Raw genomic sequence first — 63,403 nt, forward strand, 5'->3', positions numbered from 1 at the left:
GAACTTTTTCACCATTAGTCTCAAGGCTTCACTGTCAGAGTTGTGATCATCATTAGAGTCATCTACAGTTTCTGCTTTCTTCAGTTTTACTGCAGATTTCACTGCACTCTTCAAGGCTATAGTGTGCCTCTTTTCTCCATCCTCTTCTTCCTTGAGTCTTCCAAGCTCTAATTCATGTTCCCTCAATTTTCCAAAGAGAGTGGCTATGCTCATGCTAGTGAGATCTCTAGATTCAGAAATTGCTGTCACTTTGGGCTGCCATGTCCTATTTAAGCTCTTCAAAATTTTGATATTGAGTTCCTCTTTGTCAAAGGTCTTGCCAAGAGCTAGGAGGTGATTTACTATATGTGTAAATCTTTTTTGCACATCACAAATGCTTTCTCCAGCTTTCATTCTGAACATCTCATACTCTTGAATGAGAGTATTCTTCCTTGCCCTTTTGACTTCATTCGTGCCCTCATGGGTGACCTCCAAAACATCCTACATCTCTTTGGCGGATTCACACACAGATACCCTATAAAATTCATCCAAAGTTAGTGCAGAGGATATAATATTTTTGGCTCTAACATCATAGTGTGCCCTTTTATTTTCATCAAGAGTCCATTGTGAGAATTCTTTAAGAACAGTTTTGCCTTCCACAACTTTAATGGGTTGAAAAGGTCCATTAACTACAGCATCCCAGACCCCTTTGTCCACTGATTCAAGAAAAATTTTCATTCTAATTTTCCAAAAAGGGTAGTTTTCACCAGCAAACAGAGGTGGCCTGTTGATGGATGCCCCTTCAGCAAAGGTTTGAGATGTATTAGACATATCAGGATCTTTCTAATCGATTATCGTGCGATTAGCCAGCTCTGATACCAATTGTTAAAATCAGATCTGTCTAATACTCTTAACCACAAAGGGATCCGAATTGATTAATGAGTTTTTCACTTACTTAATGTGAATCTTGAAGGAGTCTTTAAGGTTTAAAGCTCAATTAATCAATTTCACAGTTCTGGGTTAATGGACTGTTTAAAACAATCAAGAAACATTAAGAGAGAGAAGAAAGAATCAAGACACACAATTTATACTGGTTCGATCCAATGCGAATCTACATCTAGTTTTCTCCTAAGTAACACACTTAGAAGGATTCCACTAAACAGAAAGGTTCCAAGAATTACAAGCACACCTATGTAATTCTAACCCCCAAAACCCAAGAACTTGATTCAACAATCAAGAACTCCCCCTAGGAGCAATGCAGCCACACAATTGCACCTAGGTCCACACTTCAAACACTAAAGCAACTGTAATCAGAAATACAGAAAACAAAACAAGAAACGAAAACACCTAAGTTGTGCAGATTTGACTTGATGCTCCTTGAATCAAGCAAGATCCATCATGGTAGAATCAACCATCAACTCTTCTTGGATCTGTACTTGAGTTATTGCAGAATCTTCTGAAGCTTTTGTGTCTCTCAGATGGCTCTATCTCAGATGAAGACTGCGTGATCTTTCTAAAATTCTCCAAGCCAAAACAGATTCCAAAACAACTTTTATACAAAGGTTTTTGCTGTCACTAATTCGATTAGCAATTTACCTAATCGATTATCGTGAGTATATTTTCACTTACTTTGTACCATACTCACAGCTAATCCATTAGTTAAAAAACTAATCATATGCAGAATTACACAGCAGGCCTGAAATACATTTGATAAAGAGAAGCTATTTGCCTAATGCATGTCCTAACTGGACCAAGCTATGTTTTATCCTAGATCAGTAGACATCATCAAAATTGTTCTTCATTTATGAATGAAAGGCTCCCCCTTTCAACAGGAGATCCTAGTCTTTAAACTTGTTTTAGGCCTTGTGTGTGGTTGGGTTATAACCCCTTGAGGCTCGACTCTGTAAAGTCTATGAACCGTCAATTATGTTAGTTTTAAAATAACAAGATTTACTTAATTTTAGAATAACTTTTTTTTGTACACTGGCTTACCTTTTTTGTGTGTTTTGTATTTTTCTTATGTTGTTTGTCTTTTTCTTTTACGATGATCACCTATCCGGTAGGAGATGAAGTTCTAGGTTTAATGGCACATTTAGAGGATAAAGAACCATCAATTAGAGTGGTGGAAGATCTCATTAGTTTTGTATAAAGTTATTTAGTTTGGTTTGAGTGTATAAATATTATATTTTCATAATCATATATTTTGTAAAATTGTATTAATATACTTTACTACATTGAATTATCTATTTTGAATATTATGATGAAGTATTTTATTTTATCAATCTTAAACTACTAAAATGGAACGTTACAAATTTATTGTCATCTTATGAATTTTGTAAAGTTCCACAAACTTTTTGTTTTTTAAAAAAATATCACAAAATAAATAAATAAATTTGATATTTTGTAATTTACCTTTTCAACACTTTATCTTTATTTTGAATTAAAAACAACAAAATACTTGTGAACAATTTAGTTATATTATTTTGTCATCATATCAATTGTTGAAACTAAGAAAATCTGAAGTAAATTTCGGAAATTATTTAGTATTTCTTTTAGGTTTCCAAACTAGAGATCAAGATAAATAAAATTTCTAAAAGAAATAGCATAAATTTTAAGATTTTGTTTGTCTAGTGTGTAGACATAACAATGTTCTAATTAGGAGGTGCATTTTGCCGACTAAAGTTTTGACCTAATTTAATTTGGTACAACAGCCAAGCCTAATTATCTTTCTGGGACATCTTTTGTTCATAACCACAAGTGTTCATCCCTGATTTGCATGTTCAATGGACACAAGAAAAAAACACTAAGCAAATCAATTTTAATCAAATTAAATTAAGCAAAATGGAGAGAGAACGACGAAGTAGAAAATTTTGATACGAAATGTTTATCTGTTTAACTTTTATATAGTGACGGGATATATTAAAGGGTATGTTAGACAATTCAAAATTGTCGTACATATACCTTTTTAATAATTAATTTAAAAATAATATATTTTATTATACATTATATACTATTTATAATTTATATTTATTTGAGTAAAAAATCGGTTCATTACGTAAATATTGTCATATTTTATTTTTAATGCAATAAAATTACAATTTTAATATAAAAATTTAATATGACATATTTAGTATTTAATAGTTGTTATGTGTATTTAATAAATAAAAATTAACTTTAATATATAATTAAATTTGTAAAAATAAATTACATTATAAATTTTAAATATTAAATACATATTTAATTATTTCAATCATTAATAAAATTATAATTATATCAGTAATATTGTAGTTTTCTTCTTATACTAAAATTGAAATATATAATTAATCGTGTTAGTAAACTGATATTTAATAAGTGAACTAAACTTTTATATAGTAATATGAATTAATTAAATTTTAAATTAATATAGTTAAATAATCGTAATTAGTTTTTTTTATCATTATAAAAAGTTACATATTTTTTACGTACATAGTTTATAAATAATAATAAAGTAATTTGAGTTTATTAATGGAGTATTGACATAAAAGTTTTATGGTAAATTTTTTGTTGATAAATTTTACTAACAGATCATAATATTTGTTGATAAAATTCGTTGGTAAAAGTTATAATTGGTTTCTTCTTTTGTTTTTCCTGTTCTTATTTTCTTTTTTTTCTTCATTTTTCTCCTCCATCCTCCTCCACCTGGTTGTCATGTTCACCGTTGTTGTTACCACTATCACCTTTGACTCATCATTCCCCTCTTCAACTCCGTCAAATATAATTGTCGTGTAGTCTTTGTTGAACTTTTGTTGTTTCTAATATTCTTATCTCATCTTTTCCTCTTTCTTCTCTCTATTCTTTTCTTCATTTTCTTTACTTTTCATCATTTCTCCTTAATATACAAAAATTATCATCAAACTTCGTGGGATTTGTCACTTAATTTACTTGAGAGAAACGTCTTTAGTCTTTCAATAATATAAATTGATCATTAAACAATTTATTAAAGAAAATATCCATAAATAATTTAAATTCTAAATTTGTTGACAAATTTAGATCGATTGAAAATTTATTTCCGTTGATAATAACAAAAATTATTGTGTTTTACTATGTTAATATATATATATATATATATATATATATATATATTAAATTTGATAAATAAGAGTATGTTGATCATTAATAAATAACTCTAGCATCATAATAAACATTTATTTTAGTATAAAGAAAAAACAGTCAATATCATATTTAATACATTAGTTTAAGATTATGACATATAATCTATGATTAAGTGAACTATGTATTAAATTTTTAGTTGAGAACAACTCAGCAAAATTAAGTGGAAGAGATAATATAAAGATAATAAATTAGAAATATAAATAATTACACATTTTTATTATTTTTAATAAAAAATCTTTAGTTTTATTTAATTTAATTAATCTCTTAAAATTTTAACATTTAAATTAAAATATTATATCAGAATTTCAAGTAAATGTCATTTAATTGTTGCTTTAATTGTATGTTTTGTCTTCAGATTTTAAGTAAATTTTTGTTGATCTCTTAATTTATTATTTTTAGTATAAGGATACAAAAAATACTTTTCTTGAACTCTTGAGAAAGATTAAACAAATACATAGCCATAGCTGAACATGAGTTTGCTTTCATCCTAAAATTATTAAATTTTATGAGCCCATGTAAATTAGTCTTTTTCAAATATTTGGAAATAGTGATCACAATAGGGCAGGTTGAAAGTTTGATAATTTCATTTTTATTTTTAAAGTAAAAATCTATTATCATTTTTAAATTAAATAGTTATGAAAATTTGGTTTAATTTTTATCTTCATGGTAGAATAATTGTACTTATAGTTGTATCTCTACCTGTATTTTATTATTGTAAATATTTATTAAATAAGTTAAAAAATTTAATAAAAAATTTAATATTAAAATGATATATATTTTCTATTCTCTAATAAAATATCAAGATACAAAATTTATAATCAACTAAAGATAGTGAATTAAAAAAATATATAAAAATATTCGATGTATAATTACAAAACTAAACATTATAAAAAAATTAATGTAAACTGTTTAATTACTTAATAATTAAAGCTTATTTTAGTAAAATATAAAGTGAGGATAAATACAAGGAATCACAATTGTTTACTGATTAACTTTGCCAAGATTAATGAAGACCAAAAACTACTGTTTCAAGTTCAACAAAAATAAAAATAATGTTACTATTTAAAGTAAAAAGGGAAATAAATTATTAGTAGGTCTGTTTAGGTGTTTAGGTATCTTCAAATCAAAGAAGAGGAAGGTACGGAAACTACAGCTGGGTGGTAGGTAGTCTTTGAAAACTTGGTTCAATCTACAATTATCAATAAACCATAATTTATTTATTTTTAATAATGCACTTCTTAATATGAATTTAATATTAAAATAAGAATCTCATTTTATATCTTGTGTTCGCAATATATTAGATATGTATAAGTAGACGAGAAATGAAAAATATGCACGATATAATTTTTATATTAATATATTGAAAATGTATATAATATATAAAATACAATATTCTATAACATAAAAAAGAAAAAGAAAATTTATGAATATTTAATTATTTAATAATAATACAAAAAAATATATATAGTATTTTCATCAATATAATCTAAAATCAAATAAGTAACATAATATAGTTTTGTATTATTAATAAATAAAATGATTTAAAATGTAATTTTTAAAATATTTTTTATAAAGATAAAAAATTAGATTTAATTATTCTTTTAATTACAGTTTTTAAGAAAAATATCAAGTTAATTTCATATTTTTTTACTTGTGTAAATAATTGATATAATTAAATTATTTCTGTTAATATTGTACAGTGTTAAAAGACATTTTATTTAAATATGTTTTGGACATTTTTTGTCTAGTGTCACTTCAAAATTAACTAACTTTTATTTTTAACTGATCCTTCAATTCAGAACTGTTACCTTTTCAAATTTATATAAAGTGTTTTTACTTTAGTGTGTGTTATTATTCTTTCTACCCCCTGTGTATTTTTTTAACCTTTATCTAAACAGTGTTTGTCTGTAAAAATATTTTAACATTAAGATGATAAAGATTTAACAATAAATACGTAAATAATAATAATAATACATATCTTAAATTTATATTATTTAGAATTGTTAATAAATTTGTATCTTAAAGTTCTTGTTTAAATTGAGGGAATAGGAAGAAACCATAGAGAGTGAATTATTAGAATTAAGAGAAAAACAAAAATGAAAAAGATCAATTTATTTATTATTAATATTTTTTATTTTAATATTTCAATATTACTTTTACAATAAAAGAATACCATTTTAAAAATTATAATAATTAATTTTAATTTAATTTATATAATTTTTTGTTTATTTTATCTTTCAAGATTGACTACTTTCTTCAGATTTTGAAAGGATTTGTGTGCAAGCAGTAAATATTTTATATCTTTTATGTTGAATTTCATTTTCAATTTATGTGTCTTTTCCAAGTCTTTTCTTGACATGAATACCAACAAGCCATAAATATCCACACTAATACAATGCATTATTAATACTTAATTATTTCATGATTTATGTAATATATATTAGATTAAGAGGTCAAAAAGTTAAGGTAGTATCCAATATAATCTCAACTCATAAAAAGTACCACATTCAAATGAGAAAATTCAACTGAAAAACAAAACAAATCCAATTTTAAATGAAAAAAAAAAAATCCAACCAAGTGAAGGTAAATCCAATCCTAAGAGAAACAAGTGTTTTGTTTAATTATAAAACACAAAAAAGGTAGTTAATTAATTAATATAGTAAATGATAGTAACTAGAAAAGGGGAAAGAAGCAAGAAGAGAACAATCTAGGCAAGAAAATCTAAACAAGTGTAGAGATATGCTGTAGTGGGGCCCACAAGAGCGCACTTTTTTCCTCTTCTATTTCTCTCTTTCTATTACCTCGGAGCAATGTCTGAGGAGAATCCCTAACTCATCAGTTCCGTTTTTTCTTTTCTTCCGTACCTCGCTTTCTGATCACAGTTCGTTGCCCCATCTGGGTTCTTGTTAGATTTTGCTTTCAGATTCGATTCAGATTTTCTTTCTCTTTGTGGGTGCAAATTGGGATAAGAAAAAGAAGAGATTTTTCGATAAGATGAAGAGAGGGAACGACGATGAGAAGGTGGCGGGGCCAATGTTTCCGAGGCTGCATGTGAATGATGCAGAGAAAGGAGGGCCAAGAGCACCACCGAGGAATAAGATGGCCCTCTATGAACAACTCAGTGTTCCCTCTCAGAGGTTCAATCCACGCCTTCTGCCACTCAAACCGAATTCATCTTCTAACTTAGTTGCTCCACCAACTTCCTCAACCCAGGTGAGGATTGGGTTTTGTGTATTTGTGCTTCATTCAATTTTGATTTTTTTTTATCTAAGCTGGAAAATGTTTGTGTTGTTGTGGTTTAGTTGCTTAACTTGCTCTTAAGCTTGAGATTTTTGGGAAAAAAGCAAGTCTAACTTCAATTAGAGATAAATAATTAAGATAGTATGTAATTAGGGGTAGCCTTTGTCTCATAACTCAGTTTTGCAGGATTGGGTTAGGTCAAATCTCAAATTCTAAGATATTATGGTGGGTTTATCGAATCACCTCTTATAAGATCGTGTTAGGCTTTAATAAGGAATTTAGCAATTTTGAGGATTCTTAATGATCGACCTTTTTGTGATATATATGCCTTGGAGTTTGTTGTTTTAGTGTAAGATTTGAAACAAATACGCCTATAATTTGAGTTGTGCGGTGAAGGTTTGCGAATGAATTTGTGTATATTTCTAATACGAATCAATATATGTATATTCAGGGGAGTGGGCATGAGAGAAGTTATGGTTACCCAGTTCGTTTACCTTCGCAAACACAGGCTCATCGAACCGAAAGTTATGTTTCTCGCCAATCTGATGGATCAAGATCAAACACTTCATCGGTGCAGCTAGAAAGGAGAAAGAGAGCAGATGAAGATGATGTTCATGCATACATTTGCTCAAGGATTGGTCACTCAAATGATAAAGCGATGAAGAGTTTCAATGGGAAAAAATTCACTCCTTTGGGTAATTTTTGCTCAGTTTCAGTGCAAAATGATGGTGACAGAGATTCAGCACAATTTGGTTCCCTTCCTGTTGACACCAGAAAGCATGTGAGGAGTGGGAATGAGACACATCCACATGTAAGCTCAAGTAGACAGCAACAAAAAATGTCTGTGAAAAACAAATCAAGTGGAGAAGTTATTGACAGTCTAGTGATGCAAGCCAAGGTGATTCCAAATCAAGAGGATCAAGATTGTTCTGTCCCAAGTATAAGCAGGTTACATCAGGATGTTGCTTGTCTACAGCAGGAGTGTGTGGCTGGGACACAGTCCAATGATGTTGAACATAGAAATGGTGTCCTTAACTCTACAAGGGATATGGATAATGGAAATGCCCTTGTACCAAAAAGCTGTTTTCATTCTGCAGTAAACCAAACCTGTCCAGTTGAGGTTACCAATGATGTTGATGTTGAATATCACGATGTTGGTACTGAAGGTCCGATACAGAAGGGAAATTTTGATGAAAGTGGTGATGTCTCGAAGATTTCCACGGTAACAAATTTATCAAGTCTGATAGTTTCTCCTGATGATGTTGTAGGGATATTAGGTCAAAAACATTTCTGGAAAGCAAGGCGAAAAATTGCCAAGTAAGTCATGTTGATGTTTAGCAGTAGCTTTTACTGTGGTGTGGTGCTTTCAAGCTTCAATTATTTCCTCGTGAAACTTCTTACTGATTTATGGTAATGTTTTTTTACATGCTTCATCTGGATGGTATTTGTGATTTATGTATATTATAGTTATCATAGAAAAAGTCAACTTGTTCCTATCTGCAGGAGTATAGAATAAAACCCCAAGTTTGATTTGTCTTCTGATTTGATTATTCATATTTTTATTCCTTTCATATTGTTTCATGCATATTTGATATGGATATAAGGCTTGGTTTATAAGCTATGTTAAACCTTGTCCCTATTGCCACTCAATGAAGGTATTTTTCCTTTCTCTTGTATATAAAACTGTAGAACTGCATTTGGTTTATGCTATACAACCTACACTAGGTAAATAACCTGTATATTTACATTTCATTCGAGGAGTTGCAAATGTGGCTCTGAAGAAAGAAAATCTGATCATCTTGGGGTCTCTTCTAAATTGGTCTTTTGTATGTTCAAAGTTCTTAATAAATTTTTAATGGTGGATACTGGATCGTCTTAAAACAGGGTGGTGAGCAGTCTTAAAATATTGTACTGTGTCGAAGGGTTACCCTTATGACAGGCCGATAGCGGATATATTCATCTCTTGGTTTCCTCTTACTTGGTTCTCCATGTGACCTCTGGGGCGAGTTTCCTTACTATACCGCTTGCCCTTGCTGCACTGAAGGACTTGGACTAAGAAGGGGACTGAGAAATGCAGGATGATCCCTCGCAGTATATGATGAGGGGATGAGTTGTTAATACATGTTATACTTATAACAAGGGGAATATTTCTCTTTTTTTCTTCTCCCATTTGTCAATGTCTTAATTTCTGTGTTCAGGTTGGGACATTTAGCTTAGGTAGCCATATAATAGTTCCTTTGCATAAGATATCTTTTATATGATTTGATATGCATATGCCTAGAAAAGATGACTATGTTACATTGCACGGTTTAAACTCCATGCTTTGGCCAGAAACAACTAAACTACACAACTATTTCGTATGAACTATAAAATTTGTTTGTCTGCCATGAGCTATATTCTTTTTTGCCATCTGTATGATATTTTATTTGGCTCCTTCAAAGTATGAAAGTATATAAATATACTTTTACTTTAGAGGAGCTTTAACCTTTTGGATGAGTATTGAGCAATTGCTATGAGTTATATTCTTATTTGGCTCCTTCAGAGTAAGAAAGTGTGTCAAACACTTTTACTTTAGAGGAGTTTTTACCTTTTGGATGAGTATTGTGTAATTTTCTTGATTGAACTCCCATTCCTCTCTACAGTCAACAGAGAGTGTTTGCTGTCCAAGTGTTTGAATTGCACAGACTGATCAAGGTAAAATTGATCTCTTCTGCTAGCTCGAAATGGGAAGCATGTTAACTTTTATTGCACATACTTGCACACAGACATGGAGAATCACCCTTCAAGTCTGTTCATACACATTCACACATTAATTCTCTTTATTTAAACAGGTTCAACAGCTGATTGCTTCATCCCCAGATGTTTTGCTTGAAGATGCTGCTTTCTTGGGAAAATTTCCTCTGGAGGGGTCTACTCCTAAAACCATTTCATTGCAAGTTGTCGTCGATCCCCAGCAACAAACTCCTAAACGGAAAAACAATTCAGAAAAGCAGAACCTTAAAACAGAATGTTCTGCTGAGAATGCAGTTGAGAAGAAGACCTCATTTTCGTCTCCGAAAAATGGTAGCCACCTTACAAATCACACCCCTTATTCAGGACTTCCACACCAGGCAGATGTAGCTTCTGATAACAGAACAAGTCCCTGGAGTTTCAATCAGTCACCTCAACATCAGTGGTTAATTCCTATCATGTCTCCTTCCGAAGGGCTTGTCTACAAGCCATATCCCGGGCCGGCATTTACCGGAGCAATGCCTGCAGGATTCGGACAAGCACCTCTCGGTGCTACTTTCATGAATCCTGCATTTCAATTCCCAGCTTCTCATCAAGTAGTCGGGGTGTCACCGTTTGTTTCTCCGGCCAACCACACCTACTTCTCCCCCTATGGCATGCCGGTAGCGAATCAAGCAGCATCAGGGTCAGCTGTTGAACATGTGAACCAGTTGGCCGGACAAGGTTCTCATGGTCAAAATGGTCATTCATCAGTTGAGGGAGCCAATTTTAACACTCACCATAACCAAAGCTCATCCAACTTACCAGTTCAGAGGAATGGAGCCATATCACATGTCAAGAAACTTCATGTGTCCAAGGAGAGACAATTACAAGGGAGCACAGCAAGCACTCCTGGTGAAACACCACAGGGAATCAGAGCAGGGAACATTGCTGAAGGAAGTGATGCACATTCTCTTTCTCTTCACTCTGTTGAAACCAGACACCAAACACAAGTCATCAAAGTCGTTCCACATAACGGGAAATCTGCCACAGAATCAGCTGCTAGAATATTTCAATCCATTCAACAAGAGAGAAAACAGCATGATTTAGTGTAGTCATGTTTATGGTTCTGTTCTGCTTCAGAAATGTGAAAGTCCAAAGCTATAAATACTAAACTCTGTTGGAAGTGAAAATGTTGTCTAAATGTGGCACAAGACAGGCTTTGAGATGAGTTTGTACAGTGCGTCAAGTCCTGTACTTTGTTGTTGTTGTTTTACTATATGTATCTTGCTACTTTATTCTACTTTTTCTGTTGTTTTTGTCCTTGTTACAGCATATTCGTTTGTAGATATTGTTGTAACTATATGGAATGTTAAAAATAATCAAATGTAATATTAGTGGATGTTGTCTCCCTGTGCACTACATTTTCATTTTACTCATTCAAACAGAGTTTTGACCCTTACATAGTAGTGTTTAACTGGCTAAATTGTAATATTGATATTTCTTTAGTTCTTAAAAAGTAGATTTTAACTCTAATTTAACTTTTTCGACTTGTTCTTTTGTTTGATCAGCAAAATTCTCTTGTTGATCTGTAAGACGATGTTTGTATAGAGGAAGGACTACAAACGTATAAGAAAAATTGTAGAAATTAAATGGAATCAAAATTGTTAATTTACTCTTTTTTATCATTATAAAAATCAGCGAAAAAAAAATGTTACCAAAATATTCAATACATCCTCTTCATGTATCTCTTATCAGATGTAATTGGTTGAAACATTAATTATGAATAAGTTAAGGGCATTTTGGATTTCTACCCGGACCTCCATAGTAGAATTGAGGATCATAAATGTATTCTGACATGTACCAAACATCATAGCAATTATATTCATCAGAAAAATCATAGGTCCATTCTGGGATTTTCAAGGCCTCAGAGTTGTCATGAATTCTCATTCTTGTTATTGCAGATGAATAATCCAGAACTGAAGCAAATTGGCCATTGCCCATTTGTGTTGCTGTGTGAGGAGTTTGTGCAACCCTTGCACTGTAAACTTCACCACCCCATTCCACAGATTGTGCATTGTAAAGTATTGTTTCAAACAACTCAGGTGGCCAATAACCTATGTTGGTCTTCTCACCATATTGCATCCACCAATTGTTCGTACAGGGATCCTAATGCAAACCAAAATCATAAAAAAAAATGAAATATAGAAGAATCTATCGTTTATACTTTAACAACTATCAAGAATACAAGTGTGGAGTTGAGAGTTTAAATTAGAGGGAGATTAATGAAAATCATTGATATATATATATATATATATATATATATATATATATAGTTATTTAACAGACAATGAATGTTTTAATAATTTAAACGAGAACGGAGATGAGTATTATGAAACAGATCTATTGATCCCATCTCATCTCCATACCAATTGAAAAAGGTGGGTATTTCTCATATACATACCCATATTTAGTCAATATAAGAATTCCTTTCCAAAATGAGAATGAACTTAAACAATATCCACGGAATGAATTTGTTTGTGATCTCCTAATTAAAAGTGCTACATGTCAAAATATAAGTATATAAGTGTCAAAATTTGAATCATATTTACCTAGAAAGTATTACATGTCAAAATTAGAGGAATTTCATAGTTATAAATGATCCAGATTTTAACTCGTGATAGAACTAGATGTTAACACGTGACTGTTTTCATAAAATATCAATATCAATATTGTATTATTTCCCCTAGAACGATGTTAAACAAACATATCACTAACCTTAAAGATGTAAATAGTTATTACGTATGGAAGGCCACCAGGAATTGAGATTGGATATATAGCAGCACCCAAGGCAATTTCGTTGTTGGTCTGAATAAAGCCAGGACAAGTTAGATCAAAGCAACCAGTTTCCTTTGAACCATCAGCCTGCAAAAGATGGTGTTTAAAATTACCAGGCCCAAAATACTAGAACAAATTACTACAAATTTTCAATAAATCTAAACTTTAATCAAAATATTTTTTACTTTATTGTATTTTTTTTTCTGTTTCTTGTGCATCTAAAATTGAAAATAAATTCTTTTTAACATAATTCACTAAATATTTATATGTTAACTAAAAGTCATGCCATCACACTAAATGATATCTCAGTCAATGGAGTTCTCAAATTTAAATTTGGATATTTTGCTGGATTTTTTGTATTGTCTTTAAAATATCATTATCACTATTGATTTTGATGTTTTAAAATATATTACATTTTTTTAATGAATTTTTCTGTATTGTCTTTAAAATATCATTATGACCATTGATTTTGAAATTTTAAAAAATATTAACAGTTTTTTTAAGTAATGATATAGTGTATTTTTAAGGTTTAAATATGTTTTTGGTTTCGTAATTCGAAGTGAAAGCTGAAATTATTATTTTTTAAAATTTTGACTCAATTTAGTTCTCAAAATTTAGAAATGGGTAAATTTAATATTTTTAATTAAATTTTGTTAAATTTATTTAACGTTTCAAACATGTTTCATGATAACATTTGAGTTATTTACACAATTTGACCTGTACTCGCACTTTAATGTTAACTAAGAAACACATATAAAACGTCAAATAAACATAATAAAATTTTGTTAAAAATATTAAATTCACACACTTCTAAAGTTTAACAAACTAAACTTGTCCAAAATTTCAATTCTAATTTTTACTAAAATTAAGGGACAAAAAAATTTAAAGGACAAAAATATATTTAATCATATTTTTAATATATATTTTTAATATCTAGCGTAATAAAAAAAATTGCAGACTTAGTTATAAATTAGTACGCTTTTTATTTATTTATTTTATCAAATATACCAAAAACATCTTTAGCAGAATAAAAATGTATTATTTATCTAAATAAAATCTATATTATATTAGTGCGGAGAAAAGATAGATAGTGTGCTATTTAAGTGCAAAATTCGCTTACTGTCTACATATACATAATATCTTAAAATAAAAAGAACTTTGGATTTATAAAAATATATACTATTTATCTAGATTAACATTATGTTAAATGTGAAAATTAATGATTTTAAACTTTAGAAAAACAAAACAATGATTTCAAAATTTACTAAAAATAATTTGTTTTATAGGATGTAACACATATAAAATCTTAGACACCACTCTAACCCCAAAACCTTAAGACAATGTTGTTATGGGTCTTTATTCTTATATAGTGTTTAACTTTGTCTTTTTTATCCAATGTTGAACTTTTGACTCAGAGGACTTTTCCCAACACACACTTATTTTGATTTGGTAGATAGTTAAGTTTAATTTTTGGGTTGATGGAATTATAAAACTCACCGTCCAATATACAAATAACCGAGTTTGTCTATCTCCATATACACTGGGATTCACCTGTTGCAAGTTTATTGAGTACAGAGAGAATGAGTTATTTAAAGGTGAACAAATTTTAAACACTTAAAAATGTGAAACCATATATAACTTCAGGTGTTCAAACATGAAGTTTAGTCAAATTTATGTCTACCACATTTTTTTAATCCTCACTATTCAAAATTATATCTATCGGTGAAAAATGGAAGCAATTTACTTCTGAATTTAGAATAATTGATACAATTTATTATTTTCGTTAAATTATTTGAAACAAATAAAAAAAATCATCAAATTTAACACTAAAATTAATTACACCAATAAAATAAACTATTTTTATCAATAACTATTGTGTCATTTTTAAACAATATAATAATGTAATGTTTTTAAGTTAATATATAAAATAAATTTATATTTATTAAAAATAAAGTGAAATAAACAAATAAATTAATTGTTGATGAATAAACAAAAGATGAACAATTTTATAGAAAATAGATAAAAATAACTGTTAATTTTAAAAAATTAATAAATAATTATATTGTAAATGGTAGAATTTTTTATTATAAAATGTGGACACAAAAAAGGGAATACTTTTTATATATTACTAGCGTATGTATCTTTTAAATATGAATAATAATATGGTAGTAGGTGATAATAGTGTAATGTTATTAAGTATATATAAAAATAAATTTATATTTATTAAAAATAAAATGAAATGAAAAGAGAAATTAATTATTGATGAATAAAAAAAGAAAAAAAGATAAACAGTTTTATAAAAAATAGATAAAAATAACGATTAATTTTAAAAAATTTAATAAATAATTATATTGTAAAGAATAAAATTGACATATGAAATATGGACACAAAAGAAGAAATACTCTTTATATATTACTAGCGAACACATAAGCGCTATCGCGCATGTGTATTCGCATTTTTTAATTTTCAAGAAATTTAAGATCAATAACAAATAAATAATTTTTGAAATAGTTGTTAAATATAAAATTAAAAAAAATAAGATATGTAAAAAGAAAATTTAAATAATAATTTAAGACAAAAGAGATTTCAAAAAATATTTGTATAAAAATGATTAAAAGTAAATTATTTATAAAATAATTAATTTTTAAAATAACTAAGGGTAAAACATGAATTATGAAATATTGACACAAAAAGAGGAATTTCCTTTATTATTATAGATAGATAGATTATAGATATTGATTATAAATTATATATTCCTACGTAGACGACTAAAAAATTATATCAATTTTTGCAAATAGAAACTAAATTAAAATTACAAAAATCTGGAGGATAATTTTCTTTTTTAAAAAAAACAGGAATAAATAAGTAATTAAACCTATATTTAAAAAAAAAAAATTGTTATGAACTTAAAAAGAAAAACAAGAAAAAGTGTTAGAATATAACTTTGGTTTTTTAAATAAGAAAAATGCATATAAGAAAAGGGAAATTCTTACTGCCCATCCAGATTGAACACACTCAAAGTCATTGTGTGGGCCTGTTAAGAGAGCCACTTGAGTAGTGCTGTATTCATCATCCTTCTCAACAAAAGGGTTGCAAACTCTTAAGTCTGCTTTTCCTCCCAGGTAACGGTAACCAACTGTGAACAATATTGCCTTCTGTTTCACAAACCTCCCATGTCAAATCACCACACAAAAAAACACTTACTTCTTTCATTCAACTACAACAATATCACTTACAGAGTGGTTTTTAAGTTGAACAAATGAATCAAGATTCTTATTCACTTCACCATGTTCGTGATGAGAGAAACTTGGCTTCTTCCTTCCATACTCTTCAACTGAATCAGCCTTCAATAGCTCTCTTTTTCTTATTCTTCTAACAGGTATTGTTCCCTCTGCACATTTTCCACTTTTCTGCCACACTTGTGAAGTCACAATCAAAGATTCATTCATCTTTTTTCCATATCTAGAAGTTCTTGACCCCACTGTTAAGTCCTTCTTAGCTGAATTATGAGTAGGAGCCATCTGATATATGCAGATTCATATACAATTTGTTACGGGTTATTTTTTTAAACACCTTTAAGAGATCCAAAGAAAAAAAATGTGTTTAAATTATTTTGTATCTTAACTTTTAAACGAAGCAGACTATTCAGTATAACAAACAATATGACTCACCTGGATTTTATGATCCTTCAGTGCAGGGTTGTCAAATGCTGGTTGCTTATTAATGTCAATGCAATTAATTATATCTCCATCTTCGCTCTACAAAGATGAAAAAAATTACTACTAAAAATTCTTATATTATATGGGAATTTTTTTGCAAATTTGTTAAAAAGATTTGCAAGAAAAGACTTATCCTGCTATTTTTTTTAAGAATTTTTATTGGTAAGTAATTCTTTTATGGATAATTATTTTTTACAAAATTATAAAATTCACAAGTATTTTCTACAAAATTTGTTGTGAAAAATATTTTATACAAAATATTTTGTAAAAAAAATTGGCAACAATTTCCTGCAAAATTTTTTTCATAACAAAATTTATAAGTATTTTCTACAAAATAAATATTTCAAAACAAAATCAACAGAAATATGAGTTTTTTTAGTAGTGAAGTGTTATGATAAATCAAGACTTAATTAATTGTGTGTTTAGTCTTTGAGAAAGATAAAAAACATTTTTCTAGTCTACAAAATTAAAAACATAAGTAAACTTTAACTTTGTATAGTAATAATAATAATAATCAATAACGTAGTGCAACAATTCAGAAAACATTATCTCTGTTATGAATTAATGGTCGTCCATTGATTTATACAATTACTCATATGATTGATAATCATATTATTCATTACTCTTTATGATGTAATATTTTGTATTTACTATTTGATTTTATATCCTTTCTGGGTTACCATATTGTACCTATAAATAGGACTCGTCCTATCAGTAATGAGACACACATAAAAACAGAAGTTGCTCCCTACTCTCTCATTCTCTATTCTTCCTCTCCTTTGTCTCTCTTATTACCTTTATTTTATAACACGTTATCAGCACGAGGGTTATCCAACTGAGCGTGAAGGCATATTTTTTTTTTTTTCTCCCTAAGAACAACGCTCTATATTCCTTAACCGAGGTTCTTTCTAATCTTTTTCTCATTCACAAACTTTATCTCATTTTCTTTTTTTTGTGTAATGATAATTGTTTGATTTATTTTTCTCTGTCATATTATTATTATTATTATTATTTGATTTTAATAATTTCATACATGAAATTTGATTATATTAATATTTTATGTGCTAGTTTTAAACACGCGAAACGTTGCAAAATTCTCTGTCATAATATTTTTATTATGACGATGATTATTATTAATATTATTATTTTGATGATGATGATTATTATTAATATTATTATTTTATGTGTTAGTTTTAAACACGCGAAACGTTGCAAAATTTGGATTTGTGACCCTTGATATTGTAAGGAAGAATTCCTTATATTGGATTTTAAATGTTGAAATATATTTAGATGCAATGGATATTGGGATACCATTAAATAAAGAAATAAAGCAACTAATTTGCTCATAACAAAAATATTGTGAAAAGAGACTTCACAAATATTGTGAATTTATTTCATGCCTATGCATGGCTGGCTGGACAAAGCAATAAAGCTTTTGATGAAAAATCATGAGATCCGCCTAATCTGCTCCATTCCCAGAAGTGAATGGAGCAATCAATATTATGAATTGATTTCATGCCTTCTTGTGGCTGAACAAAATAATGAGCTCTTGATGAAAAATCATGAGGCCCGACCAACTGGTTCTGCTCCATTCCCAGAAGTGAATGCAGCAACATCTGATCCATATAATCATGGACGAGGTCAAGACCATAATAATAATCGTGGTCGTAATTTTGGCCGTGGTCGTAGCCATGGTCGTGGTCGTGGTCGTGCTATTAATCATGGTCGTGGACATGGTTATAAAGGAAATTTTCAAAGAGAAACTTCATCAACAGAAGTGGAACAAGAATGCGAAAAAGGAAAAAGAAAGGGGTGAAAATAATGGCAAAAAGGCTGAAAATATATGTTACCGTTGTGGTAGTAAAGGTCATTGGACCTGTGCCTGTTATACACCAAAGCATCTTGTTGAACTCTACCAAGAATCACTTAAAAAGAAGAATGTAGAAACACACATAAAAACAGAAGTTGCTCCCTACTCTCTCATTCTCTATTCTTCCTCTCCTTTGTCTCTCTTATTACCTTTATTTTATAACAATCTCCCTATAAACTATATGATATTCTTGATCAAATGGCTGGTCAATTACAGAACTAATTAGGTGTTTAACAACATTAAGATAGACTTAATTACCTTGATAGTTTTTAAGGAATGTCTTCTAAGATGCTTTAATTTTCTCTCAACTTCCAAAATCTTGTGTCTTGATGGAGAGCCACCATGGACTGTGATTAGCAGCCATAAGAGAATGAAGATTGTGGATCTCATGGCAGAAAAGTGCAACACTTTTCCCATTCAAAATTCAATTAGCAATGATAATTTTTGTGTCTTGCAAAGTGAGTCACAACACTGAAATTGAAGATATGCAATTTATTGGTGAAGTGAGGTCATGAATTAGAGACATTAATGCATGAGTTACCGTCTGTGTCATTCAACTTATGCTTACACCAACACCCAATCAAAATTTTGAAAAAAGAATCTCATTCATGAACCAAAGAAAATAAAGGTTTTAGATTTTTCCGTTAAATTTAAAATTAATGTTCATATGTGAATCCTTTGGTTTAATTTTTCAACAAATTTCCAAAATTTTAGCTTGAAAAGGGTTAAATATGTTTTTGATCCCTTAACTTTCAGTGAAAATGTGAAAATTGGAATCAGTCCCTCTCCAAAACTTTAGCCTAATTTAGTCCTCTAACTTTATAAATATTTGGATTTAGCCTTTTTAACCAATTTTTTTAAAATTTATTTAATGTTTTCATGAGAGCATTTTGTTTATCTTGCTTGACACATTTTCGCTTCAATGTTAACTAAGAAACTGTCTTGAAACACGTTTGAAACGTTAAATAAACTTAACAACATTTTGTTAAAATGACTAAATCCAACCATTTGTAAAGTTGCAAGATTAAATTAGGCCAAAATTTCAAAGAGATACTAATTCCAATTTTTAGTGAAAGTTAAATAATCAAAAACATATTTAACCCCGTTGAAAATAATTGTTTGCACGATTCAAAAGTTCTTATAGTGTTTTATATATATATATATATATATATATATATATATATATATCAGACCTTAGGAGTTAGAATAATAGAATAGAGGCTTTAGCGATCTGTTTGGTGCATGCAAAATATGCTGAAAGTGAAAGAAAAATGGAGGGAGACAATAGGCAAAAAAAAAATGTAAATAATGCATTAGTGTAGTAATCATTGGGTTCAAGAAGTAAAGGCCTACAATTAGTTGAGATACTCAAGTGGAATCACTTTCGGCCTGGCCCACTTACTTTTATCGCTAGCATGAACACATTGACATTGTTGACTTACAATTAATGAAAAATGTATAAAGTTAATCAACATGCACAATTTAAAAAGTAAAATTTTTAAAGCAAGAAACCAAAACTAAAATGATTCAATAATACATATTTCTTATAAATTATATCGATACAAAAATATTAAGTGCTACACATAAATTGTTATTAGTTTATACTAAGGATGTGTTTAGACTATAGTTGAAAAAAATTAAATTTAGTTGAATGAAAGAAGAAAATCTGATTCAACTGAAAAGCTTTAGTGTGTGTAATATTTTTAATTTGGGAGGTGAAACCAAAATTTATTTTTCATCGAAAGTCATAAATAATATTTAACAATTTTTTATTCAATTCCATTGAACTCTATTTCAAAACAAAAACAGAAGAAAACTCAAAAAAAAAAAAAATTTAAGCAGAAACTGTCTACAATCATTTCAGTGTCGAAGGTGAGTTAAAATAAGAGTATCAAAATATCATTTCTAATTAATAAATATGTACTAATAATTTAGTTACGTAAACCTACTACTATGGTATAACACTGTCTAGAACCATCGAAAACATCAAACACCCAAAGCAAAAGTGTAACTGTGTCACAGAGAGAGAGAAAAAAAAAATGGTGAACTTCACGTTGATGATCACTGCGGAGCTTGAGAACCTCACCAATCTTCAACCCCAAGGTGGCTGCGATGATCCCAATTTCCCTTACCTTTTCAAGGTTTCTTTCTTTTTCCTTCATCTCTTCCAATTAATCAAATGCAACTTTTTCAAGTTTCTTTCTGTTTTTCATTTTCGTTCTGTTGTTGCAATCAATAGTTGAAATGTGGGAGATGCGGAGAACTCAGCCAGAAAGAAACCTGCGTCGTCTTAAACGACACCGTTCCTCTTCCGGTTGGAAAGGCCACCACTCATCTCATTCAAAAGGTAACCTAATTCACCCTTTGGCTTGCGTTTTATCAAAAGCATTTTTTTTTCACTACCCAATTCAATAAACCCGTGGATTTAATAGTCCCTGAAAGATTGTGATTGATTCTCGCATGAGCTCCTCAAGTCTGCACATTTCTCAGTTCAAGTTCTTATTACTCTCTCATAGTTTATTGGTAACCACAAAATTTGGTGTGTCCTACTACTTTTTGTACTAGTTTCTTCTGATGATTTCTAATAAAATTTATCTTAGTATTCCTCATCGGAATCAATGGCCTTAGGAACTTCTTGTGATTTCCATCTTTGTATATTTTGACAAGAGTTTAGTAATCATGCACACCTTTAAAATAATTTTACATTGTTATCCAATTATAAACTATTGTTGGTTTGAGTTTTCAGATTACTATGGTGAAAAGTAACAAACTTAGTTTCGTTAATGATTGAAAGATAGTGCACAATGTAAACATACCATTAAGGTAATCTTATACTGTTAGTGCAGAACATCTTTTTCTCATTGGCTGTCAAAAAACAGTTTTTCTCAATTCATACTGCTATGTGTTTACTTTTAGGGATATATAATTTTTCAGTTATGTATTTCTGAACAGTAGAAAAGACGAGTGAACTATCCACTATACTAGTATTTGCAATCACTGTTATGGTTCATCGACTTTTTGCTTTTAATTAGGTGAAATGAGACTGTATTTGGATAAACTTCTCTATAAATATTTGTAGTTGAAAAAAAGAGAGGTAAAATGAATTGAACTTCTCTATAATCTAAAATGAACGAGCTTCTGTACCTTAGCTTTGGGAGAAGTTAAATGAAAATAGCTTTTGTGGAAGTTAAATGTATTAGTTTAGTTTACTTTAGCTTATGTGAGATACATAATTCTTTTACCTTATTACTTTTTTTGTTATAAATACTTATGGATAATTTTATCCAAATATGACCTAAGTGCATTAAAGACACACCAACTGAATAGAATTCTATTCGTTTAGCATGATTGGGCTTTTACTTATGTGGTTATTTTTCTGTCTCTGACGTAGTAGGAAAGGTTCTGAAGATTTTATGTGATTCTGCTGCATAACTTTAAAATGATAATCACTCAATGCAGTGTTTTCTTTCATTTGTGATTCTTTGAACTGTTTGCTCCTGCAGCTGGTGGTTTCTTAGTATCCTTTATTTGGTATGTAGTGCAAATTTTGTGGCAGGGATGGCACTGTGACCATGATCGAAGGCAAAGGTAAACCACTCACCCAGGAAATCAGTGAATCAGGGAAGTACGCACCATTGATGTTATTTGACTGCAGGGGCTATGAACCTGTAGATTTTGTATTCGGTGATGGATGGAAAGTTGAATCGGTGAGTATCCTTTTTAATTTTATGCTATGTTTCCAGTTTTTTTATGACATATCTTTGGTCTCTTTTGATTGTTCATTGTTGCTTCTGACATATAAGCTTAGGAGTTTGTATTGTAGATATAGTTCATATACCCACTCTTTTCTATTGAAACAAAAATTATTGGCTTAATGGCATCATGTGTCTGATCTCTTCTGATAATTCAGTGTTACTGATATACATTACTGATAATTCATTGAAACACATCATCATGTGCTTCCTTTGTTTTGCTTTGATGCTTACTGTTAGTGATTCAATTTATTTTGTTCACTGGTATCAATACTGGAAACGATGTCTATAATGTTTTTTTCTAAGAGCTTAAAACTGGGATGAATTTGATGTGATGTGATTAATTTCAAATCTTCTTTTCCCCAGTCTTCAAAAATTAAACCTATAGTTGTATCATTTATGGGAAAGTGACAGGTTCAGAATGAATAGTTTCGATCATCACAATTTACAAGATACAGCCTCTTGAATAAAATTTCATTCAAAATTGTACAGTTCTAGATTTTCCTGGTGCAAAAAACTGTAATTTAACCCGATAGCCATATTTTTAACAGGTCCTATAAATTTTGGTAATATCATAATTTTCTGCATGTTAGTTATATTATTGACAAATACAACTTGAATTTTGAAGCTTGAGGGAACCAAATTTGAGAATGTTGACTTGTCAAGTGGAGAATATGCTGACTATGACGAGAAGGGAGAATGCCCAGTCATGATATCCAATGTTCGAGCTACTTTTGAAGTGACAAAGTAGAAAACTGGTTTGCTGTGTAAACATTTTCTTGATGTATAAATTCACTGTTCTGTTCCAGATGAGCTTTTGAGCACTGGTTTGCATCTTAATCAGGCAAGAAATTGTGGAATCTTCTAACATTACATGTGATTGATGGAGTTTACTTTTCATTGTGATCACTGGACATGACACCAATACACCACGCTAAATATTAATATTTAAATTTCATTATTAATATTTTTATTTATTTTATTTTATTTTCAGTTTTTCCCTATGGTAACAAGTCTGAACAAAACAAATTTGACATTTTTCTTTATGATATTAGTGTATGCCTATTTATAAGGAAATTGTTTAAGGGTTAGAAGTCACGATATCATTTTAATTAAATATTTAACTGATGTGCCAACTTCAGATAAAAGGGGGTATTAATGGGTTCTTTCTTTCAGCACTCCCATAATTTGTTTCTACACGTGTGAAAAAATTTAAATTGTTTGTATATAAAAAATATTGTGCAATCTGGAAATATATGTGTATTATATAATTTGAAAATGCATGATGGATTTTATTATCAAAAAATGTATTCGCACTATGTAATCTAAAATTTAAAAATGTATAATTGATTTTAGAATTTATAATGTATTACAGAATATACTCTTGGATTTGGAAATATATTTTTAATTGTCTAATTTTTCATGTACTTTGATAAACGTATTTTGAATCTGAAATTTTTTTATGAATCGTGTAATTTATAATTTGTTATCAAAATTGTATAATCTGAAAATGTTTGTGTAATCTATAAATATATCTTAAATTGTATAAATGTTTGTGTTAATTTGACTTTTTTCTTACATATGGAGGTGAAAAAATAAGTATAGAGGTGGTAAAAGATATGTTCTGATATTAGTTGCAATCGATGATGCAATTTAAACCCATATTTGGATTTCAAGGAAAAGGACTCCTGGGCTACGCTAATGACTACGACTGCGATAGAATGCTTAAATTTAACGAAATTTAAAATTTAATCAAGCTTTTATAGAATTAAAATATAAGTAAAAATTTATCAAAATGTAAAAGCAATGAGGTTTTAGAAAGTAACATGAAATTAAATTAAAATAAAATAAAATTTAGTGTAGGATTAGGATACACAGGGCAAGAGAGAGTGAACATAAAAGATTGAAAATTGAGTGTTTTTTATGCATCTAAAAGAATAAATATTTAATTACATATTTTATCATTAGTATTTATATTTTTAGAATTTTTATTCTAAATTTTTAATTTCTCGAATTTGATAATCTGAATTTTAAAATGTTAATTGACTATTATATTACTAACGATGTAATGATCTGAGTAATTTAAAGTGATTTCTGTTTCAGAATTTAATACGTATGATATTTTAAATTTAACTTATATATTTTATTATTAATTTTTTATTTTTTTATTTTTTATCGTTAATTTTTAAATTTTTAACATTGATTTTTCAATGTTAGCAGCATTATGATCATTATCGTTTAAGTTTCAAAGTGTATATAGATTTCACATTCCCTTCGGGATATTAACTTAATGATGTAATAATGTGATTAACAAATAAAGTGAAAAGGTAGTAATGTGATTATATCACCAATAAAATAAGCAAAAATATTTCATGTTAAATTAAGTAAATGTCACAATCTAACACTTCTCTTATTAAATATTAGAGTATTTGTTTGATTTATCTGTATTTTATTTTAGTTAACAGTTTAGAATAATAGGACCTTTATTTCTCAACTATGGTAATGCTACAAATTTTACATAGTTTTTCAATATTTTGTATTCCGATTAAGTTAAATAACTATACATCTACAAAAAAATTAAAATTGCTAGATAAGAAGGTAAAATAAGAAAAAAAAATTAAAAATTTTAAACAAAAATAATAAATACAATATAAATAAACAATAATATATAGATATTGTTTTTCAAGTCAAACAACCTCTATTTTCATTCATCTGACATTTGTTATTTTTTTCTCTTCTCTACCATCCCCTCTGGTTCTTTCTTTTCTGTCAAATAAACACTACGTTTTTGGTCTATTTTTTCAAAAAAACATACCAAAAAAATCAATTTTAATTAAATTATAGAGTATAATAGATCCTATTTATAGAGTATAATAGATCCTATTTTAATAGAAAAGTTGAATTTTAAAATACATTTCTAATAAAGAAGCTGAATTTTAAAATTCAACTTCTAAAAATAATTGAAATTGTATTTTAAAACATGACTTCATCTTACACATCTCATTTCGATAATTTTCTTTTAAAAAGTAACCCAGAAAAGTTAAAAATTAAAAACATCACATGTTTAGGTTTCAAAATAAAGAGGTATTCTAAAAATTAGTATTTTTCTAAGTTTCATAAAACAATAGTTTTAATCAATTTCCTTACACTGAGTTCAAAAGTTTCAGTCTTTCTTGTTTCACAAGAACACTTTTTTGAACCTCCATTATTTCTCATATCTCAATTGTCAAATTAAGGAGAAGAGGGGTGAACAATTATGTCACAATCTCCGATCTGTAAAAACCTTAAAAAGTAAAAACGAGAAGAAGAACAAAGATCCATGGAGTTAATATTAAACAAAAGTATGATCAAACAGGTCTCTTTTGTACATTCAAAAATGACTCAACTTGTGTATGAAATGGGGTCACTCTACCACCTAGCACTCTCCAACAATGTAATTATCATGACGAAATTGGGTGTTGACACGTCCCATAAGTCATCATGAATCTCACTAGTATATCTAAGCACTTTATTCTACATCTCTATTTTCCCTCAAGTTTCAATGGAAAGTGACAACAAAATATATGTCAATAGTTCAATACCTTTGAATCCACCATTTGTAACAAAGGTTCCAAAGCACTAGGAGCAAATTTTCTGGCGAAAAGCACACAAACAGAAGAGTTTCTATTGTTGTACAAACATGTAGAACCTCCTCGTACGCTGTTGAAAAACTCCTCAGTGATGTCATTTCTTCCAAATGTAGCTGGGTGAGCTCCACCCCTAGACCAGTCCACCCAAGTTAAGCTTCTATTGGCCAAAACATTTGCAGCTTGAATGGTGAGCATCGTCGGAAAGTAGTGCTCGTCGACGTAGCACGCCGGCCGGCAATATCGCTCGAATACCGGATGGAACTTCGTGTCTTCAACAATGGTGACGGCGAGCTTCCGGTTCACTTCGAACCATTGCGAGCCCTTGCGCCACTCAGTGATGTTCACCAGAGGGGCCATGTTCTCGTTGTAGCGCCCTCTTCCAAATGGACCCTGATCATCGAATGCACCCATGAAGCTGTGTTTGGACTTCATTGTGTAATGGTAGATAAAACTGAAGTTGTAGAGGGGAATGCATGACTCAGAGACAAGTATGAACCACTCGTTGGACATGTCAAGCAATGCATTACCAAGGAGTCTTCTTTCAGCATCACACATGCTCATCCTTCCCCACTCAGAAACCTACACAAAGATCATCATCAGAGGCGTCAAAAGAAATCATAAGATCTTGCAGAAAATTTTCATGGTCAAAAGAAAGTTAATATAAGTTAGAAACAAGTATAGCTTCCATGTGTGTTAAAAGCTTGGATGGAAAACTCATTGCTGAGAAAAAAATGTAAGAGAGCTTAAGTCAAAATAGGTGGCACAAGACTAATCTTAAGTTATCAATTCTAAAAATGCAGCAAATTCATGGTGTAAATGAAAAAGTCTTATGAAAATCAGATATGCAAGGCTGCAAATCCATAGCTATGAAAAGCAACAAAAGTCTTATGCCACTAGATGAAGTTTGGTTACATGGATCATACAATAACTATTGGTCTAATTTAAAGACCAAATCCTTAGAGATATTCATCATAAGATCTCTCTTGAGAACTTCCTGTAGAGTCATTTTTGGTCTCCCTCTACCCTTTTCATACGATTGAAAACCGCAATCCTTGAACAGAAATTGACATATAAAGCTAATCTTGTGCCTTTTTCTAACAATGCAAACTTTTAGAAGCATTAGTCCTTTATATTCAAGCCTCTGTGACCAAGTGATTTTGGAATTAGATCCTTTTCACCCTTGTCCTGCATTATTGATTTCAATTTTAGCACAAAATAGAGTGCTTATGTGTGTATTGTTTACTCCTTAAGGACAAAATAATGGCTCTAGAACCGATCTTGTGGTTTACCTAATAGCTTAAGATTTTAAAAAAGTAGGCCATTGAGCTTAGCAATCTAAAATGTTCCACGATGATAATCTATTATCTTAGTATTACAAAAGGAAACATGAACACATAACTTTCAATGACTGCCATACCTCTCCTAGGAAGCAAGCTCAAGCATTTTCCCAGGATAAAATTTTTTATCTTTCTCTCAAACCTATGTCTTTCAAATGCAACACTACATAAGATTTGTAGATGCAATGATATTTCGTAAACGGACAATTCTAAACAGGTAACAAGTTATAGATAATTAGGTAGTATTATATTTATATCTACTGTTTTATATGTTCCTGCTAATCCAAGGTTAATACATTCCATGGTTCACCACCTTGTAAAACTAACTTTATCTTGTAAGTAAAGTGTATGATTCTTTTAATCACACTGGTATTGAAAGATTACAACCTTGACTCAAGCACATTAGAAACCTAAGTTCACAACACGGTAAACCTGAAAGTTTTGCATCCACTGATATGACTTGCTGAATTCCTTACCTAAAAGTCTAGCAACTTGATACTCTAACCATTTAACACTGATAAAAAATCAACATTACCATCACCACACAAGGCAGAATTCAGAAAGTAAGATGCAACTATAATCAAATGCACTGATGCCACCACCATCAGTAGCTAAATTCTCATAAAAAGCTTAAAACAATCACAAACAGGACTTAAAAGAAGACATAACATTTGTGAACAGAGATTAACATATAAAGTTTAAACTACTAAACTTGCAGCAATTAAGCATAGGCAACTTCAGATCAAAGGTAGTTACAAGGGTAAAAAGAGCAAGTGCAGTTTCATCAACAAATAGCAGCATAAGACGAATATGGCCTTACCTGGCTAGGGATTTGCCTGCCGTAAAAGACAGATGTAGGAGGAAACTGAGGTTGATATGAGGGCAGTGAATGAATATATATGGAAAACAACTTCTCATGCCCCTTGAAAAATCTCTCCCAAAGGGGTGCCAGAGGCAATGGTCCCTTGGTCAGGAACATGAATGCAATCTTGGGAATTCTAGGATATGGATAATCCTTGATCCTTGGAACAAAAGAAGCCCTCCACAGCAGTTCTTTGTCACTCATGTTGTGGATCAGGCTCAAAGGTGGTCTAATCCACTTATCCAAACCACCATGTTCCTCATAATAACATGGCTGAAAATTAGAACTCATTGTAGTCGCTACACTCTCAATTCCAAAATGCTTAACTGTGTATATGCTAATGACCGAAAACACAACACAGAGAGAAAAAAACAACACAAGTAGCCGCAGTGGTCTCAGAGGCTTCGATTGGCTGCTTCTTTCCTTTCCCTCTTCAAGGGCCACACCCCTAGATTGCATCTTGCTCACAATTACAAATCAAAACCAAAGAAAAAAAAAAAAAAACTTTTACGGCAACCAGCCTCTTGGTTCTGTGTAAGATCCAATTTTGAATGTGAAGGAAGTCACCACTGAAAAAAAAGGAGTGAAATTCATCACATGGTCATAAAAATTTCAGAAACTTCTGTGCCACAATATATGATCTATCAGGGGTGCCAAATCAACATTCGAACATGTGATGTTGGGAACAACAAAAATACAGCACATGGGTATTAAAAAACAAAACAGAGATTTTCTAAAGAACAGAAGCAAAAGGTAGGATTTTTATTTTTCCCATTTTGGTGATCTTACCAACCAAAGATGAAAGGGGTGGTGCAGAGTCAATGGAGTGAAGGAAGGAGAGTGAATAGTGAGAGAAGAAGAAAAAGTGTACTCAAAGATAGTATTATATTATGTAGTGCATATTTTTCTCTTCTCACATTTTCCCCTTTACACTCACACATGCATCTTCATTGTTTTATTTTATATATTAAAACTGTCATGAAATTTCTTAATTATAGTATATTTACATGTATATAACAATTTAACCATGTTCACTGCAAGAGATGTAAGATTTAGAAAATGTTTATAGATAAACTTACAAATCATTGAATAAAAATTTGTTTTCATTGACAACAAGATTTTAATCGGTATATACAAGGTTAACTAAAGTTAAGTACTAGATTATGAGTTATGCAGTGAGTAATTTATGATTGATTCATACAATCAATCATAATTCATACAAGGTCGATTGCTGAAGAAGCTGGAGTTAAAGCTTTTTGTATCTTAAAGACATTCCAAGCAGTGTTTGCAGCATGTCCAGTAGTCGCAAATACATGTTCAGTAGCTTCCCTTGCACTTTCCCCAAACCAACCAAATCTTATCTATCAAATTCAACTTTAGAAAAAAAAGCATATGCGTATTACTTAAATATCATTTCATAAGTATAACAATTAGTCTACTCTTATTTGAAGTATTTTCTAAACAGGTTAGAGTGCATTATTCTAGTAAAAGTTATATATCTAAGTTTAACAATTTTGTGAAAAGATAGTAACTAGATTGCTTAAACTTAAAATAAGTAATAAAACTGAATTTGAAAACATGTGAGAGAAAAATTTGTAAGGCTATATTTACCTGTTAGAAACCACTCTTGATGTAGCTTTGGAAGTGGCAGAAAGAGTTTGTTTTTCAGAAGCTTCAGCGGCATCTAGAACCTTGTCACATGTAAAAGTTGCTAAGGCCACATGGTAGAGTGCAAGAAAATCAGAAACTAACTTGTAGGATTTTCAATATTCAAGCAAGATAATAATTATTTTATATTAAATATAGTTGTGTTTTGTTGAACATTAACTAAAATTAGTCGTCTTGTCTTGTGTCTGATGCTCATTGTAAAAGATATATGCATAACAAAGGAGAATAATGAATTCTCCTTTCCTATCTAAAGTAGAAATAGGTTGAACAAGCCATATGTATATATAATTTCATAGACTTCTTACTAACAAGAGCATCTCCAATTCTTTTTAAAGCAAAACGTAAATACTTGAATTCAGCAGATTCAGTGAAATAGTATTGTCTAGAGGCCAAAGAGAAATAATATAATTAATTGGAGGCCAAGGGTCCCTCAAGCTTAATGGCTCCTTGTGTTGTCCATGCTTGTTGAGAATTCACTTGACATTTCTATTACAAGAAGCGACAAAACAATCCTTGTAAACATGAACTAAAATCTTTCTCTCACATGGTTCAGAATCATTTAAAAAATATTGACAAGCCACCAAGAAAATCTAAGTAACAAATTGCTACTTTGTCAAATATTAAAATGTTGAAAATCTAAGTAACATGCTACTTACGTTTCCTTAGACAATTGTATCATGAACTTATTAAACTAGAAAATGATTTATTGTTTCATGACTTGATGTGTTATGTGATTATCTTGAATAGAGTCCGAGGTCTTTATAACAATCTGTAGTAGTGGCAAACTTGAAAGATATGGTGAACAAACATGTAACACTCAAACCAAAACACGAACTCACTTGATACCATGTCATCTCCATACTAGTGTGAGAGAAAAATCTAGAAAATAAATGACAAGAAAACCTTACCTCAAGTTTCATATAACCATGCCTCACAACCTCATTTATTTGCGTATAATTTGCAAGAACTTCAATTTATAGATGTGGTGTTCTCATCTACAGATTAAGAAAAAGGCATAAAAATGTTAGTAGTTAAATCAATAATTATATATATATATATATGAACTATTTAATTGAAATATTAAACACATAAGATTACTGTAAAACATGTTGAAAGATAAGAATTTAGAGATGGGTTTCTTACCAAAACATAAGAAACATATTAAATAATGATATTTTATGGATTACATTTATTAATGATAAATCAACTAAAGAACATATTAAATAATAGTATTGATTATGATTACATTCTTAACTGGAAATATACTAGTAGATAAATTAAACATGTATTACAACAATGAAACCAATTGCACGGGAAACATGATACATCTAAATCCTGTGAAATATTTGACAAATGCTTCACCATTACATATCCTTCTTTTAGTTTTGGACCATACTCTTGTATAAAGGATAGCTTAGAGACTTCCAAAAACCTACATACCTATAATCCAAAACCAGTTGTTACAAAAGACAATTTTAGTTCTGGAGAAGTGTAGAAGTTACTGAAGGAAAAACAGATTTATGGTTCACAAATTCTATCAAAAGACAATCTAACTGATCATGATTCTCATCTTGTAAAAGTATTTCTAATCTAAATTTCAGGACAGATTGTCATATGTGTAAACTTGCACTTTTTGAGATAATGACCAACAATAACCATGAAATTCACCTACTAAGAATCAAAAAAATCTATGCGATAAAGTGATTGTTGAAGCATAAAGTTAAAGGTGAGTATCAATGCTAGAAACAGAGTTTTTCCATAAATCTGGAGTGAAAAAGTGTTGAAAGCGTGAACTCGCGAAATCACTACGAACTTACAAATCAGCAAAACCTGTGGTCACACCTTCCTTGCTCAGACGCAGTCGCCGCCGACAACACCGGCCACTATGGGAAGCCCTTCCGACTCAGACGAAGTCGCCACGCCCTCTACTCTCCTCTTCGATTTTCTTCCTCTGTGCGAAATCCAAGGATGGCTCTCTAGAAACATAAACTCTCCCCAAATGCGAAAAATATAAAAGATGGGAGGTTAAAAGATGAAAAAAAAAGGAGTGAAATTCATCACATGGTCATAAAAATTTCAGAAACTTCTGTGCCACAATATGAGATCTATCGGGGGTGCCAAATCAACATTCGAACATGTGATGTTGGGAACAACAAAAATACAGCACATGGGTATTAAAAAACAAAACAGAGATTTTCTAAAGAACAGAAGCAAAAGGTAGGATTTTTATTTTTCCCATTTTGGTGATCTTACCAACCAAAGATGAAAGGGGTGGTGCAGAGTCAATGGAGTGAAGGAAGGAGAGTGAACAGTGAGAGAAGAAGAAAAAGTGTACTCAAAGATAGTATTATTGACTAGTAGGTGTGGATTTTGGAGATAATTGATGAAACAAGTGTATGAATGAAAGAGTGAATCTGGATTTGTTGTTAAGTGTTGGCTGTTCCTACGACTTCTCGTATTCAGAGTTGCAACCTCGTCATGAGGGTGTGAGGAATAATAATAAGGATGCAGAATCTTCAAGCTGGTCTCATTTTTTCTTGCCCCATTTTGTACCCACATTAATGTGTATTTACCGTGTTGCATCAAACTTCACTGTTTCAGCCTCTGATTTTGTAACTTCTCTTGTTCTTTTCCTTCGTGACAAGACAGGATCAGAGTTTTAATAGAACAGAGCTTTAAAGCATTTTTGGAGAATTTTACTTTCAGGCTCTCATCAAAATTTAATCAGATTGTTTACGCAATCTACACTAAGATTAGTAATATAAAAGACATATAAAATTTTGTAATTTTTGTTTGGGTATTTTAATATAATTTTACTTCATTTCGAATATTTTTTGCAATATTTGATTAAAATATACCTATGATTTAGATATGAAGCAATTTAATTTTGAAAGAATTTGCTTACTTTTCTTTTAATTAAAGATGATTGTACTTGTATATCTACTTTGATAACTTCCCTAGTTGTTTTACTTCGTTTAGAGGTAGGAAGAATATAACCAATGGAATTTAATTTTCAAAGCTATTAATGTAAAGTTTTCTATATTTTTAATTCAACTAATTAAAATTTATGTTTGACAGATTTTTACCATTTTTATTATGAAAATTTAATTTTTCATTTAATAAATTGTAGTTGCGTGACAATAAAAATATATATTTTTTATTATCAATCTATGTTAAACTAATTCAAACTCGTTTATTTATTGGTAAAAATTCAGTATGAAAGTCAACGCAAATTTTATAATCACATGCGGAATTTTGTGACTGTATAATAGAATAGATACTCTTACATTATCAGTCTATTTATATTAAATTCAAATAATTTTTTGTCAAATATTTGCTTATATTAATTTGAACATTTGTTAGCACCAATTTTAAGATTATTTATTATATTAAAATCATCGAATGTATAATAAAATACTTTTAATAAAGTTTACTTTTAATTGCTTAAACGTCTACGATTAAAATTGATATAAATTTGCGATCCATTATACCTTAAAATCACTTTATTTCTACACCTGTTTAATTTGTTAATACAGTTTTTTTTTTTTAAAAAAAAACAATATTTCATATTTGTAATTCATGGACATGAGAGTTTCACCTTACCATGTGGATCAAACATTTCATACTTTCACAATAAAAGAAAAAGAAAAATAGTATTTCGTTTGTATGGTTTTGTTCAAATATCATGCATGTAAAAAACACATATAATAAATAATATAAGGTAAATATAATATGGTTTGGTGTAAATTGAAATTAGTTCATTTTTTAATATTTTGATTGAATTTAGTCGATTAATTTGATAAATGTATTAATTTTGTCATTTTATTCAAATTTTACTAGATTTAATTTTTTAACAAAATTAAAGTAAACAAATTTGATTTAAAAAATAAATTCATGTATTTTTAGAGTGGATAAGTTAAATTAATCTAAAATTATGAAAAGAAGACTAATTCTAATTTTTTATATGATAAAAACATATTTAACCACTAATATATTATTGTGATTTCATATTTTTTCTTATCTTCTTGTCATTTTCTCTTTTATTTTACTTTATTTGTAAAAATTACAAAAATGCACAAAACTTTTACTTAGATTGTATAGACAGGGGAGGCAAAAAAAAAGTATGCTTAACCTTCATTTCATTAATTAATTTTCTCTTAAAGAATAAAGTTTGGCAAACATATTGACAAACTATACATCTAAATATCAACATAGGGCTCTCCTAACTCAAAATGGACAATTTTCGACAGTGACAAGTTGACAATTGCGTGTGACTTAGGTAATATATATATATATATATATATATATATATATATATATATATATATATATATATATATATATATATATATATATATATATATATATATATATATATATATAACGCAATTTTTCATATGGTTTTTTTATTTTTTTTCTTCTGTATTATTTTAGTTATTGGGTTAAAATTATATTTCGATTTTAATTTTTGTAATTATTTGTTTTTGTTAAATGATAAGTTATTCTTAACCGACACATAAAAATTCAAATAAGACGTATATATATATTTCTGATAAATGTTTATATTTTTCTTTTGATTTATTTTAAAATATTCGATAAAGTTTTTCTTATGTTGTTCATTAAGGTAACAAGATGTCTTGTAAGTTATAAATTAGTGATAAGTAAGACTAATACAAAATATAAAACTATGAAGTAAATATTGTCATTTTTTTCCATTTAAATTTTTCATATAATAATTCTTTATCAACTTAATGTTCAATAATGAAAACTAAAAAGATATAGATAAATACATATTAGATTTTCTAAAAAAATTCAATTTTTGTTTTAGTTTTATCGTCAAATGAAAAACGTCAAACGAAAAATATGAAAATAAAAGAAAGAAACATCGCTTCACATTAAATTATTTTTCATTCAAATAAAGCACTCACACTTAGACATTTAGGTTATTCTCAAGATTGTCAAAGTAAATAACTTACATATATTAAAACATACATAAATAACATAACAATTAAATATTATATGATATATCGTATGATGCCATAAATACATTTTTTTTTTATAATTGTTATTGTAATATTACAATTGTTATAATCAATCATATAATATATTACTTTTTAAATATTTTATATTTCCCTAATATTATTACCTTTTTATTAGATATAGTATATATTATGCTCTGGTTAAAAAAAAAAGTTAAATATATTTTTTATTTTTACACTTAAACGTTGAAATTCATTTCTTTAAATTTTAATATATTTTAGTCATAAAATTTTAAAAATTAATAAATACGGTGTTAATCTTTTTAGGTATTAAATGAAATTTAAAGTTAATATTCGCATTAGAATATATGAAACACGTTAAATAATTCTGATGTTACCTGAAATATTGTTTGACAAGTCTAACCAAATTTACATCAAAATTATATTCGATTATTTTTAAAGTTTGGATAATTAAATTTTATTAAAATTTAAAAAAAAATATGATAAAATTTAGAGACTTAAAAAAAATTGATGGACTTAAATTGAGGCCCAAGAAAAAGATGAGTAAAACATTAAAACCCTAATATAATCCATCCTAATTTGTATGAAAGGGACAAGAGAAAGAAAATGGAAGAGTAGTGAAAACTTGAACACACAACGAGAACGTAGCGAAACTTGAAGTGATGAAAACCGACTGGGAAATGTTTGCGACCCGAACCGATCGGACTTTACCCGAAGAGTTTCAGTAACCCGGGCCAGTAAATATTCGTTTTCTAAGAAATCCAGAGCAAAACGACGACGCTCTACGTGTGAGAGACAAACATAGAAGGAAGTCCTTGCTCTAGCCACCACTGTAAGGCGACGTCGTAGGGGTGTGTTGTCGCTGCGCCACCATCTTCTTCAAACAATAAACACTCACCTTCCCTTTCTTGGAACCCTTAAATTTGGTGACCTAAAACTTCTGTTTTTTCAGGTAAGGTAAGCCCTCCATTGTTTTTTCATATTCTGCATACCTCATTTATTGTCATATTTTAGATTTCACAAACAAACAAACTATATCCCTGTTTAAGTGGCGAGTAATGTTAATTCTCGTGTTTAAATTGAACGGTGTGAATAATTTGTAAGAATTTTTTCGTTTTTTAAAATTTGTAGTGTTTGCGATCAGCAAAACCCCCACGAGGATAGAAGTTTAGGAACATGATCATTCCGTGCTGTTAAAGAAGAAATCAAGCAAATTTAAAAATAACAGAATCATAGTGAGTTTTAAATTGGGTCCGATAACTGGAGATTTCTTTTAAGGGTACAAGCCAAGTTAAACAGATTACAGATGTAGTGTTGAAGGAAAAACTTTCATATTTCAAAACGTAATTTTTATTTTTATTTTTGTTTGACTTGTCATTTATAGCATGCATTTGTGAAACTACATTTGTTTTTGTTCCACTACTTTTTGTTTGTGGTGTTTCTAATTGCTTAATGCTATGATTTGTATGGTTTGTATGATATTAATAACAATTCAGTCCTGTCTGGTAGAGCGATTGGTTAGTTTGTTACTTGATTGGCAGTTTACAAGTAGTCAAAATGATGCAGAGGTTGTTGCCTTTTTGGGATGATGATGTTTGATCTTATGTGATCAAGAATTGTTATGAACCCATTTTATGAATTTTGTATGAGTTATTTCAATTGATATGATTACATTTCATGATGCACCTATGAATTTAATTTTTTATCTACTAGTAAAAAACTCTTACGAGTTGAGTTATGAGTTTTCATTCCCTTTTGATCCCTTACAATTCTCGAGACATTGGGTTTCCCTTTGGTTCACAAATGGCCTATTTTGGTCGGGTCAGAAATTTTCATGTTAGTGTTATGGTTGCGCTATAATGGTTATTCAATGTTTGTGTTGGGATTGCCACTCTAAGAGGAAGAAATGGAAAGTGCAAGGGGATGCAAGTGTAACTCTAACATGTTTTTCCCGACAGTGAGGGTTTCGATATTTTGAAAAGTTTGTGCCTGTTAACTGGAGATTATATCCAAGATTAATGTATCATGTCCAACTTTACTAGAACATTTTCCTTCAGCTCATGATGTTTGATGACAGTATGATTTGCCAATGGTCTTATACTTACATTAGAAGAACCTCATGCATGATTTTAATTTTTTAAATCTGTGCAGTAACGCCATTTGATTTACTTTTAAGAGAAATGCTATATTATTTATTTTGGATTGAAGTTTTTATATAAATTTTTTGTTTATAGGAAAATACACATGGATTCATCACAAAACACAGCTCTGGGGGGAAATGGTGGGAGCGGTGGAAATGGGACATTGATTTCTCAAACTAATGATATGACAGCTTCTGCAGCAGGAGCTGATGATTCTATGCAGAAGCTGAACCAGGTCAGCAACTCAATTCAGAAAACCTTGGGCCTTATTCATCAGCTTTACCTCACAGTTTCTACCTTCAATGCTGCCTTTCAAATGCCTCTACTCCAGCGCATGTATTTTATTCTGATCCTTTTCCTGTAATGCTTTCTTTTTTCTTTGTTTTGTTTTTGTTTCATGTTCAAAATTAATCATATTTTACTTTAAACATCCCAGTAATGGTCTTGTGGTAGAGCTTGACAACATGGTTAAATTGGCAGAGAAATGCAACATTCAGGTTCCCATGGAGGTTGTTAAGTGAGTGATTTGCATTTGAATGTGCTCATATAGTTTTCTTTTGACCTAATATAGTTTATCTTTTTTAATTTTTCTCATCCGAGTTTAATCTTTTGCTATAGTCTAATTGATGATGGAAAGAATCCAGATGAATTTACCAAAGATGTTATAAACAGCTGTATTGCAAAGAATCAGATCACCAAAGGAAAAACTGATGTCTTAAAGGTCTATTCTTATTCTTTATTTTCATTACATATGAATTTGTTTCTGTTTGCAGCTTTATGTATTTAATAAGCAGTTTTAGTCTAACCTAGCATTTCTTTTTGGGCAGAGTTTGCGCAAACATCTTTTAGAAGAATTGGAGCAAAACTTTCCTGATGAGGTTGAAACTTTTAGAGAAAGTCGTGCTGCTGCAGCTGCTGTAAGTATTCCTTATTTGGTATTTTATTTCATTGAGGAACAGAGATTTAAAATGACCTTGCTATGCCATTCGTGTGCTCTAAGTTCACTGTAGGATCCTAGGATATCTTGATTTCTGTATTTTAACTTTACTGCTCTTCTTTTTGGAACTGATAATGGAAATAAATTAGGTCATGACATGACTAGTTTTATCTTTTCCTTAGCTTTACTAATCTTCTTTCCTTGAATTGCTTTTTGCATTTTAACTTTTATTCTTTTTGTATGGCCGTTGTTCTACATGCTGAACAAGTTTACATTTGATGCTCACCTTCTTCAACTCAAGTATTGCAAAATAATGAATAATAAAATGAGAGATTTATTAGTTTAGGAAGAAAGTAATACACATTATTTCGGAATGCTTTCTATTCCAAGAAACCAACTATTATGTTCTTTGACTGTTCTCATCTATTCTTTTTCTGTTCAATTATGATTCTTAAAATTAAGCAATCCCACTCAATTTAAAGAACCTTGGAGTTGACTTTTCTGCACATTTTGCACTGTATATTTTACATGGTTAATTTAATAGGACTATAGTAAATAGAAGCATGAAGAGACTATTTATATTGCTAAATTTTCTGAAAGTGCTGAGCAGGTTTAGTGAATTCAAGGAATTAATTAAGTATTTTTGTTCGTTACATAAATATTGGCCTTATTACATCGTGCAGGAGCTGAAACGTCAGGCACAAGCTCAAAGTGCACTGTCAAATGGAGATGTGAGGGTCAAATCAGAGCATTGAGTGATATGAATGTGCCTTTGCTTGTCTATAAATAGAATTCAATATTTCTGTTGTCTATAAATAGAATCAGAGCATGGAGATGTTGTCCTCTTTGTCTGTGTCTTGGTTAAATGTTGTAAATTTGATGACTCATTTTTGCTTACTGTTAGTTAATTGAATATCATTGTTGTCTTTTGATTTGTAGAATCATTGAACTAAACCAAAGAAATAGAGATTGAGAAACCAAAATCTCCTTAACACCAAACTCGAAGTTATACATTACTCGATGAAAAAATTTCTCTGTCACAAAAATATAAATTTGACTATATAGTAATTAAATAATTGTAGTTAATATAAAATTTCTCCCATATATAGAGATATCATTAAATGCACTTTTTTTATATTGTAATTTGAATGAGATGAATTGAAGTTAAATTGAGTGATTCACAATTCAACTCCATTGTTTATAGTTGGTGTATGTCTACGAAACATGTTGATTTGAACAAGCTCTATATATTGAGAAAGGAAATTGAAAAAAAGAAAGACAAATAAGAAATAAAAAGAAAATTCGTTTCACCTGGGAGAAGAAACTCATAAAGAGACACTGTCCAGAATAAGTTGTGGAAAATAAATACAATAATTGAAGAATATTTTTACTTTAGCATTGTTTCATTATAATATTTTAGAATGTACATTACACCACCAAATGCTTTAATGAACTTTAGGATATGATATAGTATTATTTTTGTTAACATTTGCATACACTAAATCAGTGACACAATTTTGATAGTTTGCATTAATGAATATGTTTTTTCTTGAATAGCCGACAACTCTTTTATTAATTTGATTTAGAATATAACTTTTATTGTATATTTTTTTATTTTTGTATAAAAAAGTTAGTTGTTTTTAAGGACTTTATTTATTTAATCTTTAATAATACAAATTCAGCTTTATTTCAATTTGTTAGTAGGACAATATGTCAAATAAAGAAAAGAAAAAAAAATGAAAACAAACATTACATTGAACCATAGTGAGAATGTTTTTCTTGGATGATTTTTATTCAAGTGTAAATATTGTTCACAAACTTATTGAAGTGACATTGTAGGATAAAGAATCACCTTGCTAGAATAAAAGATAATATCATTGTGTTTGTACATCTATTTCACATTATCTTAAAGTCATTTTTTATGTTGTTAGAAGATAAGAAAAAAAATAAATAAAAGAAGCATTGCCGAAGTTGTTTTGAAGTGATAGAGTAATAAAAATGGAATATTGGAGTCATATGCTAAGAAAGGGGAAAAAGAAATTATAAAGCAAAAACCATGAATGATATATTAAAATAGAGAATTAGTGACTATAGACATTTGTAAATGCATACATAATCATGTTTTACAATTTAATTTGGCAAGAGGCTTCTTATTTGTCCAAGTGTTAAAATCCTTGTTGAATATAGAAAGGATTGAAAATCTTTTACTTCTCTCTTGTTAGCAAGGTTATCAATAGCAAAAAGGTCAAAATTATTCCTTAAAGTCACCTTATTTCTACATCTACTTTGATTTGTTAATGCATATTTTTTTAAACGAAAAAGACATTATTTCATATTTGTAATTCATGGACAGAATAACCTTACCATTTGGATCAATCATTTCATAATTTAATATTAAAATAAAATAGTATTTCATTTGTTTGGCTTTGGTCAAATATCATAATGCGATGCATGTAAAACACACAACTATAATATAACATAATATAAAATATTATTCCATATTTTATTTTCTTTTTTTAATCATTTTCTCTTTTATTTTCTTTATTTGCAAAAATTACAGAAATACACAATGTTTAATTCCCTGTTATTTTGTATTAGACAGGAACGGCATAAAAGATTAAACGCAAAAAGGTATGTTTATGCACATAGTTTCATTAATTAATTTTGTGTTAAATTGTGTTCAATAATACTAATAAATGTGTGTTGTGCTTGTGTGCGTGTTTTGTACACGTATAAAGGTGACCTATCACCTTTTTTAATATAAATTTGCAATTTTTCATATGATTTTTGATTATTTTTGCTTTTATTTTAATTCTTGGTAAAAATTATATTTCGGTTTTAATTTTTGTAATGTATTTGTTAAATGATAAGTTATTTGTTAACTGAGACATACAAATTAGAATAAGAAGCATAGATTTTATTTATTTATTTTATTTTCTGATAAATGTCTATATTTTTCTTTTGGTCTATTTTTTTCTTCTTATTTTTAATATTCAATTTTTTTTTATGTTTTTGATTTAGGTAAGAAGACGTCTTTCAATTTATCAAGTTAGTGATTGAGTAAAACTAATACAAAAAATCAAACACTATAAAGTAAATATTGTCATTTTCCTCCATTTAAAATTTTCATCTAATAATTCTTTAAAAACTTCATGTTCAATAATGAAACCTAAGAAAGAAACACCCCTTCACATTAATTCCTTTTTTTTCATTCAAATAAAATACACTTCTGAACTTTTACTCCTATATTTACGTTACGTGTCAAAAGTCAATAATTTACATATATTAAAACATACATAAATAACATAATTAAATATTATATGTCGCTATAAATATTTTTTTATAATTTTATTATAATATTATTATTAATTAATCATATAACATTTTATATTTTATATTTCACTAATATTATTACCTTTTTATTAATTGTATTTTATATTATGCTCTATTTGAGATATAAAAGAAAATTGTTGGACTTAAATTGAGGCCCAACAGTCCAAATTTGTATGAAACGGACAAGAGAAAGAAAATAGAAGAGTACTGAAAACTTGAAACGCAAAAAGTAGCGAAACTTGAAGTTATTTATGAAAACGGGCTAGGCAATGTTTGAAACATTATGACCCGAACCTATCAGCTTGACCCGACCAATTTTAGTGACTCGGACCAGTGACATTTGTTTTTTCAGAAGATCAAAGCAAAACGACGACGCTCCACCTGCTGTGATCGACAGAGAGACACAGAAGGAAGCCCTTGCTCTTGCCACCACTATAAGGCGACGTCGTCAGGGTGTCTTGCCACCGCGCCACCATCTTCTTCAAACAATAAACACTCACTTTCCGTAACTTGGAACCCTTAAATTTGGAGACCCAAAACTCTCTCATTTTTTTCTGGTAAGGTAAGTCCTTCATTATTTTTTCAGCATACCTCATTTCTTGTCATATTTTGGATTTCACGAACAAACAAACTATGTCACTGTTTAAGTGGCGACTAATTTTGAAGTGTGAGAGGTGTTATCTTAAATGTATTCATATGTATGTTGTCTATGTGTACTATGAAGGTATAACTGAAAATTATTGTTTTTTTTTTTTGAGATTTTGTGATAATTCAATACGACAAGTCCTTCTTACTTCTATCTCCATACATATTTTCTAGGATAACGATATTTTAACCCACTTCTTTAACCCACTATCTCAATCACCATTACATCATCTATTTTGATTCTTTTTAGTGATATGATGATCTAATGATGATTGAAGTGTTGGGTTAAGAGTGGATAAAAAAAAGTGAATTAAAGTATAATTATCTTATTTTTTTTATTTGATGAATTATCATAATTTCTATTTGATTATTATGGGTGTTGATAACTTTATGATATTTTGGATCTCTATGTGAATTCTTTGGTGAAGTGATTGATTTTGGTGTTTGGGATAAATCTTGTGGTTTTTTTTTATTGAAGTGTGTACGTGGACTTTACTTAAATTAACTTCAATAATGTGCTATTGGAACATCTAACACTAAAATAATGGAATGAGATAATATAAAGTTATTAAATTAGTTGTGAAGTCCATTCGACATTATAAGAACACTTCTAATTTGAATTCAATGTTTTTAATTTTTATTTTGTAATTCTTTTTAATTTGTTTATAAGTTAATTATTTTTATAAAGAACTTATTTAGAAGGTGAAGTTATTTAGAGAAAATGTTTTTAAAGGTGATACATTTAGTGTTAAAAGTGGTGTACATTATATAAAAACATAAGAAAATGGGATAAAATAAGAAGAATGCAATAGAATAATATATAACAATCTAGTATGGAAAAATAAATAAATAATACCAGGATATTATGTTTAAATGATATATATTTTTTATTAAACTTACACTCATTTATTGGAAATTAATTTTTAACTTTTTAATTTATGGAAATTATTAAAAATTTAACTATATCTAATTTATATAAATATCTTCATTTTAATAAAAATAACACATAGTTTAAAATAACAGTCAAAATCTTAAAATATTTAACTAAGTATTATTTAAATTAATATTTTAATAATAATATAATTTATATATATATATATATATATATATATATATATATATATATATATATATATATATATATATATATATATATATATATATATATATATATATATATATATATATATATATATATATATCAATGTCATGTACATGACATATTATAATACTTCGAAACATAAAATGGAAAAGAATATTTACAACAAAAATATAAAAAATATATGCATATATCCTTTTCACTCCGTAGCATGCACCTACTTCAGCATATGGTTTTTTACTATGTATGATGATATTAATTCACAATAATATATAAGCCTAACTTGTATGTACATAATGACATTGGTATATTACTAACAAGAAGAAAGTAGTCCTTACCAACACCTCGGATGAATTGAAATATTGTCCACGAGTTGTTAAAATTTTTAATCAAAATTCTTAATATACAGTATTACGTATTTTGAATATATATATATATATATATATATATATATATATATATATTAAGTATGTGTTATTAAATATTAACACTTGACACGTAAAAATACTAATTTTAATTAGTTTATATAGCAATGTACATTCATATTATCTCTTTATCTAATAAGTTATAAGGTTTAATAACTTGATGAGAATCCGATTAAAAATTCAAGTATAACTATAAATTTTACTTTAAAGAAAAATAAAAAGTTTAATATTTTATATAAAAATAAAAATTTATAAATTTATTATCTTAAAATTTTATATTTAATATGAAAGATAATGTTAATATTTTATATGTTGGTTGAACTTATGTAATGCAAATTCAATATTTACGTAATTATCAAATCGCCGTCACAAACTTTGCTTGAGAAAAAAGAAAAAATTATCGCGTCATTTCAACTACAAACTCTCAATTCAATTATCTTTCTTGTCTTTTGATCAAATGTTAACTTTAAAAATAAGGGTTAAATATGTTTTTGGTCCCTCAAGTTTCAGCGAAATTTAGAATTAGTCCATCATCAAAACTTTTGATCAATTTAGTCCTTCATCTTTCAAAATGCGTGAATTTAGTCCTTTTAACCAAATTTTGTTAAGTTTATCTGACGTTTCGAACGCATTTCATGATAGTATTTAAGTTAATATTGAAGCAAAAATGTGTCAAACAGTATAAATAATTTAAATACTATCATGAAATGCGCTTGAAATGTTAGATAAACTTAACAAAATTTGGTTAAAAGGACTAAATTCACACATTTTGGAAGATGAAGGACTAAATTGGTCAAAAATTTTGATGAGGGACTAAACCCAAATTTCGCTCAAACTTGAGGGACCAAAAACATATTTAACCCTAAAAATAATAGTCACGTATAACTCTAAAAAATACTAGTTAAAAGATTTATGTATTCACATTTTTATAATAATAAAATAATAATTATAAAACTAAATATGGATTATTTTTATAATTTTAGTATAGATAATTTTCGTTTATTTTGTAAATATTTTTTTATTATAAACAGCTATTTTTAATTGTTTTCACATTTTTTTATTATAATAAAATTATAATTACAAAATTAAATGTAAATAATTATTACAATAAAAAGTAAATTTTATTTATTTTATAGGTATTTTTTTATTATAAATAGTTATTTTAATTTTAAAAAATAGTTAAGTTGAAAAACCTCAAATAAAAAAAGTTAAAATTGATAAGATAATTATTTTAATTAAAAAATATATATTTATTAAAGATAAAACTGGAAAACAAAAAAAAAATTATTGTTTAAAAAAATAATATAATTATAAAATATATATATATATATATATATAGTTTACAATTTTACTATAGATAATTATTTTAGTTAAAAAATAGTTAAATTTAAAAAAAATTGTCAAATAAAAATTAATTAATTTTAAAAAATGTCACTTAAAATAAAATCGATAATTTAATTACTTTAATTTTGGAAAATAATTATTAAAAAATAAAAGTGGAAAATAAATGTGTATACCGATAAAAAAATCTCCTTTATAAAATAGTATAGATAATATAAATTTTTACATAATTTATGGTATTTTATTTTTCAAGCATCACTTCCCTACATCATTTAGGTTTATTTATTTCTTTAGTCGTTTATTTTTTTCCCTTTTTCCATCCTCTGAATCATACATAAATAGTAAAAATGATAGTTCAAACTTAATTAATTTTTAATTACATAGGTACTATTTTGTTTATTTCCAAATACCTTTGTAATAAAATTAATAATTTCCTAACAATTAAGTAAAAGACTAAATGTTTTTTACTTGCTTACTTTAGAAGGAACCTTACCTTACATATAAATGATATTAATAACAATAAATTCAATTTTCTTAGGTTTCTCCATTCTTCTTCACGCGCCTGGCTGTGCACGTGCTCGTCTCATGTTTACCTATGGCCCAATAATTACAAATGATAGTGACATTTTCTCATCTACCCATGTAATAGTCAAAAGTAATATTTCAATATTATGGTTATTTTTTTACTCATTTTTCTTTATTTTTCTTTCATATTTGAAGATTTTCTAAACAAAAAATTAAATAGATTTAACTTATAAAACATTATTTTACTTAATTAATTAAGTTTTGAGTCCCGAATGAATTTATGAGATCTCAATTGAGTCTTTATTAAAATCTCAAAATTTTAAAATTTTTTAATTGACTCATTAAATTTTTTTTATAGTATATAACATATAGGACAATTATTGACAAATAAAATTTTAACTATTTACTTTTACGACATAAGACGACATATTTCAAGTTGTTTTAGAATATAAAATAAGAAAATGAAAAAATAAAAAGTCACTTAAAAAATGTCAAGCCAAATTATAAGAAAAAAATGTCAAAATTTAGTTGTTAAATCACTTTTTTCATCTTGTAATCATACCTTATTTAACTTTTTTATTTTATATTTTATAAATTTATTTAACGTTAAAAATATTTTTTATTAAATACAATAAAGTGAGATTTTCATCATGGTATTTTCTAGCCAAAAATGTTATCTCAAGTTATAAAAAAAATTGTCAAAATTTAGTTGTTAAAAATTTAATTTTCTTATCTTGTAATGTCATCTTATTTAAATATTGTAATATAATATTTGGTTAAAATATATAACGATGAAAATCTTACTTTATTTATATTTAATAAAAGTAATTTTTAAAGTTAATTAAAATTATAAAATCTTACAACAATTATATAAATTTTAAAAATAATGTTAACTACCTTATGTAAAAAAAAAAAACAAATAAATTTAAAATTTGAAAATAATTTTAAATAAACTTAGTTTTGTTAAAAATATATAATAAAATATCAAATTTATTAAAAATATTTGTATAACATTTATATAAAAATTAATTTTTGTTTTAATTTGGAGAGGAACAAAATTGCATAATTTTTACAAAAATTGAGACTAAATTGAGACAAAAATTAAAATATAGGACCAAATTGAGAACAATGAGATGACACATGGCATGATAGTGACACATGATATTTTCACTGTCACATTACTCTGTCACTGCCACGTGACATGACGTCAAAGTTGACACGTGGCAAACTTTTAATTTTTTTAAAAATAAAAAATAAAAAAATATAAGAACTAACATGTGACACCCTTTAATGTTGTTACTGTACCACTAATGGAAAAGACTAGAAGACTTGATTGCATCAAATTTTCCAAAACATGAACCAAATTGAGATAAATAAATAAAGAAACCAAATCGATATTTTGTTACGAAAATGGAGACCAAAGACATAATTTAACATTATAACAATAACAAAGTTAATAATTTTATTATTATTTTTACTAATTGTTATAAATAACTTTTAGTTGTATAAATTTACATTATTATTAGGTTAAATATGTTTTTTGTGCTCCAACTTTAATTTGGTGTTTCAATATTAAGTGAAAATTGAGATTAATATCTGTCCAAAAAGTTTGAACCCATTTAGTTTTTCAACTTTTTAAATTCGAGGATTTAGTCATTTTAATCAAATTTTAATAAGTTTATTTTACGTTTTATTATACTATTTTAGTTTATTTATCTCATTTGACACATGTTCGCTTCAATATTAAACTAAAATTTGGAACGTAAAATAAACTTAAAAAAAATAATTTAAAAGACTAAATTTGCACATTTTTAAAAAGAAGAGACTAACTTAATTTAAAATATAAAAAAAACTAATTTTAATTTTTATAAAAATTAAAAGACAACAAAAATATATCTATTATTATTACTGCTCTTACCAACGCATGCATTATTTGTTCTAAATATTAATCATTGTAGGCGTTGTGCGTGAAAGTGAGAGCACGAGCGAGTGGGTCAAGGAACTTCAGGCGAAACGGCGTCGTGGCGAAATTGTCATGTGAAACCTGATTTTTCCGAATAGAAGCATATGCAGAGGTGTGTTTAATTTTGGTGCTCTGCTCTCTCTGCCAGATTTCTCATTCCCCTCCATTTTCCTTTCTCTCTCTCGCGACCATACCTATCCCATTTCTCCTCCACCCAAGACGCTGGCCAAGAACACGAACGAAGGCAGTGCAGCCCATTCATCACTTCGCGTCTCTCCTCCACCGTGACATCCACCACGTTGCTGGCCAGGAACACGAAGGGAGTGCAGCAGCGAGAGAACGCAGTGCAGGGAGAACACAGAGCCACCATCGAACTCCGATTCGCGGACGATTCCGACGGCCACGACCACCGCGAAGACAGGTTTTTGTGTTCTAGTTCCCTTTTTTTTCGATTTGTAACCTAAATTTCTAATTTTTGTAACCCTAAAATTCGTTTCCCATAATTTGGGGTTATGGTCTATATCTGGTTGTTGTTGTTGCAATTTGCCCTACATAACTGAAAAATTATATATCCCTAAAAGTAAACACATAGCAGTATGAATTGAGAAAAACTGTTTTTTGACAGCCAATGAGAAAAAGATGTTCTGCACTAACAGTATAAGATTACCTTAATGGTATGTTTACATTGTGCACTATCTTTCAATCATTAACGAAACTAAGTTTGTTACTTTTCACCATAGTAATCTGAAAACTCAAACCAACAATAGTTTATAATTGGATAACAATGTAAAATTATTTTAAAGGTGTGCATGATTACTAAACTCTTGTCAAAATATACAAAGATGGAAATCACAAGAAGTTCCTAAGGCCATTGATTCCGATGAGGAATACTAAGATAAATTTTATTAGAAATCATCAGAAGAAACTAGTACAAAAAGTAGTAGGACACACCAAATTTTGTGGTTACCAATAAACTATGAGAGAGTAATAAGAACTTGAACTGAGAAATGTGCAGACTTGAGGAGCTCATGCGAGAATCAATCACAATCTTTCAGGGACTATTAAATCCACGGGTTTATTGAATTGGGTAGTGAAAAAAAAATGCTTTTGATAAAACGCAAGCCAAAGGGTGAATTAGGTTACCTTTTGAATGAGATGAGTGGTGGCCTTTCCAACCGGAAGAGGAACGGTGTCGTTTAAGACGACGCAGGTTTCTTTCTGGCTGAGTTCTCCGCATCTCCCACATTTCAACTATTGATTGCAACAACAGAACGAAAATGAAAAACAGAAAGAAACTTGAAAAAGTTGCATTTGATTAATTGGAAGAGATGAAGGAAAAAGAAAGAAACCTTGAAAAGGTAAGGGAAATTGGGATCATCGCAGCCACCTTGGGGTTGAAGATTGGTGAGGTTCTCAAGCTCCGCAGTGATCATCAACGTGAAGTTCACCATTTTTTTTTTCTCTCTCTCTGTGACACAGTTACACTTTTGCTTTGGGTGTTTGATGTTTTCGATGGTTCTAGACAGTGTTATACCATAGTAGTAGGTTTACGTAACTAAATTATTAGTACATATTTATTAATTAGAAATGATATTTTGGTACTCTTATTTTAACTCACCTTCGACACTGAAATGATTGTAGACAGTTTCTGCTTAAATTTTTTTTTTTTTTGAGTTTTCTTCTGTTTTTGTTTTGAAATAGAGTTCAATGGAATTGAATAAAAAATTGTTAAATATTATTTATGACTTTCGATGAAAAATAAATTTTGGTTTCACCTCCCAAATTAAAAATATTACACACACTAAAGCTTTTCAGTTGAATCAGATTTTCTTCTTTCATTCAACTAAATTTAATTTTTTTCAACTATAGTCTAAACACATCCTTAGTATATACTAATAACAATTTATGTGTAGCACTTAATATTTTTGTATCGATATAATTTATAAGAAATATGTATTATTGAATCATTTTAGTTTTGGTTTCTTGCTTTAAAAATTTTACTTTTTAAATTGTGCATGTTGATTAACTTTATACATTTTTCATTAATTGTAAGTCAACAATGTCAATGTGTTCATGCTAGCGATAAAAGTAAGTGGGCCAGGCCGAAAGTGATTCCACTTGAGTATCTCAACTAATTGTAGGCCTTTACTTCTTGAACCCAATGATTACTACACTAATGCATTATTTACATTTTTTTTTTTTGCCTATTGTCTCCCTCCATTTTTCTTTCACTTTCAGCATTTTTTTTTGAAGTCTCTTCTCTACTCTGCCACTGCCAGACTTATTCCTTCATTCCTCTCACACTCTCTTCTCCTCCTCCACCACCCGCGTTTTGGGAAACCAGAAGAGAGCACCCTCGTTTCTCCTCCACCCACGTCGCTGGCCAAGAAACACGAAGGCAGAGTGCAGGCCATTCACGGCGTCTCCTTTCTCCTCCACCGTGACATCCACCACGTCGCTGGCAGGGGCAGCAGCGCCACCATCGGACTGCGATTGACGAACGATTTCGATCGCCACGACCACCACGAACACAGGTTTGTTTGTAATTTGCGTTCTGGTTCCCTTTTCTTTCAATTTGTAACCTAAATTTATGATTTTCGTAACCCTAAAATTGGTTTCCTGTAATTGGAAGTTATGGTGTATGTGTGGTTGTTGTTGCTGCGATTTGTCCTTGTTTGGATTGGACCCATTCTGTGAATCATAATTGTTGTGCTGTTGTTGGTTAAATTTTCCCCCAATTTCAATTTCGTAGTTGCTGCCGTTTTGGTGTGGTGGTGATGTTCATTTCTTTTTTTCTTGTTTTTCTAGTGTTACTAATTTTTATCTGACTGTGTGATAGGCTGATAGTTGTGGTTGTTTTCTTTGTTTGTCTGTTTATCTGTAATCATGTTGGAGATATGTGGAGAACATGTATTTCATCGTTGCACTGTGATCAAATAAATACTGCCACTGTTTCATATTGTTCTATCATCCTTGAGACAAAAATATGTTCTTCATTAATGATTGAATTATATGAAAGAAAGTACCAAGTTGCAAAGTTGTATGTGCCGTGTTTGCAAAGCTGGGATTGAGTTGTTTGGCATTAACTTAAACTGAAATTTGCTTATACACTGCAGTATATTTGATGTAGAACTATAATGCCACCTCCTTTTTAACTGTTCTGAACTCTAATTTGTTTGAGGCATCTCTACCGGGGTTTGATGATGGGGAGATTTCAGAAGATGCTTCTATTGATTTGGAGGGTTTAGATGCTTCTGCAGCACATGTTGCCAAACAAATTATACAACCTCTCATCCATAATTAATGCTTCTGTTTTTTTTTTATGTAACTGTTTGCACTTTGGTAATGCTCCATGCCTAAAGTACTCTAATTCAGACTTGTTATTGATGTTGCAACAGTGTCTTGATGACTTGCAGAGAGCAAAATGTCATTTATATATATTGTAGGGTTGTTTGTTTTGTGATCAGTTATATTATATACTGCAGGGTTGTTTTTGTTGCAATAATTTTGTTGAAATCTGATTTTGGACTGAAAATGTAACATATGGAAAAAAGCCCGCGGGCCAGCCCGCCAGCCCACCAGCTTGCGGGCCGGGTTCAAAAGTGTAACCCGTTTCACCCTTGCGGGCCAGCCCGGCCCGTATAAATCGGGCCAAAATCGGGCCGGGTCAAAACGGGCCGGGCTGGCCCGTTTTGACATCCCTAAATGTGGGTACAAAATGGGGCAAGAAAAAATGAGACCAGCTTGAAGATTCTGCATCCTTATTATTATTCCTCACACCCTCATGACGAGGTTGCAACTCTGAATACGAGAAGTCGTAGGAACAGCCAACACTTAACAACAAATCCAGATTCACTCTTTCATTCATACACTTGTTTCATCAATTATCTCCAAAATCCACACCTACTAGTCAATAATACTATCTTTGAGTACACTTTTTCTTCTTCTCTCACTGTTCACTCTCCTTCCTTCACTCCATTGACTCTGCACCACCCCTTTCATCTTTGGTTGGTAAGATCACCAAAATGGGAAAAATAAAAATCCTACCTTTTGCTTCTGTTCTTTAGAAAATCTCTGTTTTGTTTTTTAATACCCATGTGCTGTATTTTTGTTGTTCCCAACATCACATGTTCGAATGTTGATTTGGCACTCCTGATAGATCTCATATTGTGGCACAGAAGTTTCTGAAATTTTTATGACCATGTGATGAATTTCACTCCTTTTTTTTCAGTGGTGACTTCCTTCACATTCAAAATTGGATCTTACACAGAACCAAGAGGCTGGTTGCCGTAAATTTGGAACCCTTAAATTTCACTTTCCGTAACTTGGAACCCTTAAATTTGGAGACCCAAAACTCTCTCATTTTTTTCTGGTAAGGTAAGCCCTTCATTACTTTTTCAGCATACCTCATTTCTTGTCAGATTTTGGATTTCACGAACAAACAAACTATATCACTGTTTAAGTGGCGACTAATTTTGAAGTGTGAGAGGTGTTATCTTAAATGTATTCATATGTATGTTGTCTATGTGTACTATGAAGGTATAACTGAAAACTATTGTTTTTTTTTTGAGATTTTGTGATATAATTTCCTCAGATAAGGAAATATTTGAGACATCTCTTATGGTTTAGTTAGAAATTTAGATTTCAGGTTAACAGAAGGGAGATAATTTCTCTCTTTGATTTGTGTGGTACAGGAAGAAAATGAAGATTGTTTCAGTTGCAGTTAGGTCATTGAGTATCAATTTGTCCCGTCCGCTTTATCAGACTCATATGTTCAGAAGCCTTTCCACTTGGGGATTTACAGGTACTTGGTCTGTGTTTGTCTCCTTTGTAAGCAATGGTCAGCCTTGTTGCTGATATTTTGGTAATTGATTTTGATGATTTGGTTGTATATGTGTTTGGTTTCCATGAAGTTTGAGTTTGTGAACGTTTTATGCTTTACTCCTCTATGATTGAAAGTTTGAATGTGAACCAAAAGTTCTAGGCTTGCCAGCCCGCCTCTTACCATTGTTAAAAATTGAAGTTTTATTTCTCATTGTATTTAGAATTCTGTCACAACAAAGATTATACAGCTACAAATAGCTTGCTCTACAAGAAACAGAAACAGTTGCGGACAGTTACAGCCTGTTGTCACATGCAAGCTGACTGGGCTAAACTAACTCATTATAATATGACACATGATAGAACTAACTTGTGATGGTCCCTAACATCTGAATAAACATTTCTGAGTTGAAATTTAGACTTATTATTGTGATTATTTAGCTGACATGATTCACATTTCAAAAGACTACAAATGGGAGAGATTGAGAACCCTTCTTTAGTAATTATTTAGGGTCAGATAAAGTGGAGATTTGTATTCAGTGTCAGTACTAACAACAGAAGGAGATTAGTTGCCATGTATGATTAAAAACATGCACCAATAATCTTTCCATACTCTGGTCCAGTACGTTGAAGGAATTAGAGAAAAAGTTTAGTGAACAGTTAAGGAAATGGGTCGGTGGTTTCACTGAAGCTAGATTTAGTGGACAATCATGAAAGAGAAGATCTAAATCCAAAGGTATGAATGGAAGAGGGTTCTTGACCAATGCCTGTAACTTTAGTCTCTAGGCTGTTTGCAAGGGTGTTAAGTAATTTTTGTGAGATATGAATTTGGGATGATAAAATAAGTTACCAACTTACCAACAATATGATCAAAAGCATGAAATTCCAACCCCAGGATTGAATAACCAAATATCTGTTTGACTGTGCAACATTTTTTTCAGTTTTTTAAAGTTGATGAGTCACCATCATCTGTCATCTTCTGTTTGTTTCCGTGTTAAGTAGGGTACTGGTTAATTGTTTCTCTTCATGTTCTTAGGTATTTGTATATTTTTTTTCCAGTACTGAGAAGAGTTAACTACACTTCTGAATTTTTATTTTTCAAAGTACGTAGTAGGCCAGAAAGGAAGTAAATATTGCTGTTGAATATTCAAACAGGAAAGATTAGCATAATCTTTGTTATAAGAAGGGAAGAAAAACGTTATATAGTAAACCTCTATGGATTTAAGCTTTATTCAGATGAGAATTTCAGGTGTTCTGTGTCACAGGCCTAACGGATTTCTGCACATTACATGTAACGTATCATTGGGACTTTTTTAGCATTTATTGCTATACCCAACTCATGTAAATATAATTTCAACAGTATGGTGGTCTGTGCTAGAATCACAATTTCCCAAATTGTATAAGGATGTTTAAAAAATTCTTTTTATATGTCTCTCATTACTGTACTATGGAATTAAAATTATTCCTTATGATCTTCCTTCCCAATGTTTGAGCAGATAATCAAACCGGTGATCAGCAGGCTAACAAGTCAGAACCTCCTGAGGAGTTTGGGAAGTTTGGAGAAAATCGTGGTAGATATCCCCAGTTTGATTCCATTCTTCAAAAGATTGGCCAACAGGGAATGGCTCGACGAAGATCTGGTTTTGGATATGGTGCTGGTTCTGATATGATGGATCATCTAGAAGAAAATGATGACACATTATCTGATGGAATGGATGAAGACCTGAAGAATGCTGCCACATACTTTGAAATGGATGAGGAGGAAGTTGAGAAAGAAGATTATTCTTTTCGATATGATGCCACTTTTCCAACTGGTTCAACATATGATATAAAAGTAAGTTGAATAACAATGTCTATTTTCCTTGGCTATCATTGTTTTGTATTTATCTTTAATTTTAGATGTTTGTTTGTGCTTGTTCTGTCATATGCATGAGGGCATTACATGTTTTATGTCCAAATTGATAATTGATGTAGTTATAAATTATACACATGTTTGGTGGGAGGTATAGAATGAATAGTGAAGAGTGTCTCGCAGGGTATTTTTTCAATACTCATAGCAGGACAAAGTGACAGACTCCAATAATGCTATATAATGGAATAGCAGGATGCGCATTAAGTTCAGATTATAGATCTTTAATGAAAATAATCATAATGTATATTATATACGTTTAAAAAAACAACATTAAAGAGATATTCACAAGTTATTCTAAAAGAAAAAGAACTGTTGAACTCTAGGAAAAGGGAGGTATTAAGCTGAAACTGTATTTTTCTGAGACAGTATGGATACTTTTCTGTATTGAGAAAAATGAACCTATAAAATAAATTGAGGAGATTTGATATCCTCAAATAATAAAGGCATAGTACAAGAATAAACAAAAACGTTCCTAATAATAGATGTATGATCTTGATTACGTAGGATATGCTCCTTATTACTATAACTATAATAAGAACAATGGGTGTCGGTTGGTTGAGTAGCAGAATAGAGGGTGTAAAAAAAGAACATTTGCAAACTATGACTGGGTGGGAAAAGAGTTGTAATGGTCTAGGTGGTGTGTGATCAGTAATCAGTGTGGGTGTCAGAAAATGTGGGGAATGGTTGGGAGCACATTAGCTGAGCTCATTCGGGTGGGTGGGATAAAGGCATGTGAATATGGTTGGATAGTAATGAAAGAGGTTTTGAATTTCTTGATATGTTGTTTGTTGCAGGTATCTTTATTGATTGTATCAATTAAAAGTGGATGGAATACATATTTTTTGCAAGAATATGCATTTGGGAAATTTTGAATGGGTGTTCTCATCTTCCTGTGATCAACAAATATTATAACCCTCAAATCCAACCCTTTTTATTGATGCTCCTCATGAAAGAAAATGTATTGCAGTGGCTACTCAAATCCATCTCTTGTTTATCCTTTTTAATTTGACACATAATTTCAGTCTATTGCATAGAAGGGTTTTAAATTAGATGAACTAACTCGTACACATCTTATTATTCATATTCAATGGTATGCATGATTAACCAATAATGTTAAATGCTTTTGATCCTATCACTAATCGTATTTTGTCTGCTTTAAACAACCATGGCTACAATATCCCGTTCACTGCATGATATCTCAACCTTTACTCTGTTAATGTTTATTTTGTATTATGTGTACATATTAGTTTTCTAATTTGTGCAGTATCTTTTTTCATATAGGATCTGGATCTTACCAAACCTGGTGTAATCAGGGCTCCCGTAAGGAATGAATTCAGTGTAACCACCAAAGAAGTTCTTAGTCAAGCAGATTTCAGGGTTAGCATTTGTGTCAGAGTAGTTCCTTTATAGTAATGCATCAACCATGAACTTCTGATTGCTATGCTGCAGTGAAAATTGTCACTTGCATGAATATTCTGTTTTTGTATATTGGTGTTGTGATAAAGTAAAACTAACATCACGACTTGCATGTTCTCATAGTAAGAGACACTTTCACATCTCATTAAATGTTTTGCTAATCCTTGAGTTAAATGCTATTTTTGAAATGGCTTAGTAGTATTTATGTTTTGATGCAGAATGTAAGATTCCTGGCAAATTTCATAACAGAGGCAGGAATTCTTATCAAGCGAAGCAAGGTAAGTTCTGAAACTATATTGGCAGTAACGTTGTAAGAATGATGAAGGATTATTATGAAAGAAAAATAGATTATGGATATGTCAGAATTAGTACCTCAGTGATTCCTCTAGTACTGTTTTCCCTACCCAAAGCATATTAAATAATTTTTTCCAAAAGTTAGAAAAGTTAATGTGTAAGTCAATTTATATGTTATTTCATGTTAGTTTTTCCAAAACCTAATTTTTTAACTTATAAGTTGATTTGAGTTTTCGGAAAAAAACAAAATTCTCATTTTTTCTTCTGTGAGTATTTATGAAGAATTCATAAAAATATATACTATGAGATCTTAACACTGTTTCTTCTTGATCATTGAATAGACCGGCATTAGTGCCAAGGCTCAAAGAAAAGTTGCTAGGGAGATAAAAACTGCTCGAGCATTTGGCTTGATGCCCTTTACAACCATGGGAACAAAGTCATTTGTTTATGGAAGAACTATGGAGAGTCATGACGAAGACTTTGCATACGAAACTAAGACACAGAACATGGATGAAACTAAGATGCAGAACATGGATGAGGAACCTGATTTGGATGGAGATCGAGCTTAAGAACATTGGTATAGATAATTATGCTTGCGGAGTTGAAGTAACTTGCATCGTCCCATCTACTTTTTGTTTCATTTCTCTCTTTGGCCAAGAGACTTGAAATTTATTGGAATTCTAGTTTTGCATCTGACTTTCTTTTTTATTGCTAAGGAGCTTGTAGTTTATACTTAACAGATGAAGTTCAGATTAAGAATTTTATAAATAAAGTAGAAGTTATAGGTAATTTTTTTAAAACCAAGTTCTTTTTATGAATATGCTAAATTGGTTATTTTATAGAGAGGGACCAGGTTTGCCATACCCCTCAGTTGCTATAAGATCTAAGTTATTTATGTTCAATGTTTTTAGATTTTGTTTTTCTAAGTATGCTGGACTTCACTTCTCCTAAGGGAACAAAAGTTGAATGACATTATTGACTTATATTTATTGTTTAAAAATTAGAATAGGAATGAATGGGGGTAAAGACACTGTTGCATGATTGTTCATTTTAGGGAGAGTATGGCATAAGAAATTTAGTTTTACGAGAATTTGAAGTTGAACGGGTAATTTCATTTTTAATTTAATTTTTCAAAAATAACAATCAAGAAATAATGTTCCTTGAGATTGATTTTGATCAAATTTCACATAAAATCATTGACGGGAGAATTAGGAAGCTTATTTTCGTGAGTTAATAAAATTTTGCAGAAAAAAAGGGTATGTTATTTTTATTAAATAATATATTACCTTTTAATTTAATATCCGAATTGATTTTAAAAAACTAGTGCATTGATAAATAGGTTTTTAATTAAATTTTCATGTAAATTAATCTTTGAAATATATCTTTTATAATTATTTGATTAAGAGACTTTTCTTTACATTTAATATGAAAGAACTTGTATGTAAGTATAAGGATTAATTTGTACGAAAATTTGTTGAGAGACTTAAGAGCCATCACACTCATTTTGTTAATACAACTAAATCACAGTTACTTTTATTAACTTTTCATTCAATATTTTAATTAAATAAATTAATTCAATATTTTATTATTATTATTTAAAGATTTTTAAAGACTGTAATAAAAAAGGGGGTGTCAAATTAGTTTTTCCTTCTTGAAAATACAAAACCCCTCCTTATGCTATTTCAACATGTTTGAGGTATTTCTTCATGCACCTCCATAGTTTCAATTTCAACTTATATCTATATTTTTTTTATTCTAAAATATATAATTTTTTTATATTCCAAAATATATAATTTAGAATACAATTTATTACTTATTTTAGGTTATATATTTTTAAATATAAAATACATAATACATTCCAAATTATATTTTATATATATATATATATATATATATATATATATATATGTATGTATGTATGTATGTATAAATATATACTTTTTATATTCAAAATCAAATTTTAAAATATAAAATATTATATTTTAGAGTGTATATTTTATAATACAAAATATAATATATATTTTAGATTATATATTCTAAAATATAAAATTTATATTTTGAATAATACGAAATATAAAAATGTATAGAGGTGCAGAACGAATTTAAAAGTTATGGAGGTGAAGAAAGAAACTGTCCATGTTTGATATGGTGCTTCCGGATAACAAAAATTGCATGTTTATGGCTGCTTTTGTGATTTTGTTGTGTATAACAAAAGAGGGAAAAAAAACTAGAAAGGAGGTCTGAAGCTAAACAAACATTTCATACTTTTAATATATTTTTATATTTTTATAATTAAATACTTTTTATACAATTATTATTATTTTGATTACTTAAATAATTCTTTGATCTTACGTAATTACTTATAACAACCGATTGAGTCAGGTACGAATAATATCTATTATCTTCCCGACTCGCAACAGAAGTTTAACATAGTTTCGTTACCTAAATACTCATTTAAAAAATATTCACAAATTTTTAAAAAATTTGCAAATATATGTGATTATCGGTGAATATTTAAAAAAATTATAGATTTTTTAAAATGAAATCTAAAAAAATATAAAATACAAAGTAAATTAATTAATACAAATTAATTTTTAATTTTAATTAAATTTAAACTAATACAATATAAATTAAAATTTTAATTTTAATTAAATTGAATTAATAAAAAATAAAATTAATTTTAATTTTTTATAAATAAAGAACACACAGGAGTATGAATAGTATAATATCTGTATTATAAGTGAATATTATTTGTTATTTATTGTCTGCGGGTATTCGTATGAAACATCAACTTATTGTCCATAGCGGGTTTTATTTATAAATACATGCAAATATAAGTATTTTGTCATCTATTTGTGAGTCTAATGTTTTGATGTATATTATAATTAGTAAATAGACATTTTCACAAAAATTATAATTTATGTTTGCTTAAAGCTTATGCCAACATGAAATTTTCTCTAAAGTATTAAATATAATCTTTTATTCATATTTTTTAATTGATAAAACTTTTTTTTATTCTTTAATAGTTTTCACTCCTAGTTTTAACAAATTTATATTGACTTTTATTAATTTGAATTAAAATTTTAGTTTTATGAGAACAATATTATACTTTTTAGTAAAACAAGTTATTTTTATTTTAAATTGATAATTCAATACGACAAATCCTTCTTACTTCTAAAAGGACATTTTCTTAGTCTTTCTATCTCCTTACATATTTTCTAGGATAACGATATTTTAACCCACTTTTTTAACCCACTATCTCAATCACCATTACATCATCTATTTTGATTCTTTTTAGTGATATGATGATCTAATGATGATTGAAGTGTTGGGTTAAGAGTGGATAAAAAAAAGTGAATTAAAGTATAATTATCTTATTTTTTTTATTTGATGAATTATCATAATTTCTATTTGATTATTATGGGTGTTGATAACTTTATGATATTTTGGATCTCTATGTGAATTCTTTGGTGAAGTGATTGATTTTGGTGTTTGGGATAAATCTTGTGGTTTTTTTTATTGAAGTGTGTACGTGGACTTTACTTAAATTAACTTCAATAATGTGCTATTGGAACATCTAACACTAAAATAATGGAATGAGATAATGTAAAGTTATTAAATTAGTTGTGAAGTCCATTCGACATTGTAAGAACACTTCTAATTTGAATTCAATGTTTTTAATTTTTATTTTGTAATTCTTTTTAATTTGTTTATAAGTTAATTATTTTTATAAAGAACTTATTTAGAAGGTGAAGTTATTTAGAGAAAATGTTTTTAAAGGTGATACATTTAGTGTTAAAAGTGGTGTACATTATATAAAAACATAAGAAAATGGGATAAAATAAGAAGAATGCAATAGAATAATATATAACAATCTAGTATGGAAAAATAAATAAATAATACCAGGATATTATGTTTAAATGATATATATTTTTTATTAAACTTACACTCATTTATTGGAAATTAATTTTTAACTTTTTAATTTATGGAAATTATTAAAAATTTAACTATATCTAATTTATATAAATATCTTCATTTTAATAAAAATAACACATAGTTTAAAATAACAGTCAAAATCTTAAAATATTTAACTAAGTATTATTTAAATTAATATTTTAATAATAATATAATTTATATATATATATATATATATATATATATATATATATATATATATATATATATATATATATATATATATATATATATATATATATATATATATATATATATATATATATATATCAATGTCATGTACATGACATATTATAATACTTCGAAACATAAAATGGAAAAGAATATTTACAACAAAAATATAAAAAATATATGCATATATCCTTTTCACTCCGTAGCATGCACCTACTTCAGCATATGGTTTTTTACTATGTATGATGATATTAATTCACAATAATATATAAGCCTAACTTGTATGTACATAATGACATTGGTATATTACTAACAAGAAGAAAGTAGTCCTTACCAACACCTCGGATGAATTGAAATATTGTCCACGAGTTGTTAAAATTTTTAATCAAAATTCTTAATATACAGTATTACGTATTTTGAATATATATATATATATATATATATATATATATATATATATATATATATTAAGTATGTGTTATTAAATATTAACACTTGACACGTAAAAATACTAATTTTAATTAGTTTATATAGCAATGTACATTCATATTATCTCTTTATCTAATAAGTTATAAGGTTTAATAACTTGATGAGAATCCGATTAAAAATTCAAGTATAACTATAAATTTTACTTTAAAGAAAAATAAAAAGTTTAATATTTTATATAAAAAAAAAATTTATAAATTTATTATCTTAAAATTTTATATTTAATATGAAAGATAAAGTTAATATTTTATATGTTTGTTGAACTTATGTAATGCAAATTCAATATTTATGTAATTATCAATTCATACGTGCCATCACAAACTTTGCTTGAGAAAAAAGAAAAAATTATCGCGTCACTTCAACTACAAACTCTCAATTCAATTATCTTTTTTGTCTTTAGATCAAATGTTAACTTTAAAAATAATAGTCACGTATAACTCTAAAAAATACTAGTTAAAAGATTTATGTATTCATATTTTTATAATAATAAAATAATAAAATAATAATTATAAAAATAAATATGGATTATTTTTATAATTTTAGTATAGATAATTTTCGTTTATTTTGTAAATATTTTTTTATTATAAACAGCTATTGTTAATTGTTTTCACATTTTTTTATTATAATAAAATTATAATTACAAAATTAAATGTAAATAATTATTACAATAAAAAGTAAATTTTATTTATTTTATAGGTATTTTTTTATTATAAATAGTTATTTTAATTTTAAAAAATAGTTAAGTTGAAAAACCTCAAATAAAAAAAGTTAAAATTGATAAGATAATTATTTTAATTAAAAAATATATATTTATTAAAGATAAAACTGGAAAACAAAAAAAAATTATTGTTTAAAAAAATAATATAATTATAAAAAATATATATATATATATAGTTTACAATTTTACTATAGATAATTATTTTAGTTAAAAAATAGTTAAATTTAAAAAAAATTGTCAAATAAAAATTAATTAATTTTAAAAAATGTCACTTAAAATAAAATCGATAATTTAATTATTTTAATTTTGGAAAATAATTATTAAAAAATAAAAGTGGAAAATAAATGTGTATACCGATAAAAAAATCTCCTTTATAAAATAGTATAGATAATATAAATTTTTACATAATTTATGGTATTTTATTTTTCAAGCATCACTTCCCTACATCATTTAGGTTTATTTATTTCTTTAGTCGTCTATTTTTTTCCCTTTTTCCATCCTCTGAATCATACATAAATAGTAAAAATGATAGTTCAAACTTAATTAATTTTTAATTACATAGGTACTATTTTGTTTATTTCCAAATACCTTTGTAATAAAATTAATAATTTCCTAACAATTAAGTAAAAGACTAAATGTTTTTTACTTGCTTACTTTAGAAGGAACCTTACCTTACATATAAATGATATTAATAACAATAAATTCAATTTTCTTAGGTTTCTCCATTCTTCTTCACGCGCCTGGCTGTGCACGTGCTCGTCTCATGTTTACCTATGGCCCAATAATTACAAATGATAGTGACATTTTCTCATCTACCCACGTAATAGTCAAAAGTAATATTTCAATATTATGGTTATTTTTTTACTCATTTTTCTTTATTTTTCTTTCATATTTGAAGATTTTCTAAACAAAAAATTAAATAGATTTAACTTATAAAACATTATTTTACTTAATTAATTAAGTTTTGAGTCCCGAATGAATTTATGAGATCTCAATTGAGTCTTTATTAAAATCTCAAAATTTTAAAACTTTTTAATTGACTCATTAAAATATTTTTTTTATAGTATATGACAATCATATATTGACAAATAAAATTTTAACTATTTACTTTTACGACATAAGAAGACATATTTCAAGTTGTTTTAGAATATAAAATAAGAAAATGAAAAAATAAAAAGTCACTTAAAAAATGTCAAGCCAAATTATAAGAAAAAAATGTCAAAATTTAGTTGTTAAATCACTTTTCTCATCTTGTAATCATACCTTATTTAACTTTTTTATTTTATATTTTATAAATTTATTTAACGTTAAAAATATTTTTTATTAAATACAATAAAGTGAGATTTTCATCATGGTATTTTCTAGTCAAAAATGTTATCTCAAGTTATAAAAAAAATTGTCAAAATTTAGTTGTTAAAAATTTAATTTTCTTATCTTGTAATGTCATCTTATTTAAATATTGTAATATAATATTTGGTTAAAATATATAACGATGAAAATCTTACTTTATTTATATTTAATAAAAGTAATTTTTAAAGTTAATTAAAATTATAAAATCTTACAACAATTATATAAATTTTAAAAATAATGTTAACTACCTTATGTAAAAATAAAAAAAAAACAAATAAATTTAAAATTTGAAAACAATTTTAAATAAACTTAGTTTTGGTAAAAATATATAATAAAATATCAAATTTATTAAAAATATTTGTATAACATTTATATAAAAATTAATTTTTGTTTTAATTTGGAGAGGAACAAAATTGCATAATTTTTACAAAAATTGAGACTAAATTGAGACAAAAATTAAAATATAGGACCAAATTGAGAACAATGAGATGACACATGGCATAATAGTGACACATGATATTTTCACTGTCACATTACTCTGTCACTGCCACGTGACATGACGTCAAAGTTGACACGTGGCAAACTTTTAATTTTTTTAAAAATAAAAAATAAAAAAATATAAGAACTAACATGTGACACCCTTTAATGTTGTTACTGTACCACTAATGGAAAAGACTAGAAGACTTGATTGCATCAAATTTTCCAAAACATGAACCAGATTGAGATAAATAAATAAAGAAACCAAATCGATATTTTGTTACGAAAATGGAGACCAAAGACATAATTTAACATTATAACAATAACAAAGTTAATAATTTTTACTAATTGTTATAAATAACTTTTAGTTGTATAAATTTACATTATTATTAGGTTAAATATGTTTTTTGTGCTCCAACTTTAATTTGGTGTTTCAATATTAAGTGAAAATTGAGATTAATATCTGTCCAAAAAGTTTGAACCCATTTAGTTTTTCAACTTTTTAAATTCGAGGATTTAGTCATTTTAATCAAATTTTAATAAGTTTATTTTACGTTTTATTATACTATTTTAGTTTATTTATCTCATTTGACACATGTTCGCTTCAATATTAAACTAA

General features: G+C 28.5%; 6 protein-coding genes and 1 long non-coding RNA gene across 16 annotated transcripts; 4 read left to right on the forward strand and 3 right to left on the reverse strand.

Annotated features, from left to right (window-relative positions):
- The first annotated feature begins 6,860 nt into the window (after positions 1-6,860).
- LOC114193317 (protein EARLY FLOWERING 3-like) lies at positions 6,861-11,493 on the forward strand. Its single transcript, XM_028083054.2, has 4 exons — positions 6,861-7,344; positions 7,823-8,688; positions 10,014-10,065; positions 10,203-11,493. Exons 1-4 carry the CDS (start codon positions 7,126-7,128, stop codon positions 11,193-11,195), a joined length of 2,130 nt encoding a protein of 709 aa, XP_027938855.1. The 5' UTR covers positions 6,861-7,125; the 3' UTR covers positions 11,196-11,493.
- A 353-nt stretch (positions 11,494-11,846) lies between these two features.
- LOC114194228 (protein neprosin-like) lies at positions 11,847-19,366 on the reverse strand. Its single transcript, XM_028084341.2, has 7 exons — positions 18,766-19,366; positions 16,590-16,676; positions 16,155-16,439; positions 15,912-16,073; positions 14,416-14,469; positions 12,859-13,005; positions 11,847-12,249 (listed from the first exon to the last, which is right to left on the reverse strand). The coding sequence occupies exons 1-7, from the start codon at positions 18,922-18,924 to the stop codon at positions 11,872-11,874; spliced, it is 1,272 nt and encodes a 423-aa protein (XP_027940142.2). The 5' UTR covers positions 18,925-19,366; the 3' UTR covers positions 11,847-11,871.
- A 1,064-nt stretch (positions 19,367-20,430) lies between these two features.
- Positions 20,431-23,224, forward strand: LOC114195261 (uncharacterized). The gene is made up of 4 exons (XM_028085665.2): positions 20,431-20,648; positions 20,747-20,854; positions 22,047-22,214; positions 22,888-23,224. Exons 1-4 carry the CDS (start codon positions 20,547-20,549, stop codon positions 23,008-23,010), a joined length of 501 nt encoding a protein of 166 aa, XP_027941466.1. The 5' UTR covers positions 20,431-20,546; the 3' UTR covers positions 23,011-23,224.
- A 2,340-nt stretch (positions 23,225-25,564) lies between these two features.
- On the reverse strand, positions 25,565-32,294 carry LOC114194306 (Core-2/I-branching beta-1,6-N-acetylglucosaminyltransferase family protein). Of its 4 annotated transcripts, none has more exons than XM_028084436.2 (5): positions 31,598-32,294; positions 30,664-30,750; positions 29,699-29,778; positions 28,046-28,656; positions 25,565-26,467 (listed from the first exon to the last, which is right to left on the reverse strand). In XM_028084436.2, exons 4-5 carry the CDS (start codon positions 28,544-28,546, stop codon positions 25,826-25,828), a joined length of 1,143 nt encoding a protein of 380 aa, XP_027940237.1. In that variant the 5' UTR covers positions 28,547-28,656; positions 29,699-29,778; positions 30,664-30,750; positions 31,598-32,294; the 3' UTR covers positions 25,565-25,825. The 4 variants fall into 4 exon arrangements, with proteins under 4 accessions (XP_027940237.1, XP_085521862.1, XP_027940235.1 ...); XM_085665736.1 differs by having other exon boundaries at positions 29,699-29,798; XM_028084434.2 differs by having other exon boundaries at positions 31,573-32,294.
- Positions 32,295-35,347: 3,053 nt separating this feature from the next.
- Positions 35,348-38,763, forward strand: LOC114193572 (mediator of RNA polymerase II transcription subunit 10b-like). Of its 2 annotated transcripts, none has more exons than XM_028083427.2 (6): positions 35,348-35,712; positions 36,990-37,232; positions 37,333-37,413; positions 37,515-37,617; positions 37,724-37,813; positions 38,517-38,763. In XM_028083427.2, exons 2-6 carry the CDS (start codon positions 37,000-37,002, stop codon positions 38,586-38,588), a joined length of 579 nt encoding a protein of 192 aa, XP_027939228.1. In that variant the 5' UTR covers positions 35,348-35,712; positions 36,990-36,999; the 3' UTR covers positions 38,589-38,763. The 2 variants fall into 2 exon arrangements, with proteins under 2 accessions (XP_027939228.1, XP_027939227.1); XM_028083426.2 differs by having other exon boundaries at positions 35,350-35,707.
- An 8,421-nt stretch (positions 38,764-47,184) lies between these two features.
- Positions 47,185-56,407, forward strand: LOC114194755 (Ribosomal protein S18). Of its 6 annotated transcripts, none has more exons than XM_028085148.2 (8): positions 47,185-47,585; positions 49,444-49,698; positions 51,396-51,541; positions 51,859-51,968; positions 53,482-53,819; positions 55,179-55,274; positions 55,532-55,591; positions 55,949-56,407. In XM_028085148.2, the coding sequence occupies exons 4-8, from the start codon at positions 51,866-51,868 to the stop codon at positions 56,174-56,176; spliced, it is 825 nt and encodes a 274-aa protein (XP_027940949.1). In that variant the 5' UTR covers positions 47,185-47,585; positions 49,444-49,698; positions 51,396-51,541; positions 51,859-51,865; the 3' UTR covers positions 56,177-56,407. The 6 variants fall into 6 exon arrangements, with proteins under 6 accessions (XP_027940949.1, XP_085521962.1, XP_085521959.1 ...); XM_085665836.1 differs by having other exon boundaries at positions 49,509-49,698; XM_085665833.1 differs by having other exon boundaries at positions 47,263-47,585; positions 49,403-49,698; positions 51,396-51,536.
- On the reverse strand, positions 48,051-48,941 carry LOC146884029 (uncharacterized). The gene is made up of 2 exons (XR_014984265.1): positions 48,514-48,941; positions 48,051-48,415 (listed from the first exon to the last, which is right to left on the reverse strand). It is a non-coding gene; the product is annotated as an uncharacterized LOC146884029 (long non-coding RNA).
- Positions 56,408-63,403: the final 6,996 nt, after the last annotated feature.

This window comes from Vigna unguiculata, chromosome 8 (genome assembly GCF_037176805.1).
Source record: "Vigna unguiculata cultivar grain cowpea cultivar isolate G323 ecotype 2 chromosome 8, ASM3717680v1, whole genome shotgun sequence".
NCBI lineage: Eukaryota > Viridiplantae > Streptophyta > Magnoliopsida > Fabales > Fabaceae > Vigna > Vigna unguiculata.

What these genes read in the sequence shown, in the direction of transcription:
- LOC114193317 (XM_028083054.2), top strand. Translation starts at nt 7,126, where the DNA reads ATGAAGAGAGGGAACGACGATGAGAAGGTGGCGGGGCCAATGTTTCCG. An exon ending in CACCAACTTCCTCAACCCAG is followed by an intron (nt 7,345 to 7,822) that starts GTGAGGATTGGG and finishes ATGTATATTCAG; the next exon opens with GGGAGTGGGCATGAGAGAAG. An exon ending in AATTGCACAGACTGATCAAG is followed by an intron (nt 10,066 to 10,202) that starts GTAAAATTGATC and finishes TTATTTAAACAG; the next exon opens with GTTCAACAGCTGATTGCTTC.
- LOC114194755 (XM_028085148.2), top strand. Translation starts at nt 51,866, where the DNA reads ATGAAGATTGTTTCAGTTGCAGTTAGGTCATTGAGTATCAATTTGTCC. An exon ending in TTAGTCAAGCAGATTTCAGG is followed by an intron (nt 55,275 to 55,531) that starts GTTAGCATTTGT and finishes GTTTTGATGCAG; the next exon opens with AATGTAAGATTCCTGGCAAA. An exon ending in TTCTTATCAAGCGAAGCAAG is followed by an intron (nt 55,592 to 55,948) that starts GTAAGTTCTGAA and finishes ATCATTGAATAG; the next exon opens with ACCGGCATTAGTGCCAAGGC.
- LOC114193572 (XM_028083427.2), top strand. Translation starts at nt 37,000, where the DNA reads ATGGATTCATCACAAAACACAGCTCTGGGGGGAAATGGTGGGAGCGGT. An exon ending in ATGCCTCTACTCCAGCGCAT is followed by an intron (nt 37,233 to 37,332) that starts GTATTTTATTCT and finishes TAAACATCCCAG; the next exon opens with TAATGGTCTTGTGGTAGAGC. An exon ending in GTTCCCATGGAGGTTGTTAA is followed by an intron (nt 37,414 to 37,514) that starts GTGAGTGATTTG and finishes CTTTTGCTATAG; the next exon opens with TCTAATTGATGATGGAAAGA.
- LOC114194306 (XM_028084436.2), bottom strand. Translation starts at nt 28,546, where the DNA reads ATGCAATCTAGGGGTGTGGCCCTTGAAGAGGGAAAGGAAAGAAGCAGC. An exon ending in GCAGGCAAATCCCTAGCCAG is followed by an intron (nt 26,468 to 28,045) that starts GTAAGGCCATAT and finishes ATCTTTGTGTAG; the next exon opens with GTTTCTGAGTGGGGAAGGAT.
- LOC114194228 (XM_028084341.2), bottom strand. Translation starts at nt 18,924, where the DNA reads ATGGGAAAAGTGTTGCACTTTTCTGCCATGAGATCCACAATCTTCATT. An exon ending in TTCAACTTAAAAACCACTCT is followed by an intron (nt 16,074 to 16,154) that starts GTAAGTGATATT and finishes TTTGTGAAACAG; the next exon opens with AAGGCAATATTGTTCACAGT. An exon ending in GTGTTCAATCTGGATGGGCA is followed by an intron (nt 14,470 to 15,911) that starts GTAAGAATTTCC and finishes AACTTGCAACAG; the next exon opens with GTGAATCCCAGTGTATATGG.
- LOC114195261 (XM_028085665.2), top strand. Translation starts at nt 20,547, where the DNA reads ATGGTGAACTTCACGTTGATGATCACTGCGGAGCTTGAGAACCTCACC. An exon ending in ATTTCCCTTACCTTTTCAAG is followed by an intron (nt 20,649 to 20,746) that starts GTTTCTTTCTTT and finishes TGCAATCAATAG; the next exon opens with TTGAAATGTGGGAGATGCGG. An exon ending in ATGGATGGAAAGTTGAATCG is followed by an intron (nt 22,215 to 22,887) that starts GTGAGTATCCTT and finishes TGAATTTTGAAG; the next exon opens with CTTGAGGGAACCAAATTTGA.